The sequence below is a fragment of the Pleurodeles waltl genome, chromosome 8 (assembly GCF_031143425.1).
Source record: "Pleurodeles waltl isolate 20211129_DDA chromosome 8, aPleWal1.hap1.20221129, whole genome shotgun sequence".
NCBI classification, from domain to species: domain Eukaryota; kingdom Metazoa; phylum Chordata; class Amphibia; order Caudata; family Salamandridae; genus Pleurodeles; species Pleurodeles waltl.
The window spans coordinates 693034094-693106182 of record NC_090447.1 but is presented as its reverse complement, the minus strand read 5'-3'; positions in this window follow the sequence as shown (position 1 = coordinate 693106182).

Sequence of the window (72089 nt, the reverse complement as noted above, 5' to 3'; positions counted from 1 at the left end):
CCTGTCTTTGGCAAAACAACAACATGTACTGACAGAAAGCAAGGGAATGAGCAAATGCAAGGGATGATCCATGAGGAACAATACACAATCTGACTAAACATATTGTACATTGTTAAAAAAGAGCGATACAACCATGATGCCAGTAATTGGTATGAAACAAGCTATTTTGTGGAGTTAAGTTTAGATATATCTGTTTTCTTAAGTGTATTAACCCACTCTAAATGTCAAACTTAAGTATAGGACTCGATTTCTGACTGTTGAGACATTGCTAAGTGCAACTTACCAGAGTCCACTCCACCATGGATTCCAGTCAAGCCTTCAGTATGTAGGATCTGCAAGACCTTCTCCTCCCAGGGAAATAGTTGTAAGGTGGAGCTGGGAGAACCACCACCAGTCCTCTGGGCCTCCAGGGTGATGTTTGGAAGCCAGGGAATGCACTCTCCCCCACAGGTCGTTCCACCTCTTCCTCATCTCCTACTGTGTGCCCAGAATGTTAGCTACAGCATTTACTCTGTCAACTATTCTGAGCCACATTTGCGTTTTCTGAGATAGGGTCGTATTTCATACTTGTGCTCCAAACAATTGCGGCTCTACTCTAATCAGTTCATCGTACATAACAGACAGTTCTCACTCTGTGAAAAGGGGATTTCTTCTCCCTGCCATTATGATTTTTTTCTAAACAAATCTGGTGCCAGATGTAGCAACCGGTTTGCATGTCACAAACTGCGAAAAACGCAGTTTGGGACATGCAAAACGGCCATCGCGATGCAGATTCACATTTTGCGAGTCGGTACCGACTCGCAAAATGTGAATCCGACTCGCAAATAGGAAGGGGTGTTCCCTTCCTATTTGCGACCGCATCACCATGCTGAGTTGCTTTGTGACCGCGAAAGCGGTCGCAAACCATCTCGCAGTTACCACCCACTTGAAGTGGGTGGTAACGCATTCGCAAATGGGAAAGGGTCCCCATGGAACCCCTTCCCCTTTGTGAATGTCGCTGAAAATATTTTTTCAGAGCTGGCAGTGGTCCAATGGACCACTGCCTACTCTGAAAAAATGAAACCAAATGGTTTCATTATTTTTTTGAATTGCAACTCGTTTTCCTTTTAGGAAAACGGGCTGCAATTAAAAAAAAAAACCTGCTTTATTAAAAAAAGCAGTCACAGACATGGAGGTCTGCTGTCTCCAGCAGGCCACCATCCCTGTGAGTGCTGGGACTCGCCATGGGGTCGCAATTTGCGACCCACCTCATTAATATTCATGAGGTGGGTCTTTGCGACCCCATAGCGACACGCAGAAGGTGTCTGAGACACCTTTCTGCATACCATTTTGCAAGTTGCAAATTGCGAGTCGGTATGACTCGCAATTTGTAACTCGCAAAATTTTCTGTACCTACATCTGGCCCCTAGTGCCCAAAAAATGAAGGATACTGAGAGAAAGTAACATTAACAAAAAACACAGGGGGAAAGGAACACAGAAAACAAACTGTCCCCTGTGTTGTGAATTTGCCTGGCTGTCTGATCTTCTGCAGTGTAATGGCAAAGGATCATGGTCTGAAATGGAGTGTGTTTTATAGTGTGTTTTGCAGGTGTTCACAAATATTCAATATACAACAGGTGTGGGTTACTAGCATCCAGCCACAGCCATAGTACTATACTGAATGGGTCACGTGACGGACTCCAGCCATCATGGGCCCGTCACTGATACATCACCAGCATAGCTATGTGATCTAAAGAGGCTCTGCAGAATCCCAACATCAAGAAGGTGATGGAGGGCCTACTCATCAGCACTGGAGTCCACCGTGTCAAATGCGAGATGCGACTTGCGCATCAGAGTGGACTTTGCCATTGCAGTCTTCAGCAAAGCCATAATACTTCTAAATACAGCAGGTGAAACACCATTGACTTGATGTTCTTTTCAGGCTCACTGCAATTGCAGCTTGGCGAAAACACCATCAAGATCTAAATCAGGGCCTCAGTCTGTAGGTTGTTCAAGCTTGATTCTTAAAAGGATACCACATTAGGGGTTTCTATCCCCAAATTTACCATTTTAAATATGGCACAACCACTGGTAATTCCAATAAATATGAAACAACGTCCCATGCAACATTTACTTGCTAATGGGCTCGATAATACGGTTTTCTATTCATTGGTCACCTTTTCTGCAGTAGATGCAAATTCAAACACTTTTCATACATACATTGTAGCAAACTTACATGCACAATGCAAGTTTTTTCATATTTAGAAATACCGCTTACATATCAAGAACTCTATAATTGGTTTCAAGGCACCTTTCCACACATTATTGAAAACATTGAAATATGTCCCCTAAGTAATGATGGACCTATATGGAAGAATTTTCTACATATGTACTATTTCCCAACATACAAAGGGGGTCATTCTAACATCGGCGGTAAAAGGCCCTTACCGCCGGTCAGAAGACCGCCATAACACCGCCGCGGCCGCGGTTAACCGCCAAGGTCATTCTGACCCACAACGGCCAAACCTCCAAAATTCCGTCCTCCACTGCAGCCAGCCACATCAGCGGGCAGCGAGAAACTGGAGATGACCAAACCTCCACCGTCACGCCAACAGAAATACGCCCATGCCATTACGACCCACGAATCCACACGGCGGTCATTCAAACGCGGTATTCCATTGGCGCTACACACCGCCGCGGGCAGAATACACACACAGCACCAAAACACAGCCACATTGGACAATTTGAAATACACACACCTGATACACATACACACACCACTCCCACACAATCAACCAACTAAAAAACACACACCCACATCACCCACAAACCCCTGCGACCATAATTACTGAGAGAAGGAGAGAGAGACACAGCAGACAATCCAAAGCAAGACACACTGAGGCACACTACACCATCACACACACCACATAGTAGCACAAAGCACCACTCACCAACATACTTATCATCACATACACCACCCCACACCTCACCCACACCACCCCATGGCACCCCAAAGGCACCCACGCTTTTCGGACCAAGAACTCCAGGTCATGGTGGAGGAAATCCTAAGAGTGGAACCCCAGCTCTTCGGCTCGCAGGTGCAGCACACCAGTATAGCTAGGAAGGCGGAGCTATGGCAGCGGATCGTGGACAGGGTCAACGCGGTGGGACAGCATCCCAGGAATAGGGAGGACATCCGCAAAAGATGGAACGACCTACGGGGGAAGGTCCGATCGATGGTCTCCAGGCACAACATCGCGGTCCAGAAGACTGGCGGCGGACCCCCACCCACCCCTCCCGAATTCACATCGTGGGAGCAAGACGTCTTGAACATCCTGCGTCCTCAGGGCCTCGCAGGAGTAGCCAGAGGAATGGACTCTGGTAAGTCCAATCTCAACTACTATATCCCCCCCACCCCACCAGCATGCCAACCCACACCCCACCCTCACCCCCAACCCCCCAGCACACATCCTCCCTGACAATGTCTCACCAGCACAACCCACCCATCCCAACACCAACTCCTGCATGCCAACACAAATCATGGGCACCCATCACCTAAGCATGACCACTGCACTAAGCCCCCCCCCACTAACTACCCTCACAACACCTCCCTCAAGGGAATGCCTGCACTGGGGGACAAGGGCACCCATAACACGCACGCTATTGCACACACAGAAACAATAACCAAACTCTCTTACCCCATGCAGGACCCGAACGACAACACACCAGCCAGGAGGGTCCAGAAGTGTCCATCCCACCACCGGAACAGGCCCACACTGAGGATAGCAGCTCTGTCGACAGTGAACCTGATGACCAGCCCGGACCATCGGGGACCTCTGGGCAGTCGGTTCCCCTCAGGCAGCCACACCAGACCCGACCCCCTCTGCCAACACCAGCACAGCTCCCACCCAGCGGGCCCATGCCTCTGTCTCTAGGACAGCTCAATCAGCGGTGTGTCTGCCACTACAGGGCACCCAGGCTAACCCAACACCCCAACAACAACAGGGACCTGGGGGCAGTGGTAGCGGGCACACCGTCCAGGGGACAGAGGCCGGGGGAAACCGGGCAGCTCGGAGGGCTGCTGTGCGACAGGGGGGGGAGGAGAGGCCCAGGGAACCCACTCTCCAAGAGGCCCTCACCACCCTCATGGGGGCATACCACCACTCCCAAGAAACGATGGCGACGGTACTGGCCAGGTTCACTGAGATCCAGGCACAGCAGGAGGAACGCTACATGGGGTTCAGGGAGGAGCTGAGAATCATCAGGACCGCAATGGGGACCATCGTCCTGGCCCTCCACAGGATAGAGGACGTGTTGCGGGACCATGGTGCACCACACAGGGCCCCTGTCACTAGCCCGGACCAGGAACAGCCTACCACCTCCGCCGGCGCTAGTGGACAGGAGGTCCCAACACCTCGACAGCCCCCCAGAACCCCACCTCCTGCTGAAGAACAACCACCCCGTAAGAGGAGCCTGAGACCAAAGAAAAAGACAGAGTAGGATGTCAAGACCCCCGCCAGCAGGACATACCCCCTCAAGTCTTCCCACTGTCCCACATTGCCACCCTGTCCAACCATGAACTGCCTATGCTCCATCCTTCCACAGGCAAAAGGACAATGCACCTGTGAGACTGAGAACTGGACTCTGCCATGGATATTCCTCCACCCCCACCCATCACCCTTAGAATCACATGTACCGATATCTAGCACTGTAAATAAATCACATTTTGCACACAAATCTGTTTTGAGTCATGCTGTATTATTTACAAATGTATTACATATTACTGTTCTATTTCTGTTCTGTCAATTAGTCATGACAACATACCAATGTCAATACGCTGTATTTCATGGGCGAACCAAGCAGATGTCAGGTACTGAGTCAGACAGCACTGAGAAGGGAAGGGAAAGGCAAAAATTAATGAACAACATCTGTGGGGAACTACAGAAAGTACAGATGCAGGAGGCTATAAGCAATTGTGAAATGGCGTGGGTGATTCTTACCTGTGTGTTACTGGAAATACTGTTGTATCACTCTGTCCCTATTGTCTGTGTCGTCCTCAGAGTCTTCCTCCTCTTCACTCTCCACAGGCTCCACGGCTTCTACAACACCACCATCTGGACCATCCTCCTGCAGGAAAGGCACCTGGCGTCGCAAAGCCAGGTTGTGGAGCATACAGCAGTCCACGATGATATGGCACACCTTCTTTGGTGAGTACATTAGGGATCCACCTGTCATATGCAGGCACCTAAACCTGGCCTTCAGGAGCCCAAAGGTTCGCTCAATCACCCTCCTAGTACGCCCATGGGCCTCATTGTACCGTTCCTCTGCCCTGGTCCTGGGATTCCTCACTGGGGTCAATAGCCACGGCAGGTTGGGGTAACCAGAGTCACCTATTAGCCACACACGCTGTCTCTGTAGCTGTTCCATCACATAGGGAATGCTGCTATTTCGCATAACATACGCGTCATGCACTGACCCTGGGAACTTGGCATTTACATGGGAGATGTACTGGTCAGCCAAACAGACCACCTGGATATTCATTGAATGGTAATTCTTCCTGTTCCTGTACACCTGTTCATCGTCATTTGGGGGGACTAAAGCCACATGGGTCCCATCAATTGCACCAATGATGTTGGGGATGTGTCCAAGGGCATAGAAATCAGCTTTCACTGTAGGCAAATCACCCTCCTCTGGGAAAATGATGTAGCTCCGCATGAGTTTCATCAGGGCAGACAACACTCTGGATAAGATCTTGGAAAACATAGGCTGAGACATCCCAGATGACATGGCCACTGTTGTCTGGAATGAGCCAGTTGCAAAGAAATGGAGGACAGACAGAACCTGCACTAGAGGGGGAATTCCTGTGGGTTGGCGGATGGGGGACATCAGGGCTGGCTCCAGCTGGGCACACAGTTCATGGATGGAGGCTCGGTCAAGTCGGTATCGTAGTATTATGTTGCGTTCTTCCATTGTGGACAGGTCCACCAGCGGCCGGTACACGCGAGGATTCCTCCTTCTCATCGCTAGTCCCAGCGGACGGTGCCTAGGAAGGAGAATATGGAGTACAGAGTCAATCCACTCACAGGTACGTACAACACAGCTTGCACAGTACAGGTAAATGTATGGTTTGATATGTTTGTATGTGTGCCATTGCAAGGCCTAGGCCTGTGTGACGCATTAGAAATTAAGCCATGTGGGCCCTTGAAATGGCCGATGCCTGACCTGTGAAGTGGGACAATGGGATGTGAGGTCACTGCGCTGGCGGGGCACACCGTGGCGGTAGGCGGTCGAAGACCGCTGTGCGAAGACGCATTGGTTAACATTGAAGCCTATGGGTTTCAGGAGCCAATGACGATGTGCGCCGGCGGTCGCGGGACGCACCGCCGTGGTACGCACCGCCGCGGGCGTGACCGCCATTTTCTATCTGCTCAATCATTCGAGACCTGATCATCCACAGGAGAGGACCTATACTGCAAGTGCTGCTGTGAACTCGGTCTGGAAGTGACAATGGCTGCTGCTACTGGTGAAAGGGCCCCCGCCTTCAGTTCAGAAGAGTTGGAGAAGCTCGTGGACGGGGTCCTCCCCCAGTATGCGCTACTCTACGGTCCTCCAGACCAACAGGTGAGTACACTCAGTGCACATTGAATGGGTTATGCCTGTGTGGAGGGGGGGATGTAAGTTGGTGGGGTGTGGAGGGAATGAGGAGTGCAACGCACGACAGATGAGAGAATGGGAACCATGACAAGGTTGGGGAGGGGGGGGCATGTACTCCAAACGTGCAGATATGTGACGGTTTCTCTTTCCCACCCTGTACATGTCAAACAGGTGAGCGCCCACCAGAAAATCGATATTTGGCGTGCCATCGCCAATGAAGTCCGGAACTTGGGGGTCCACAACAGACGGGGCACCCACTGCCGCAAGAGGTGGGAGGACATCCGCCGCGGAACGAGGAAGACCGCAGAAACACTGCTGGGGATGGCCTCCCGACCTAGGAGGGGTGCCAGTCGCACCATGACCCCCCTGATGTCCCGGATCCTGGCGGTGGCCTACCCTAATTTGGATGGGCGCTTGAGGACAGCACAGCAGACACAAGGGGGTGAGTATCCGCACATTCTCCTATCTGTATGCGCATTGGAGGCGTCTGGGTGGGGGAGGAGGGCTGTGGGTGACATTAGGCCAGGGCGCTCTCTGTAGTGTAGTCCGCTCCCTTAGGCATGGCCCTGTGCCCCCGCCCCCCACCTCTGTAGGGTGCCAAGTGCAGCTACCCATGCTCCAGCATCACACATGTGCGCGTGTGTTGTCCCTAGACCTGTTTGCCTAGTCAGAAGTACTGAGTAGTGTACCCCAAGTTCGCGACTTAGTGCACGAGGCACCTGTGTCTGTCCTCTCCGCAAAGGGTATTGCTAAGGCATGCACTCAACTTTGTTTCATTTCTCCCCCCACCCTAAATCTTTGTCTTCTTGTGTTTTAGCATCATCCGGCGGAGGAGATTTGGCGTCGGAGCAGGAGGGAGCTGCAGGTCACCAGGCCCCGGTGGGCACAGACACCGAGGGCACCAGTGATCCGGAGGGCGAGGGGAGCACCACAACGGGGGCGGTGGAGACACCAGCGACACAGACACGTCCTCGTTTGGGAGCTCCCTAGCGGTGGCGGCACCATCTGTGCCCCCCGCAACAACAGGTACAGCCGCCACCCAGCGCACCAGCACCGCCCTCCCAGCAGCCCCTCAGTCTTCGCTCCGTGGCCGCTCGGCCAGGAAGGCGCGCGTCTCCTTCGCCCCAGGCACCTCAGCCCCTGCCTCTGTTACCCCTGCTGCCCTCAGTGCGGAGCTCATTGACCTGGTGAGGACGGTCATTGTTGGGCAGACTACCCTTCTGAATGCCATCCAGGGGGTGGAAAGGGAGGTGCATCGGAGCAATGCCTACCTGGAGGGCATTCATTCGGGTCAGGCTGCCCATCAACGAGCGTTCACTGCTCTGGCCTCAGCACTGACGGCAGCCATTGTCCCTGTCTCCAGTCTCCCTCTTCTATCTGCCTCCACCCTTTCTCTGTCTCCTGTACCTCAACCTATCCCATCCACACCATCAGACCAGCCTGCACACACCTCAACACCCAAGGCCAGCTCATCCAAACATAAGCACCACAGAAAACACAAGCATTCACCCAAGCAACACACAGATGCAGACATATCAACAGTCACTACCACCTCTGTGTCCCCGTCCTCCTCATCTCCCTCCTCCCTCCCTGTGACGTCTACACTCACACCTGCATCCCCTGTGTCCTCTCCCACTGTGTCTGTCACCCCCTCTTCCAAGACACATAAACGCAGGCAGACACCCAAACAACAGCCAACCACCTCACCACAGCCTACGTCCCAGTCACCTGCACCCAAGGACAGCACACCTGGCTCTCATACAACCACATCCTCTTCCTCCACTTCTCTCACCACTACTCCTACCCCTTACCTTGGTCCCAAGAAAAACTACCTCTCCAGTTTTGACCTCTTTCCCTCCCCCGACCCCCCCCCCCCCCTCCAACTGGGAAAAGTCCCAAGGGCACCTCAGCCACCACCAGCCCAACTTCTACAGTGCAAGTGGTGCATGGCATGTGGAGTCCACCCTTTGGCGGCAGTAACACTTCGGTGAGCAGCAAGGGGACAGCCAGCCCCCCCCCCAGGCAAGAGGACCTGGAAATTGAAGGGCCGCCGTGAGCGGACAGAGACGGCTGCCCCCAAGGAGGTGACTCCGGCCACTTCACCGGCCACAGCAGCCAGGGGAGGCAAGGGCCCGAGAGCCCCATCTAAGGAGCGGAAGGACAGCAGGGCGGAGAGGACAACCACCAGGAGCGCGGAGCAGGAGGGCCCCACAAGCCCCATCCCGGCTGCAAGGGACGACACCAAAGGGCCCAGGACTCACTCCCCGAAGGGGCCTGACACAGCACGGTCGGAGGGCGAGTGAGCAGGGTGTCCAGGCCAGGTATGACTCCCTTGACATACTGCAAGAGCACCGCTGAACAGGGCCCCGCCGTGAAGACAGGTACCGCTGAACAGGGCCCTGCCGTGAAGACAGGTACCGCTGAACAGGGCCCCGCCGTGAAGACAGGTACCGCTGAACAGGGCCCCGCCGTGCAGAAGAGCACCGCTGAACAAGGCCCCGCCGTGCAGAAGAGCACCGCTGAACAGGGCCCCGCCGTGAAGACAGGTACCGCTGAACAGGGCCCCGCCGTGCAGAAGAGCACCGCTGAACAGGGCCCCGCCGTGAAGACAGGTACCGCTGAACAGGGCCCCGCCGTGAAGACAGGTACCGCTGAACAGGGCCCCGCCGTGCAGAAGAGCACCGCTGAACAGGGCCCCGCCGTGAAGACAGGTACCGCTGAACAGGGCCCCGCCGTGAAGACAGGTACCGCTGAACAGGGCCCCGCCGTGCAGAAGAGCACCGCTGAACAGGGCCCCGCCGTGAAGACAGGTACCGCTGAACAGGGCCCCGCCGTGAAGACCGGTACCGCTGAACAGGGCCCCGCCGTGCAGAAGAGCACCGCTGAACAGGGCCCCGCCGTGAAGACAGGTACCGCTGAACAGGGCCCCGCCGTGAAGACAGGTACCGCTGAACAGGGCCCCGCCGTGAAGACAGGTACCGCTGAACAGGGCCCCGCCGTGAAGACAGGTACCGCTGAACAGGGCCCCGCCGTCTCAAGCACCGCTCCGCTGGGCCCTTCCTGTCAAGCACCGCTCCGCTGGGCCCTTCCTGTCAAGCACCGCTCCGCTGGGCCCTTCCTGTCAAGCACCGCTCCGCTGGGCCCTTCCTGTCAAGCACCGCTCCGCTGGGCCCTTCCTGGCAAGCACCGCTCCGCTGGGCCCTTCCTGTCAAGCACCGCTCCGCTGGGCCCTTCCTGTCAAGCACCGCTCCGCTGGGCCCTTCCTGTCAAGCACCGCTCCGCTGGGCCCTTCCTGTCAAGCACCGCTCCGCTGGACCCTTCCTGTCAAGCACCGCTCCGCTGGACATCGCCATGTCATGCACCGCTGCGCTGGGTCCCGCCGTCTCAGGCACTGTTTATGGTTCACTGTGCCCACCATGCCTCCTCCTTGACCAGTGGACTCTGTAATCCACCTGAGAGACTGTGGCTTTGCACTCCCCAGGATGGCACAGTGGGCAATCCACCCACTGTAGAGACTTGAGAGACTGTGGCTTTGCACTCCCCAGGATGGTCCAGTGGGCAACCCACCCACTGCAGAGACTTGAGAGACTGTGGCTTTGCACTCCCCAGGATGGTACAGTGGGCAACCCACCCACTGTAGAGACATTGAGAGACTGTGGCTTTGCACTCCCCAGGATGGTCCAGTGGGCAACCCACCCACTGCAGAGACTTGAGAGACTGTGGCTTTGCACTCCCCAGGATGGTACAGTGGGCATGGTGGCTCCTCGTGGATCTGGCGTCGTGGACTCATGTGGCTGTGGTGGCCCCCCCTTCCCTTCCCCCTGAGGTGCCTGTAGTTTTGACATCAGATGCCCCTGCAGTGTTCTCTCCAAAGGACTCAGGTCTCGTGTGTGGGCTTTGCCCTTGTTTCGCAGAACCTTGGCCCACGGACATGTTAGATTCGTAGGATGTGCAGGACTTGTTACTTCAGTGATACACTGATGTGTATATCTTTTTGGTTTTTGTAAATATTTTTCACGGTTGCTCAATTATTTCCAGGTGCTTTTTTTGTACATGAAAATGTATTCCAAATTTGGTTGTGTCATTGTATTTTTAAAGGGTCTTTGTGTGGTGTCACTGTGACTTCCTGCTCTGCATTGGTGTGTACATATTGGGCGGGTGGGGGGGTCGCATATGTGTATGCCCATAACCTTTCTTCCTCCCCCCTCCCTTGTGTCGTAGGTGCAGTACTCACCGTTGACGTCTGCGCCGGAGTTCGTACTCGTGGTAGATGAGCAGGTAGACGAGAGCATGTATGATGTTCAATTCGGGTTCCATGCTGTCCGGATTCCGCGTGGAGTGTCTCGAGGTGAGCGTTTTCCATTGGAAATGTCTGTTTCCGCCGTGTTTTTATTGGCGGGGCTCCCGCCCCGGAAAAGGTGGCGGATTGGTGGGTCGTGATAGGGTGGGCGGTACATTGTCTGCCGCCTGGCTGTTGGCGGTGACCGCCGCGCTGTTTGTTTGTTCCGCCGTGGCGGTCGGAGTGTTAATGCGGCGGGCTGTGTTGGCGGTTCCCGCCAGGGTCAGAATTGCATTTTTTTGACCGCCGGCCTGTTGGCGGGTTGGCCGGCGCTTTATCACCGACCGCCAGGGTCAGAATGACCCCCATAGTGCCTTGATGGTTCCATCACACAGAAAACTGGTCTGATACAATCTCCTGAAATTCCATTCAATCACAGTGCAAGTTGTCTTTGTAAAAGATCTATCCATCGCAAGTGGGTGTCTGTTGCAGGATCAACACATTTTCACTTTGTACTTTCCAACAGCAACAAATCACTGCAAATGTCACAACTTAGAAATGTCCAAATGAAGATGACACAGTGAAGGACCCTGAAACAGAATAACAAGGGATAATTAATGATTCCACATAATGACTTTGACTCAAAAAAGAAGCTAGGAGGCCGCAAATGCTTGGCACAAGCAAAGCTAATCTATGGCAATGAACACAGTAGTCAATGTAAGGAAACGCTGATCCACTAACAAACTTTGCCTTAGACTTTCCTGAACTGACTATTCCATCCAAATTACCCTTGCAGACTGATATGTTCCCTATGTCACAAGCTATACTAACATAGGATTTTACAGTATGTAAGGGTACACTTGCAGTCAGGTGAAGAAGTAGTCAATCTCAATGTCATCTTCATTGGGCATTTCAACATCCTCTCCCAGTGGCTTTTCATGGTCTCGGTCCTCTGCGATTATTGGGATGTTCCACTGGGGGCGTATGTTGTGGAGCATGGAGCAGGCAACGGTGATTTGGCACACCTTAGCAGGTGAGTAGAGGAAGGCTCCACTGGTCTTGTCCAGGTACCTAAACCTGGCATTGAGAAGCCCAAAAGCCCACTCCACTGGCCTCTGTGTTCTTCCATGGGTCTTATTTAAGCAGACTTCCCCTGGCGTTGTTGGATTCCTCAGTGGTGCCAACAACCATGGTTGGTTAGGATACATTGAGTCTCCTACATGGAAGCAATATATCAACAAATTAATATAGCAAGCCATCTTACTCAACTATTATTCGTGCAAAAGATCCTCAAGTCATATTGTACTTACCAAAAAGCCAGGCCCTCTCAGTTCCAAGTTATGACATTAGCTGGGGTATGATGCTGTTCCATAGTACAAAAGAATCATGTGTTGACCCAGGAAAGCTGGCACACACGCTTGAGATGTACACATTCTGTAAGTAGGCAACTTGCACATTGACGGAATGGAACTTCTTCTGATTGCGGTAGACCTGTTTCCTTGCATGTGATGATACCAAGGCAATATGTATGCAATCTACTGCTCAACCACATGTGATAGTCCATCCAAAGCATAAAATACTCCCTTCACTGTTGCTAAATTCTGTTTTCATGGGAACGGGATGTAGCTGTTGATGTGTCTCAGCACTGAAGAAAGGACTTCCTGAAAGTTGTTTGGGACATGCCCCAAGATACTGCCACAGTGTATTGAAAAGAGCCACCGTCCACAATATGAAGGACTGCCATGACTTTCACTATTGGTGTAATTGTTGTTGTATTCATATTGTGAGGCAGGAGATCAGGCTCCAGCTGGTGACACAAATCCAGGACAATTTGCCTATTTAGCCAAAAATGTATTATCACATCCCTTTCCTCCATGGTGGCAAGGTCTGGAAATGCCCTGAAGACCCGACGCTGTCGCCTCCTACCCATGCCTGGGTTCAAATGTCAGCATGCGTGGAAAAGGAAATATCAGCTTAATTGGTAATACCATACCTTGATAATCAACACAAATGGGATATCTTTGTAACATTAGGAATCTCACTGTGACATATATGTTCATACAATGTTTTCCAAATATTTTCTAAAGTAAAAAAATACTTTTTTCCCTGTCTACATTTTTTAAATATATTATGTGTAAATAATACATTTGAAATGTATTATTTGCACATAGTATTTTAATATATGTTTTTAAATTACAGTCAACAGAGGTATTATTCCCCCGTGGCAATATTGATGTCAGACATATTCACGGTTCACTTTTCATGTGTCATATCTTGCAAAAAACAGTGTTGTTCGTATCTGACATTTGTAAATACACTACCCAACATTTTGAACGCTGGTGATGCACTAACAATTAAAAAATGCACAGCTTCACACTCTAAAATTGCGGATGCCTGACCTTGTTGTTAGGACATTGGCTACCAGAGGATCGTCTGTGGAAGTTGACTGCGTAGTAGGTGGTGCTCTCCACAACAGACCCAACCATAGGCTAACATGTGTGACGGCTATGCTCGAAGGCCAATGGCTGTGTTCATCTCTCTCATGGATTGCGTCTACTCTGTACTTTTACGCAGCATATTGAAAAAAAAGCTCACTTGTCCCCTAACACTGTAGCTAACAAGACCTCCTAATTTATTGCTGCTGTTACCAACCTCTGGGAGCCAAGATGCTGGGCAAAGCAGGTGGCAGGGTGTGAGAAAGTAGCCTCTTTCTAGCCTTGTTACCCCCACATTTGGCCTGTTTGTGAGTATATGTCAGGGTGTTTTCACTGTCTCACTGGGATCCTGCTAGCCAGGGCCCAGTGCTCCTAGTGAAAGCCCTATGTTGTCAGTATGTTTGTCATGTGTCACTGGGACCCTGCTAGCCAGGACCCCAGTGCTCATAAGTTTGTGGCCTATATGTGTTCCTTGTGGGCCTAATGGACACTAATGTAGTACACTCTCCATTAATGCTATTGGATTTGAACCCCAGCCCGCCCCTCCAAGTGGGGGCTCAGTGTGTCCCTAAGGGTCACCTCATTTTCAAAATAGAAGAAACTCTTGAGGCTATAAACAGCCTGAAACCTGGCAAAGCACCCGGACCGGATAAACTTCCTGGAGATCTTTATAGATCGGAACCAATTATCTGGTCCTGGTATATTAATGCCATTTCAAACAGTGTAGCTGCAGGGGGACAAATCCCAGGTACATGGAAGGGGGCTGAAATTATACCTATCAATAAAAAAGGAAATGCTATTCTTCCAGTTAATTACAGACCAATTAGCCTTATAGATAACTTACAAAAGATCTTCGCTAAACAAATTCTCCAGAGGCTAACTAGCTGGGTTGAGGAGCACCAAATTCTTTCCCAACTACAGGCAGGGTTTCGTACTAAAACCAGCACGGTAGACCAGGTCTTTCGATTGGCCATACTGTATTGGAAATATGTTCTTATCGCCAAGCAGTGTCTATATGTAGTATTTATAGACCTGCGATCTGCTTTTGACCTGGTCCCAAGAGCTAAATTGTGGGAAGTGCTGGGTAGATTGGGACTCCCAGAGGACTCATTACTCCTGCTAAAACTATTACATGAAAACACCTATGCTCAAGTGAGGTGGGGTGAACAAGGTGAACTGACAGAACAGATTCCAATCAGAAGGGGAGTTCGCCAAGGTTGTGTGCTAGCCCCCCCTACTATTTACTTTATTTATCAATGAAGTAGTGAAGGCTGTGACCACATGGCAAAATGATGCTCCCTCCTTGAATACACAAAAAATTCCTATCCTCCTTTTTGCTGATGATTCGCTCCTCATTTCTAAGACACCACTGGGGTTGCAAATCCTTTTTGACTGGTTCAATCTATTCTGTAGTAATCATGGGTTGGAGGTTAATATTAACAAAACTAAATTGATGGTGTTATCCAAAGGACCTAGTAAAAGATGCTCCATTCACATTGACGGAGTTCCCTTGAAGGAAATTAGCTCTATAGACTATTTTGGAGTCAGGCTAACTAGTAAACTATCATGGGAAGAGCGGATTACAAAAAGCGCAGGGCTGTTACAATACAGAGCTTCATCTATACTGCGCTTTTTTCAAAGTTCCTTTACAAAAGTTGTATCCTCAGCGATAAAAATCTATATAGCTAAGGCACAAGGAGCAGCCCTGTATGGAGCGGAAGTATGGTGTTTCTCCAATTGTAACAATATCTCAGTGGGGGAAAACAATTTCGCAAGGGCTTTCATTGCGTGTCCACGCACCACACCCTTGTTTCCATTATTGCTAGATTTGGGGTTAAGTCGAGTAGCAGATCTAGTTATTCTAAGACCCCTCCTTCATTGGATCAGGCTATGGATTACCCCTGAATTAGATATATATGAACCCTCATTACTTGCCCTATTAAAATGTCAAAACGCTAATACTCTTCCCTGGATCCGTCATGTGTCTCACTCGTTTCGTTTGCTGGGCTTGGGTGATTACTGGGAAAATCCCCACAAACTAGAGAGACGGCATAAAACTGTTTTAAAGCTAACTTATTGGTCTTATGTTAGGGATAACAATATAACCTGTAAATCACACGGTCGTTTAACTAATTATTTTATTGATCTTAAATAGTCTCCAAAGTTTGAACCTTATCTGGACATTATACTGGATTTGAAAGGCAAAAGTTTATATGCAAGGTTTCGGTTCGGCTCCTTGCCCTTGATGTCATTGATTCATAGATGGGGGCCAATCGGTCTTCCTGATATATGCCCCGTCTGTGGTAGTACTTTTGAAACTATCGAACATTTTATGTTCTTTTGTCCAGCTTATGCGATTCCGCGATCAAAATGGATTCGCAATACTTGTAGGGCTATGGGATTTAAGAACTGTTCCTTGGCTCTACGGGTGTTAAAAAGCAATAACTCAGTCAATGTAATTCTTTCAGTAAGCAAGTACTTACTGGCAGCATGGCGCATACGTTGCCATTTCCAAAAAGCAACATAAGGTTCAATTTTTTTAGATAAGTTACAGAGTTCATGTGTAGTATGATCATACTACTGTTTTAATGATTTTAAACTAATTCATAGATGTGTAGATGCTGTATTTAAAAAGTTACTATTTATTTATGTACTATTTACTATTTATTGTTTTATGTTGCTTTTATGGTCAAACTGATCGAATAAAGCTGATGATGATGGTGTTCCCTGTGTGATGCCTAACTGTCTCACTGAGGCTCTGCTAACCAGAACCTCAGTGGTTATGCTCTCTCTGCTTTCCAAATTTGTCACTAACAGGCTAGTGACTAAATTTACCAATTCATATTGGCATACTGGTACACCCATATAATTCCCTAGTATATGGTACTGAGGTACCCAGGGTATTGGGCTTCCAGGAGATCCCTATGGGCTGCAGCATTTCTTTTGCCACCAATAGGGAGCTCAGACAATTCTTACACAGGCCTGCCACTGCAGCCTGCGTGAAATAATGTCCACGTTATTTCACAGCCATTTACCACTGCACTTAAGTAACTTATAGGTCACCTATATGTCTAACCTTCACCTGGTGAAGGTTGGGTGCAAAGTTACTTAGGGCCAGATGTAGCAAAGACTTTGCGACTTCGCAAACGGCGAAAAATCGCAGTTTGCGAGTCGCAAATGCGTCTTTGCTATGTGGAAATGCATTTTGCAAGTCGGAACCGACTCGCAAAATGCATTTCCGAGTCGCAAATAGGAAGGGGTGTTCCCTTCCTATTTGCGAGTCGCAGTGGTATGTAATTCCATTTGTGAGGACTCGCAGTTACCATCCACTTGAAGTGGGACCCCTTCCCCTTTGTGACTGGACCAAATAATAATTTTTCAGAGCAGGCAGTGGTCCAATGGACCACTACCTGCCCTGAAAAATACCGAAACAAAGGTTTCGGTTTATTTTTCAAAGTGCAGCTCGTTTTCCTTTAAGGAAAACGGGTTGCACTTTGAAAAAAAAAAACTGCTTTATTTAAATGCAGTCACGAACATGGAGGTCTGCTGTTCCCAGCAGGCCTCCATCCCCGTGAGTGCCCTGAGTCGCTTTGGGGTCGCAAATTGCGACCCACCTCATTAATATTAATGAGGTGGGTCTTTGCGACCCCATAGCGACTCGCAAAAGGTGTCTGAGACACCTTTCTGCATTCCAAATTGCGAGTTGCAATTTGCGAGTTGCTGGGACTCGCAAATTGCAACTCGCAATTTGGAACCTACCTACATCTGGCCCTTAGTGTGTGGGCACCCTGGCAATAGCCAAGGTGCCCCCACATCGTTCAGGGCAAATTCCCCAGACTTTGTGAGTGCGGGGACACCATTACACGCGTGCACTGTACATAGGTCACTACCTATGTACAGCGTCACAATGGTAACTCCGAACATGGCCATGTAACATGTCTAAGATCATGGAATTGTCCCCCCAATGCCATTCTGGCATTGGGGGGACAATTCCATGATCCCCCGGGTCTCTAGCACAGAACCCGGGTACTGCCAAACTGCCTTTCCTAGGGTCTCCACTGCAGCTGCTGCTGCTTCCAACCCCTCCGACAGGTTTCTGCCCTCCTGGGGTCCAGGCAGCCCTGGCCCAGGAAGGCAGAACAAAGGATTTCCTCTGAGAGAGGGTGTAACACCCTCTCCCTTTGGAAATAGGTGTGAAGGCTGGGGAGGAGTAGCCTCCCCCAGCCTCTGGAAATGCTTTGATGGGCACAGATGGTGCCCATCTCTGCATAAGCCAGTCTACACCGGTTTAGGGATCGGGGACCCAGGCTTGGCTGTGCACAAAGGAAATCCTGGAAGAGTGCACAGGAGCCAGAGCAGCTGCAAATCAGGCGATACCCAGCAATGCAGTCTAGCGTGGGGAGGCAAGGACTTACCTCCACCAAACTTGGACTGAAGAGTCACTGGACTGTGGGAGTCACTTGGACAGAGTTGCTGAGTTCCAGGGACCACTCTCGTTGTGCTGAGAGGGGACCCAGAGGACGGTGATGCAGTCTTTTGTTGCCTGCGGTTGCAGGGGGAAGATTCAGTCGACCCACGGGAGATTTCTTCAGAGCTCTTGGTGCAGAGAGGAGGCAGGCTACCCCCAGAGCATGCACCACCTGGAAACAGTTGAGAAAGCCGGCAGGATGAAGCGATACAAGGTTGCTAGTAGTCGTCTTGCTACTTTGTTGCGGTTTTGCAGGCGTCCTGAGCAGTCAGTGGTCGATCCTTTGGCAGAAGGTGAAGAGGGAGATGCAGAGGAACTCTGGTGAGCTCTTGCATTCGTTATCTGAAGAATTCCCCAAAGCAGAGACCCTAAATAGCCAGAAAAGGAGGTTTGGCTACCCAGGAAGGAGGATTGGCTACCAAGAGAGGTAAGAGCCTATCAGAAGGAGCCTCTGATGTCACCTGCTGGCACTGGCCACTCAGAGCATTCCAGTGTGCCACAGACACCTCTGTTTCCAAGATGGCAGAGGTCTGGGACACACTGGAGGAGCTCTGGGCACCTCCCCTGGGAGGTGCAGGTCAGAGGAGTGGTCATTCCCCTTTCCTTTGTCCAGTTTCGCGCCAGAGCAGGGCTGGGGGATCCCTAAACCGGTGTAGACTTGCTTATGCAGAGATGGGCACCATCTGTGCCCATCAAAGCATTTCCAGAGGCTGGGGGAGGCTACTCCTCCCCAGCCTTCACACCTATTTCCTAAGGGAGAGGGTGTTACACCCTCTCTCAGAGGAAATCCTTTGTTCTGCCTTCCTGGGCCAGGGCTGGCTGAACCCCAGGAGGGCAGAAACCTGTCTGAGGGGTTGGCAGCAGCAGCAGCTGCAGTGGAGACCCCGGAAAGGCAGTTTGGCAGTACCCGGGTTCTGTGCCAGAGGCCCTGGGGATCATGGAATTGTCTCCCCAATGCCGTGACAATTCCATGACCTTAGACATGTTACATGGCCATGTTCGGAGTTACCATTGTGACGCTGTACATAGGTAGCGACCTATGTACAGTGCACGCGTGTAATGGTGTCCCAGCACTCACAAAGTCTGGGGAATTTGCCCTGAACGATGTGGGGGCACCTTGGCTAGTGCCAGGGTGCCCACACACTAAGTAACTTTGCACCCAACCTTCACCAGGTGAAGGTTAGACATATAGGTGACTTATAAGTCACTTAAGTGCAGTGGTAAATGGCTGTGAAATAACGTGGACGTTATTTCACTCAGGCTGCACTGGCAGGCCTGTGTAAGAATTGTCAGATCTCCCTATGGGTGGCAAAAGAAATGCTGCAGCCCATAGGGATCTCCTGGAACCCCAATACCCTGGGTACCTCAGTACCATATACTAGGGAATTATATGGGTGTAGCTAGCTCTCGCGACGCCAAGCTCTTTTGGACTTTGGTTGCGCGTAGCGATCCAGGCCTGTCACCCACTACTGAATGTCATATCGACCCAGGAATTTGGCTTTCTTACTTTCGTGAACTGTATGGCTCTCGGACAGAGCCCTATGATACTCCCATAGATTATGCACTGTGCCAGCCCGAAATGCCGCCCTTCACCCTAAAAGAAACAGAGATGGCAATTTGCGCTCAAAGATCTGGTAGGGCCCCTGGCCAAGATGGTATTCCCTCTGATCTGTACAAATCAGACCTATCTGTGTGGACCCCTTATATAAACAGGGTATCAAACATCGCCATGACATCTCGATCCTATCCACTCTCGTGGAAGATGGCGATTATTGTCCCTGTTCATAAAAAAGGAGACAAGAGCTCCCCTGGGAATTATAGGCCTATTAGTCTATTAGACAACTTGCAGAAAATCTTCTTGTACCAATTGCTAACTAGATTAAAATGATGGATAATGAAAAACCAGGTCTTAAGCCATCTCCAGGCAGGATTTAGGGACAAGATCAGCACTATCGATCAGATCTTCCGATTTACCACCATCAAGTGGAAGATGGTAGACGCAGACAAAGGCCACTTATTTGTGGCCTTTGTTGACTTGAAGTCTGCGTTTGACCTGGTCCCGCGTGCCAAGCTTTGGGAGGTCCTTAGTACTACCGGTGTTCCGGCTTCCATGATTAATATTATTAAGGATCTTTATTCTGATAATTGTGCTAAAGTCCGCTGGGGTACCTTTGGCGATTTAACCCCTGCTCTCCCAACTACACGGGGCGTGAGGCAAGGCTGTGTTTTGGCGCCCACCTTATTTCTTTTGTTTATTAATGCCTGTTTGCCATATCTCTTAGACTGTCAAAGTGACGCCCCTAGCCTGGGCGGGCAGAAGATCCCCTGTCTTCTGTTTGCAGATGATACCCTCTTGCTATCACGTACTGCCATGGGCCTTTCTAGGCTGCTCTCCAGATTTCTGGAGTTTTGCACTGATCATGGGTTATCAATTAATTCAGCAAAAACAAAATACATGGTTTTTGGAGATAGTAGAAAAAAAATAAAGAGGCCTGTATATTTAGATGATGTCCCTTTGGAAAGGGTGGGCACCTTTGATTATCTTGGTATCAAAGTGGAAGATTCACATCTTTGGCATGCCCAGCGCCATAAATCTTTATTATGCCTGAAGCAAAGGGCAGGTGGAATTGTCAGATTTGCCTCTAGTTCCCCGAAATTTGCAATATCTCCTGCACTGGAAATATACAAAGTTCAAGCTAGGGGGGCCGCCCTATATGGAGCCGAACTTTGGGGCCATTGTAATTTGGCGAATCTGGCTAGCGCGGAAAACCAGTTTTAAAAAATGATGCTAAAAGTTCCATCGAGTACCCCATCCTTGCCCATTCACTTGGACCTAAATCTTTTCTCAATCTCACAGATTGCTGCCCTAAGGCCCCTGCTGTTTTGGATTCGGCTGTGGACAACTGATGCCCTAACCCCTTTTCGGTGTGGCCTCTTAAATGTGGTGGGCCGTGATTTTAGTATCAAACCTAAATGGTGTGTATTCGTTGAACAATCTTTTTCCCGTCTGGGGTTAGGTTCCTATTGGCATGATCCTATTTCTATTCCTAAAAATGCTGCACAGCTGTTAAAGGATGCTTATTGGCATAATGTTCAGGTTGGGCAATTTGCTGGTTCGATCCCATTGTCCATGTCCGACAATTTTTTACTTGTCAAATGCCATTACAAATTTGAGCCCTTTTTGGATGCAAAGTTATCTCCATTTGCTCGTGCCCTCTTTATTAGGTTTAGGATTGGGTCCCTCCCCCTGTGTTGCCTTACATACAAATGGTCCAGTTCAACTAATAGATCTAAAGGTTGCCCGATGGGTTGTAAAGATGCAGAAAATGTTTCACACGTTTTTTTCCACTGTCAAGCATATCACAAACAAAGAGCACTTTGGCTTATCCCGCTTCTTAAACAATTAGGAGCTAGATCCTGTCTCCATGCTGAGAGAATTTTAAAAAGCGACTCGTCCGTCAAGATAGCTCTACCAGTGGCAAGTTTCCTCGAGTCTATCTGGAGGTTGAGATTAGCAAGTTTAAGGGATAAAATGGTGTAGTTACTGTTTAGTCCTATTTATGTATATTTTTCCAATTTGGATGTATGATTGTAGCTTTTCTCTGTACAGGACATGGATTTTGGCTTGATTCCTTATGGATTATTTATAGACCTATGGAACTGTTCCCTTATTTTATGAGAATTTTTAAATGAAAATCAGGGAAAGGGGAAAATTCTTATATTATTATGATATCCGAGTTCAGCAATTTCAAGGAGCAAGAGTGGGGAACTAATTTTAAATTTTTTAGACTTATCTATTTATATTTATCAAATTGGATGTGTGATTGCTCCACAGTATACAGATATTGGTGTATTATATTCTTAACTAGTGCTGATCCATGGAACTATTTTCATTTTTGAGTATTGCCTTTTACTATATTAAGTGATGTTTATCTGACTGCTTATTTCTTGTTTGTTTCTTAACAACCTGTCTTGCCCCTTTTTTAACTGTACTTTTACCTATGTTTTTATTACCTTCGTGTTTTTAGAAGTCCTTTCTTTCTTTGTTGTGTATTGTACTTTAATGGTTTGTTTTTACTCACCGAAATAAAGTTAAATGAATGAATGAATGAATATGGGTGTACCAGTATGCCAATGTGAATTGGTGAAATTGGTCACTAGCCTGTTAGTGACAATTTGGAAAGCAGAGAGAGCAAAACCACTCAGGTTTTGGTTAGCAGAGCCTCAGTGAGACAGTTAGTCATCACACAGGGAACACATACAGGACACATACTTATGAGCACTGGGGCCCTGCCTGGCAGGGTCCAAGTGACACTTAGACTAAAACAACATATATACAGTGAAATATGGGGGTAACATGCCAGGCAAGATGGTACTTTCCTACAGGCGCCCCCTCTGTCTCCTCATCCAAGTGGTGACATCCTGGTCCCTCCTGGGCCACAGCAGCACCCAAAAACCCTAACCGCGACACTTGCAGCTAGCAAGGCTTGTTTGCTGTCTTTCTGCGTGGGAACACCTCTGCAAGCTTCATCGTGACGTGGGACATCCATCCTCCAAAGGAGAAGTTCCTAGTCCTCTTCTTTTTTGCAGAACTCCAAGCTTCTTCCAACAGGTGGCAGCTTCCTTGCACCCTCAGCTGGCATTTCCTGGGCTCCTGTCCACTCTCTATACTGTCATGACTATTGGACTTGGTTCCCTTGTCTTACAGGTACTCAGGTCCAGAAATCCACTGTTGTTGCATTGCTGGTGTTTGTTCTTCCTGCAGAATCCCCCTATCACGACTTCTGTGCTCTCTGGGGGTAGTAGGTGCACTTTACACCTACCTTTCAGGGTCTTGGGGTGGGCTATTTTTCTAACCCTCATTGTTTTCATACAGTCCCAGAGACCCTCTACAAGCTCACATAGGTTTGGGGTCAATTTGTGGTTCGCATTCCACTTTTGGAGTATATGGTTTTTGTTGCCCCTATACGAATGTGTTCCTATTGCAATCTATTGTAATTTTACACTGCTTGCATTACTTTTCTTGCTATTACCTGCATAATTTTGGTTTGTTTAGATATATCTTGTGTATATATCTTATCCTCATACTGAGGGTACTCACTGAGATACTTTTGGCATATTGTCATAAAAATAAAGTACCTTTATTTTTAGTACTTCTGTGTATTGTGTTTTCTTATGATATTGTGCATATGACACCAGTGGTATAGTAGGAGCTTTAAATGTCTCCTTGTTCAGCCTAAGCTGCTTTGCCATAGCTACCTTCTATCAGCCTAAGCTGCTCGAAACACCTCTTCTACACTAATAAGAGATAGCTGGACCTGGCACAAGGTGTAAGTACCTCTGGTACCCACTACAAGCCAGGCCAGCCTCCTACATTGGTTGTGCAGCGGTGGGATAAGTACTTGTAACTACTTACCACTTTGTCATTGTGTACTTTTCATAAGAGAATAATATACAAAACAAGTTCAGTGTATGTACACCTAACCAAAAAGTTTTGATTTTCTTCTCTCAAACTTTTTACAAAGTTCTGAAAAGTTTCTCTAAACTTCTAAAAGTTTCTAAAAGTTAGAAAAAGTTTTTTTCTCTTCTTTAAAACGTTCTGAAACTTTTCCTTTCTTCTCACTGTCTCTAAACCTTCATCTATCATGTCTGATGTAGAGTCTGCTCTTAAAATGGTCAATACTACTTATGACAATTTGAATTACAAGAGCCTAAGGAGTCTCATCTTAGATAGAGGTTTAGTGATAGGAAAGAACCCCACAAAAGAGTTTCTATATAACATGCTTATGGTGAATGATGAGTCCCGAGGAGGCACTTCAAATGAGACGTTAATAGAAGGCTCCCATTCTGACTTAGGGGATCTCCTTGAGGGAAGTGGGGAGTGTTCTTTTCCAAATCTGCCCCCTAGCAGGCCACCTAGTAATGCTGGTAGTAATGGAGGTTCCCATCATAGTAGGGGTATCTTTATTCCTGGAGGCCAGGTTATTAGGGTTCAGTCAGTTAGGGACAGCTCTCCCTCTGTTGTTTCCAATTTATCTTCTGTGTCCAAGCATTCCCAACCCACCCACCCTGAAGACAACATGTTAGAAAGGGAACTCAAAAAGTTTAGTGGAAGAGACCAGACTGAAGCTTAAACAGCAACAGCTGGCCTTAGATAGGGAATCCCTAGACCTGGAGAAGGAGAGACAGAGATGGGGGTTTGGACCCCATGGTGGCAGCAGCAGTATTCCTGATAGTAATCCTGTTAGAGAGCATGATTCCAGGAATCTGCACAAGATAGTCCCCCCTTACAAGGAGTGGGATGACATCAACAAGTGGTTTGCTGCACTTGAGAGGGCCTGTATGGTACAGGGGGTCCCTCAAAGGCAGTGGGCTGCTATATTGTGGCTATCTTTCAATGGAAAGGGTAGGGATAGGCTCCTTACTGTTAGAGAAAGCTTTGCTAACAATTTTGCAGTTCTGAAGGATGCACTCTTGGATGGATTTGGCTTAACCACTGAACAATACAGGATTAAGTTCAGAGACACCAGAAAAAGAGTCCTCACAAGACTGGATGGACCTTGTTGACTGTTCAGTGGAGGCCTTGGAAGGGTGGTTACATGGCAGTAAAGTTTCTGACTATGAAAGCCTGTATAATCTTATTCTGAGAGAGCATATTCTGAATAACTGTGTGTCTGACTTGTTACACCAATATCTAGTGGATTCAGATCTCACGTCTCCCCAAGAATTGGGAAAGAAGGCGAACAAATGGGTCAGAACAAGAGTGAACAGAAAAGTTAATACAGGAGGTGACAAGGATGGCAAGAAGAAAGATGGTGATGGGGATAAGGGTAAAACCAAAGATTCTTCTTCAAATCCTAAACACTCTTCACGGGGTGGGGATAAATCAAATTCTTCCTCTTCTTCACAACATACACACATTAAAAAGCCTTAGTGCTATGTGTGTAAAAATAAAGGCCATTGGCAAGGGGTTAGGTCCTGTCCAGGTAAACCCCCTGAGCCAACCACCACTAATACATCAAACTCTAGTGCCCCTAGCAGTAGTGGTAATAGTGGTGGGACTGCTGGCAACAGTCAAAGTAAGGGTGTAGTTGGGTTCACTTATGGGTCCATCATAGAAACTGGGGTAGTCAGTCCCAAGACAGTTTCTGTCACACCTAGTGGCATTGGCCTTGCCACAGTGGCTGCTTGTCCCCTTACAATGGATAAGTACAGGCAGACAGTTTCAATAAATGGTGTTGAGGCCCAGGCCTACAGGGACACAGGTGCCAGTATCACTTTGGTGACTGAATACCTAGTGCCTCCTGAACAACACATCATTGGACAACAGTACAAGATTATTGATGTCCATAACTCCACTAAGTTTCTTCCCTTAGCTATAGTTCAGCTTAGTTGGGGAGGAGTTACTGGCCCTAAGCAGGTGGTAGTGTCACCTAGCTTACCTGTAGACTGTTTCTTAGGTAATGACCTAGAGACCTCAGGTCGGGCTGAGGTAGAGTTTTATACCCATGCAGCCATGCTGGGTATCCCTGAGGAATTGTTCCCTCTCATTTCTACTGAAATGAAAAAGCAAAGGAGAGAAAAAGGCCTGAAAACTCAGGATCCCTCTCCTACAACAGGTAAAAAGGGTATCACAGTATGCCCTACCTACCCTACCATTTAGGATACCATTCCTGTGGTGGGAGAAACCTCTCCGAGGGTGGCACCTGTGCCAAGGGAATCATCAGCTAACATAGCTGTACTCCCTGAGGTGGAAGTACCTCTCTGTGGGATAACTTATATTGGTGAGAAAAAGAGCACCATTTTAGTTAACATGGAGCATCCCTCCAACCCTCCCAGAGAAACCTTAGTGCAGAAACCTTGCACTGCCTCACAACACTTAGGACAGCAGCCCTGCCCTAGTGTGGAGCTCATAGGACAGCATCCCTGCCCTGCTCCAACTCAAGAGAAACAGCATCCCTGTTCTCTCTTACAGCCATATGGACCACGATTTTGCCCAGCTATGGCTTTACTGAGACAGCATCCCTGTCTGGCATTCTCATCACTAGAAATAGGTCCAGTGGACAATTCCCACTGTTCTAAACTAAAACTTATGAATAGAAACTCTGAAAATATATCTTCACATTGTTGGTTAGCTAAAAAACTTCAAACAGGGTGGTTTACATCCCCACAGGGAAGTAACCATATAGTGGATGATAAAGGGAGTAAGCAGTCTATTGCAGAGCTACTCTCCACTTATCACCACTTAGACAATAAAGACTCAACTGGCCAAGGTTAGCCTTAGTGTCCTTCGTTTGGGGGGGTTGTGTGAGAAAGTAGCCTATTTCTAGCCTTGTTACCCCTACTTTTGGCCTGTTTGTGAGTATATGTCAGGGTGTTTTCACTGTCTCACTGGGATCCTGCTAGCCAGGGCCCAGTGCTCCTAGTGAAAGCCCTATGTTGTCAGTATGTGTGTTATGTGTCACTGGGACCCTGCTAGCCAGGACCCCAGTGCTCATACGTTTGTGGCCTATATGTGTTCCCTGTGTGATCCCTAATGGTCTCACTGAGGCTCTGCTACCCAGAACCTCAGTGGTTATGCTCTCTCTCTTTCCAAATTTGTCACTAACAGGCTAGTGACTAAATTTACCAATTCACATTGGCATACTGGTACACCCATATAATTCTCTAGTATATGGTACTGAGGTACCCAGGGTATTGGGGTTCCAGGAGATCCCTATGGGCTGCAGCATTTTTTTGCCACCCATAGGGAGTTCAGACAATTCTTACACAGGCCTGCCACTGCAGCCTGTGTGAAATAACGTCCACGTTATTTCACAGCCATTTACCACTGCACTTAAGTAACTTATAAGTCACTTTTATGTCTAACCTTCACCTGGTGAAGGTTGGGTGAAAAGTTACTTAGTGTGTGGGCACCCTGGCACTAGCCAAGGTGCCCCCACATCGTTCAGGGCAAATTCCCTGGTCTTTGTGAGTGCGGGACACCATTACACGCGTGCACTGTACATAGGTCACTACCTATGTACAGCGTCACAATGGTAACTCCGAACATGGCCATGTAACATGTCGAAGATCATGGAATTGTCACCCCAATGCCATTCTGGCATTGGGGGGACAATTCCATGGTCCCCGGGTCTCTAGCCCAGAACCCGGGTACTGCCAAACTGCCTTTCCGGGGTCTCCACTGCAGCTGCTGCTGCCAACCCCTCAGACAGGTTTCTGCCCTCCTGGGGTCCAGGCAGCCATGACCCAGGAAGGCAGAACAACAGATTTCCTCTGAGAGAGGGTGTAACACCCTCTCCCTTTGGCAATAGGTGTGAAGGCTGGGGAGGAGTAGCCTCCCCCAGCCTCTGGAAATTCTTTGATGGGCACAGATGGTGCCCATCTCTGCATAAGCCAGTCTACACCGGTTTAGGGATCCCCCAGCCCTGCTCTGGCGCGAAACTGGACAAAGGAAAGGGGAGTGACCACTCCCCTGACCTGCACCTCCCATGGGAGGTGGCCAGAGCTCCTCCAGTGTGTCCCAGACCTCTGCCATCTTGGAAACAGAGGTGTCTGTGGCACACTGGACTGCTCTGAGTGGCCAGTGCCAGCAGGTGACGTCAGAGGCTCCTTCTGATAGGCTCTTACCTCTCTTGGTAGCCAATCCTCCTTCCTAAGTAGCCAAACCTCCTTTTCTGGCTATTTAGGGTCTCTGCATTGGGGAATTCTTCAGATAACGAATGCAAGAGCTCACCAGAGTTCCTCTGCATCTCCCTCTTCACCTTCTGCCAAAGGATCGACCGCTGACTGCTCAGGACGCCTGCAAAACTGCAACAAAGTAGCAAGACGACTACTAGCAACCTTGTATCGCTTCATCCTGCCGGCTTTCTCGACTGTTTCCAGGTGGTGCATGCTCTGGGGGTAGCCTGCCTCCTCTCTGCACCAGGAGCTCTGAAGAAATCTACCGTTAGTCGACAGAATCTTCCCCCTGCAACCGCAGGCACCAAAGGACTGCATCACAGGTCCTCTGGGTCCCCTCTCAGCACGACGAGTGTGGTCCATGGAACTCAGTAACTCTGTCCAAGTGACTCCCACAGTCCAGTTACTCTTCAGTCCAAGTTTGGTGGAGGTAAGTCCTTGCCTCCCTACGCTAGACTGCATTGCTGGGTACCGCATGATTTGCAGCTGCTCTGGCTCCTGTGCACTCTTCCAGGATTTCCTTCGTGCACAGCCAATCCTGGGTCCCCGACACTCCTTCCTGCAGTGCACAATCTTCTGAGTTGTCCTCCAGCATCGTTGGACTCCCTTTTGTGACTTTGGGTGGACTCCAGTTCACTTTTCTTCTAAATGCCTGTTCAGGTACTTCTGCGGGTGCTGCCTGCTTCTGTGAGGGCTCCGTACATTGCTGGGCGCCCCCTCTGTCTCCTCATCCAAGTGGTGACATCCTGGTCCCTCCTGGGCCACAGCATCACCCAAAAACCTTACCCGCAACCCTTGCAGCTAGAAAGGCTTGTTTATGGTCTTACTGCGTGGGAACACCACTGCAAGCTTCATCGTGACGTGGGACATCCATTCTCCAAAGGGGAAGTTCCTAGTCCTCTTCTTTCTTGCAGAACTCCAAGCTTTTTCTAACAGGTGGCAGCTTCCTTGCACCCTCAGCTGGCATTTCCTGGGCTCCTGCCCACTCTCGGCACTGTTGTGACTATTGGACTTGGTCCCCTTGTCTTACAGGTACTCAGGTCCAGAAATCCACTGTTGTTGCATTGCTGGTGTTTGTTCTTCCTGCAGAATCCCCCTATCACGACTTCTGTGCTCTCTGGGGGTAGTAGGTGCACTTTACACCTACCTTTCAGGGTCTTGGGGTGGGCTATTTTTCTAACCCTCATTGTTTTCTTACAGTCCCAGCGACCCTCTACAAGCTCACATAGGTTTGGGGTCAATTTGTGGTTCGCATTCCACTTTTGGAGTATATGGTTTTTGTTGCCCCTATACGAATGTGTTCCTATTGCAATCTATTGTAATTTTACACTGCTTGCATTACTTTTCTTCCTATTACCTGCATAATTTTGGTTTGTTTAGATATATCTTGTGTATATATCTTATCCTCATACTGAGGGTACTCACTGAGATACTTTTGGCATATTGTCATAAAAATAAAGTACCTTTATTTTTAGTACTTCTGTGTATTGTGTTTTCTTATGATATTGTGCATGACACCAGTGGTATAGTAGGAGCTTTAAATGTCTCCTTGTTCAGCCTAAGCTGCTTTGCCATAGCTACCTTCTATCAGCCTAAGCTGCTCGAAACACCTCTTCTACACTAATAAGAGATAGCTGGACCTGGCACAAGGTGTAAGTACCTCTGGTACCCACTACAAGCCAGGCCAGCCTCCTACATTGGTTGTGCTGCGGTGGGATAAGTACTTGTAACTACTTACCACTTTGTCATTGTGTACTTTTCATAAGAGAATAATATACAAAACAAGTTCAGTGTATGTACACCTAACCAAAAAGTTTTGATTTTCTTCTCTCAAACTTTTTACAAAGTTCTGAAAAGTTTCTCTAAACTTCTAAAAGTTTCTAAAAGTTAGAAAAAGTTTTTTTCTCTTCTTTAAAACGTTCTGAAACTTTTCCTTTCTTCTCACTGTCTCTAAACCTTCATCTATCATGTCTGATGTAGAGTCTGCTCTTAAAATGGTCAATACTACTTATGACAATTTGAATTACAAGAGCCTAAGGAGTCTCATCTTAGATAGAGGTTTAGTGATAGGAAAGAACCCCACAAAAGAGTTTCTATATAACATGCTTATGGTGAATGATGAGTCCCGAGGAGGCACTTCAAATGAGACGTTAATAGAAGGCTCCCATTCTGACTTAGGGGATCTCCTTGAGGGAAGTGGGGAGTGTTCTTTTCCAAATCTGCCCCCTAGCAGGCCACCTAGTAATGCTGGTAGTAATGGAGGTTCCCATCATAGTAGGGGTATTTATTCCTGGAGGCCAGGTTATTAGGGTTCAGTCAGTTAGGGACAGATCTCCCTCTGTTGTTTCCAATTTATCTTCTGTGTCCAAGCATTCCCAACCCACCCACCCTGAAGACAACATGTTAGAAAGGGAACTCAAAAAGTTGAGTGGAAGAGACCAGACTGAAGCTTAAACAGCAACAGCTGGCCTTAGATAGGGAATCCCTAGACCTGGAGAAGGAGAGACAGAGATGGGGGTTTGGACCCCATGGTGGCAGCAGCAGTATTCCTGATAGTAATCCTGTTAGAGAGCATGATTCCAGGAATCTGCACAAGATAGTCCCCCCTTACAAGGAGTGGGATGACATCAACAAGTGGTTTGCTGCACTTGAGAGGGCCTGTATGGTACAGGGGGTCCCTCAAAGGCAGTGGGCTGCTATATTGTGGCTATCTTTCAATGGAAAGGGTAGGGATAGGCTCCTTACTGTTAGAGAAAGCGTTGCTAACAATTTTGCAGTTCTGAAGGATGCACTCTTGGATGGATTTGGCTTAACCACTGAACAATACAGGATTAAGTTCAGAGACACCAGAAAAAGAGTCCTCACAAGACTGGATGGACCTTGTTGACTGTTCAGTGGAGGCCTTGGAAGGGTGGTTACATGGCAGTAAAGTTTCTGACTATGAAAGCCTGTATAATCTTATTCTGAGAGAGCATATTCTGAATAACTGTGTGTCTGACTTGTTACACCAATATCTAGTGGATTCAGATCTCACGTCTCCCCAAGAATTGGGAAAGAAGGCGGACAAATGGGTCAGAACAAGAGTGAACAGAAAAGTTAATACAGGAGGTGACAAGGATGGCAAGAAGAAAGATGGTGATGGGGATAAGGGTAAAACCAAAGATTCTTCTTCAAATCCTAAACACTCTTCACGGGGTGGGGATAAATAAAATTCTTCCTCTTCTTCACAACATACACACATTAAAAAGCCTTAGTGCTATGTGTGTAAAAATAAAGGCCATTGGCAAGGGGTTAGGTCCTGTCCAGGTAAACCCCCTGAGCCAACCACCACTAATACATCAAACTCTAGTGCCCCTAGCAGTAGTGGTAATAGTGGTGGGACTGCTGGCAACAGTCAAAGTAAGGGTGTAGTTGGGTTCACTTATGGGTCCATCATAGAAACTGGGGTAGTCAGTCCCAAGACAGTTTCTGTCACACCTAGTGGCATTGGCCTTGCCACAGTGGCTGCTTGTCCCCTTACAATGGATAAGTACAGGCAGACAGTTTCAATAAATGGTGTTGAGGCCCAGGCCTACAGGGACACAGGTGCCAGTATCACTTTGGTGACTGAATACATAGTGCCTCCTGAACAACACATCATTGGACAACAGTACAAGATTATTGATGTCCATAACTCCACTAAGTTTCTTCCCTTAGCTATAGTTCAGCTTAGTTGGGGAGGAGTTACTGGCCCTAAGCAGGTGGTAGTGTCACCTAGCTTACCTGTAGACTGTTTCTTAGGTAATGACCTAGAGACCTCAGGTCGGGCTGAGGTAGAGTTTTATACCCATGCAGCCATGCTGGGTATCCCTGAGGAATTGTTCCCTCTCATTTCTACTGAAATGAAAAAGCAAAGGAGAGAAAAAGGCCTGAAAACTCAGGATCCCTCTCCTACAACAGGTAAAAAGGGTATCACAGTATGCCCTACCCACCCTACCATTTAGGATACCATTCCTGTGGTGGGAGAAACCTCTCCGAGGGTGGCACCTGTGCCAAGGGAATCATCAGCTAACATAGCTGTACTCCCTGAGGTGGAAGTACCTCTCTGTGGGATAACTTATATTGGTGAGAAAAAGATCACCATTTTAGTTAACATGGAGCATCCCTCCAACCCTCCGAGAGAAACCTTAGTGCAGAAACCTTGCACTGCCTCACAACACTTAGGACAGCAGCCCTGCCCTAGTGTGGAGCTCATAGGACAGCATCCCTGCCCTGCTCCAACTCAAGAGAAACAGCATCCCTGTTCTCTCTTACAGCCATATGGACCACGATTTTGCCCAGCTATGGCTTTACTGAGACAGCATCCCTGTCTGGCATTCTCATCACTAGAAATAGGTCCAGTGGACAATTCCCACTGTTCTAAACTAAAACTTATGAATAGAATCTCTAAAAATATATCTTCACATTGTTGGTTAGCTAAAAAACTTCAAACAGGGTGGTTTACATCCCCACAGGGAAGTAACCATATAGTGGATGATAAAGGGAGTAAGCAGTCTATTGCAGAGCTACTCTCCACTTATCACCACTTAGACAATAAAGACTCAACTGGCCAAGGTTAGCCTTAGTGTCCTTCGTTTGGGGGGGTTGTGTGAGAAAGTAGCCTATTTCTAGCCTTGTTACCCCTACTTTTGGCCTGTTTGTGAGTATATGTCAGGGTGTTTTCACTGTCTCACTGGGATCCTGCTAGCCAGGGCCCAGTGCTCCTAGTGAAAGCCCTATGTTGTCAGTATGTGTGTTATGTGTCACTGGGACCCTGCTAGCCAGGACCCCAGTGCTCATACGTTTGTGGCCTATATGTGTTCCCTGTGTGATGCCTAATGGTCTCACTGAGGCTCTGCTACCCAGAACCTCAGTGGTTATGCTCTCTCTGCTTTCCAAATTTGTCACTAACAGGCTAGTGACTAAATTTACCAATTCACATTGGCATACTGGTACACCCATATCATTCCCTAGTATATGGTACTGAGGTACCCAGGGTATTGGGGTTCCAGGAGATCCCTATGGGCTGCAGCATTTTTTTGCCACCCATAGGGAGCTCAGACAATTCTTACACAGGCCTGCCACTGCAGCCTGTGTGAAATAACGTCCACGTTATTTCACAGCCATTTACCACTGCACTTAAGTAACTTATAAGTCACTTTTATGTCTAACCTTCACCTGGTGAAGGTTGGGTGAAAAGTTACTTAGTGTGTGGGCACCCTGGCACTAGCCAAGGTGCCCCCACACCGTTCAGGGCAAATTCCCTGGACTTTGTGAGTGCGGGGACACCATTACACGCGTGCACTGTACATAGGTCACTACCTATGTACAGCGTCACAATGGTAACTCCGAATATGGCCATGTAACATGTCTAAGATCATGGAATTGTCACCCCAATGCTATTCTGGCATTGGGGGGACAATTCCATGGTCCCCGGGTCTCTAGCCCAGAACCCGGGTACTGCCAAACTGCCTTTCCGGGGTCTCCACTGCAGCTGCTGCTGCCAACCCCTCAGACAGGTTTCTGCCCTCCTGGGGTCCAGGCAGCCATGACCCAGGAAGGCAGAACAACAGATTTCCTCTGAGAGAGGGTGTAACACCCTCTCCCTTTGGCAATAGGTGTGAAGGCTGGGGAGGAGTAGCCTCCCCCAGCCTCTGGAAATGCTTTGATGGGCACAGATGGTGCCCATCTCTGCATAAGCCAGTCTACACCGGTTTAGGGATCCCCCAGCCCTGCTCTGGTGCGAAACTGGACAAAGGAAAGGGGAGTGACCACTCCCCTGACCTGCACCTCCCAGGGGAGGTGGCCAGAGCTCCTCCAGTGTGTCCCAGACCTCTGCCATCTTGGAAACAGAGGTGTCTGTGGCACACTGGACTGCTCTGAGTGGCCAGTGCCAGCAGGTGAGGTCAGAGGCTCCTTCTGATAGGCTCTTACCTCTCTTGGTAGCCAATCCTCCTTCCTAAGTAACCAAACTTCCTTTTCTGGCTATTTAGGGTCTCTGCATTGGGGAATTCTTCAGATAACGAATGCAAGAGCTCACCAGAGTTCCTCTGCATCTCCCTCTTCACCTTCTGCCAAAGGATCGACCGCTGACTGCTCAGGCCGCCTGCAAAACCGCAACAAAGTAGCAAGACGACTACTAGCAACCTTGTATCGCTTCATCCTGCCGGCTTTCTCAACTGTTTCCAGGTGGTGCATGCTCTGGGGGTAGCCTGCCTCCTCTCTGCACCAGGAGCTCTGAAGAAATCTACCGTTGGTCGACAGAATCTTCCCCCTGCAACCGCAGGCACCAAAGGACTGCATCACTGGTCCTCTGGGTCCCCTCTCAGCACGACGAGTGTGGTCCATGGAACTCAGTAACTCTGTCCAAGTGACTCCCACAGTCCAGTTACTCTTCAGTCCAAGTTTGGTGGAGGTAAGTCCTTGCCTCCCCACGCTAGACTGCATTGCTGGGTACCGCATGATTTGCAGCTGCTCTGGCTCCTGTGCACTCTTCCAGGATTTCCTTCGTGCACAGCCAAGCCTGGGTCCCCGACACTCCTTCCTGCAGTGCACAATCTTCTGAGTTGTCCTCCGGCATCGTTGGACTCCCTTTTGTGACTTCGGGTGGACTCCAGTTCACTTTTCTTCTAAATGCCTGTTTAGGTACTTCTGGGGGTGCTGCCTGCTTCTGTGAGGGCTCCGTACATTGCTGGGCGCCCCCTCTGTCTCCTCATCCAAGTGGTGACATCCTGGTCCCTCCTGGGCCACAGCATCACCCAAAAACCTTACCCGCAACCCTTGCAGCTAGAAAGGCTTGTTTACGATCTTACTGCGTGGGAACACCTCTGCAAGCTTCATCGTGACGTGGGACATCCATTCTCCAAAGGGGAAGTTCCTAGTCCTCTTCTTTCTTGCAGAACTCCAAGCTTTTTCCAACAGGTGGCAGCTTCCTTGCACCCTCAGCTGGCATTTCCTGGGCTCCGGCCCACTCTCGGCACTGTTGTGACTATTGGACTTGGTCCCCTTGTCTTACAGGTACTCAGGTCCAGAAATCCACTGTTGTTGCATTGCTGGTGTTTGTTCTTCCTGCAGAATCCCCCTATTACGACTTCTGTGCTCTCTGGGGGTAGTAGGTGCACTTTACACCTACCTTTCAGGGTCTTGGGGTGGGCTATTTTTCTAACCCTCATTGTTTTCTTACATTCCCAGCGACCCTCTACAAGCTCACATAGGTTTGGGGTCAATTTGTGGTTCGCATTCCACTTTTGGAGTGTATGGTTTGTGTTGCCCCTATACGTATGTGTTCCTATTGCAATCTATTGTAATTTTACACTGCTTGCATTACTTTTCTTGCTATTACCTGCATAATTTAGGTTTGTGTACATATCTTATCCTCATACTGAGGGTACTCACTAAGATACTTTTGGCATATAGTCATAAAAATAAAGTACCTTTATTTTTAGTACTTCTGTGTATTGTGTTTTCTTATGATATTGTGCATATGACACCAGTGGTATAGTAGGAGCTTTCCATGTCTCCTAGTTCAGCCTAAGCTGCTTTGCCATAGCTACCTTCTATCAGCCTAGGCTGCTAGAAACACCTATTCTACACTAATAAGGGATAACTGGACCTGGCACAAGGTGTAAGTACCTCTGGTACCCACTACATGCCAGGCCAGCCTCCTACACAGGGCCCCTGCCTTCATCGCAGAGGAGCTGGAGCTGCTTGCCAGGGAGGCCCTTTCACTGTACAGCCAGCTCTATGGGTCCCCAGAGAAAAAGGTACATGTCTAATTGGTAAATGTTTGACTAACTAACTGGTTACTTTTATGGGTGAAGTGTTATGATTGGACTGTAGTGAACTGAATCATTTATCTGGGGGACAGAATGTTGTTTGCCACTGTAAGAAATGTCTATGCATGGAAAGGTAAAGTCACCTGAAAGGATACGCTGTAATATCTGTTCATTTAACTCACAATTCCAGTTTCATCAGACAAACTGCAGGCCCCTTACCACCGGGGACCAGTAGATAGTGTACCCATTCTATAAGTGACAACATACAGCCAATATCAAAATGATGGTGATGTTAAGTGGAAGAAAATGTTTTAAAGTTATGGAGTTGTCTGATGCTGTCCTTTCAAGTGGGATTGCAGCCCATATTGCGGAATAGGATGTCCGGTATGGTTTTATACATGTCATGGTGCCACATTTAGGGAAAGTTATTTCCTGTGCTGCAAGTTCAAATGCCAAAGGCTCTCAAACATCCACACAAGTATGTCCCATTTTTGCACACACTTGTTCATACATCCTCCAAATTCCAGCTCTCGCTGACACATAGCTGCCCTTCTGTACTGCCCTTATTCACTGTATGTGATGCAAACCATGGAATCTGACACTTAGGTGTTTAGTCATGAAGTCAATGTAGCTGCGCATGGGGTTATTTGCAAGGATTTTGCAGGTTGTTTAGCCTTTAGTAGCTCACAAGGGTTATGAGTAAGCAGAAGTGGGTTTCACAACAGGAAATGTTTCATAGCCTTGGCTCAGTTGATGTTTTTGGGCTGAATTGGTAACATGAGGAGGAAGAAAGTGCTGAGGGTTCTCAAACGATCGCTGCAAATCAGATTTTCCTAGGAACCTCTTAACGCTTTAGGAAACGATGCTTGATGAATGGATGTGAGCACGACAACAAAACTGTGTCACAGCACTACAGACAAACTAAGTCACTCATAACGTCTCTTCTTGTTCTTTCTATCATCCATATAGGTCAACACACATCAAAAGTGGGAAATCTGGGAGGCCATCGCTAAGAAGGTGCGGACCCTGGGGTTCATAAGCAGTGCAGCCTGCATTGTCAGAAGTGGTGGGAGGACCTGCAATGATCAACTCGTAAGTCTGTAGAAGGCCAGCTTGTGCAGTCCTCCCAATGATCCAAGCGGGTGCACGCACCCTGACCCCCCCCTAACAGTCTGCATCCTTGCAGTGGCCTACCTGGAGCCTGGGCAGTTAAGGACCCAAAAGCAGCATCAAGGAGGGAAGTTATTGTCCGTAGCTATTTTTGTTGTTTAACCTTTTTAATTTCAAGCAATGCTATATGGCATCCATATGATGACATCAAACCCACATGAGGATTTCTGGAGGTGTTAGTTAATCAAACAGTGTCTGATGATGTGTCTGGTGTATTGCTTTGTGCTAATGGTTGCCACTAGAATCCTTATCACAAGCCAAGTACAGATTTAAGCAGACACATGGCTGCATGTGAATAAAGGGGATACTTGCATTTTCTCTATGTCACGAGGGACAGTTGAAGCAGTCAAGCTCCTTTTTATGATTGGGTCAGGTGGGATGCTCCATCACTAATCTGAGTAGGCAATGTAGGCCCTATTACTGGCGAGATGGCAAACTGCGCACATTTGATGCAGTTGATGCATCAAACTTGACATTGATAAGTTGGTGCTATGACAATATGATAATGAGCATCTGCTCCAAAAGGATGGAAACATGTACAGTGGCATCATTCCTTATCTGGAAAATGTTTGAAACCTGGTTGTACAGCAAATATCTAGTCAGCTCATGTGGACAGTTGCAGGTTGGCATGATGCCTTAGTTCTTTACAAATGTGCATGTAAGCCAGTCTGTGTGAAACAACGTGAACATTTATGCCAAACTGTATTGATTGCAGCTGACAGGAAAGCGTCCACATTGGTAAGGGTACAACATTTTCGTGCTCATCTGTCCAGATGAGAAATCAAGGATGGTGAGAAATGTGATACTTGGAGGGACATTTGCAGATGGAAGATTACATCACATAGATGTTATGGTATCCCATCTTAAGAAGTCAATTCCCAGCCCAACACATGGCTCTTTTGGAAATGTGAATATATTTTAGTTCTGTACTGCAGTGGGTAAGATTTGTCTCAAGGAATATGTGTTTACTCATGCTGTTGAAGTTCTTTGTCATGGAGGGGACTACATGTGGATAACAGACAGAGGCATAAATGATATAGGAGCTAGTGTCACGTAGGCTCTCATTATTCTAATGAGACTACTGGATTTTAAGCAGCAGAATCGTCCACGGTGTGGGAGACTGAGTCTAACCCACTGTGGGTGACTCCTGTCACTCTAAATCCAGGTTTTTCTCCGGCTAACTAGCAGTGCCTCATCTCTACCAGAGGATAGTGATGATTGAGCAGCCGAGTGCATGACTTACTAGGCTTCTCTGGGAAGTCGTGGTCACTCAGGTTGCATCCGGTTCTCTCATTTACAATTCAGTCTCATATATAAACAACAAACAGAGGCAGTATATGTTTCAATAATGAGTTTAATAAAACGACTGCATCTTAGATAGCAAAGCGTGAGCTGCAATAACCAGGACGACACAACATGACAGTATTAAAATTGTGACGAGAAGAGTGAAGCATAAAAACAACGCTATCATATTGGCACTGTGATCGATGAACTATTTCCTATCTAAGCTATCATTTGAGCGCAGCATGTTAAGCTCTAATTCTGCCTTTCAGGTTCCCCCGAGAAGACATCAACCCTCATACCTGAGCAAAGGCCTGTGGTCTGTGTTAGCATCTGTAGCGAAGCTTTCAGCTGATTAGTATACAGTCGTGGTTTCCTGGCTGGAATCTCCCTCTAACGTGTAAGGGACAAGGAAGTGTTCATATGACTACACAGCTGATGTTCTGAGAAAATGTCCCTACGTAAGAATGTGTATTTTCTATGAATGTTTGAGACTAAACTTCTACCACGTTCACCGGCAATGTACCGAACTTTAGCCTTGAATGAAGCACAGAGTGATCAAGAATGTCTTGTTTGAGAACAGAGTGCTAGGCTAGGCAGAAACCGTTAGATAGATGAAAATAAAACAAGACCGTAAAGATGGATATTGTTATAATAACAATGCGAAGCTGAATAAAATATATCTAGGTTAAAGTGCACAGCGGCCTAGTGTGTCAAAAGAACGTGCATGGAGCTATAACTAAAATGGCTACACAACACTAGTACAGGGAATTTCTGGACTTTAAACAAATATTGTGTTATCAAAGTTCATGTCCAATTGTATTTGTATAGATACTCTCAAACTGTTGTATCTGACTTTTCAGGATTGTCTGGGCTAGGTGAAGGAGACAGCGGCTATGTTGGAGGTAAGGAAGCTGGCCACTGTGGCTCAGCTGTGTACATCACGGACAATGAGGGACCCATAGGCATGGAGGATGAGGGGACTGGCACAGAGGCCATGAGTGACTCTACATCTTCTTTGGAAGTCTCCAATGAAGACCAGTACCTAGTGGTGGCAGACCCTGGAGTGACTGTAACACCTGCGTCATTGTCTGCCATCTATGTTCCAATTTCCACACTTTCTCTTGTTCCACCCTAGTTGGCTGCAGCCACCTCCCTAAAAGGGGTGGCACACCTTTGCTGCAGGCACCTCCCCCACTTCCCCAGTATACAAGGCTGCACTCAATCAGGAGGCTGTCAATCTTTTAAGGACTATTGCTGTAGGCCAGACTGCATTACTGAATGCCATCCAGGGGCTGGCCGGACACACCCAATACTACACCATCCCCCACACATACCACCAGCATACCCGCAGACACCAAATCCACCACTACATCACGAGCACACTCACAGACACCACAACAACACACACCACCTCCACAACAGACATATTCACACACACTCATACTGAACACAAATGCCCACACTCATCCACCCAACAGACACCTAGTAAGAAACACCCCAAAAAAATACAGCCCATACACCAGACCCTCAAGGCACCCACACCTTCAAAAGACATATGTGTAGGAGGCTGGCCTGGCTTGTAGTGTGTACCAGAGGTACTTACACCTTGTGCCAGGTCCAGCTATCCCTTATTAGTGTAGAAGAGGTGTTTCTAGCAGCTTAGGCTGATTGAAGGTAGCTATGGCAAAGCAGCTTAAGATGAACTAGGAAACATGTAAATCTCCTACTATACCACTGGTGTCGTATGCACAATATCATAAGAAAACACAATACACAGAGTTACTAAAAAGAAAGGTACTTTATTTTTATGACAATATGCCAAAAGTATCTCAGTGAGTACCCTCAGTATGAGGATAAGTTATATACACAAGCTATATGTACACAAACCAAAATTAGGTAAGTAATAGCAAGAAAAGTAATGCAAACAGTGTAGAATTTCAATAGATTGCAATAGGAGCACATAAGTATAGGGGCAACACAAACCATATACTCCAAAAGTGGAATGCGAACCACGAATGGACCCCAAACCTATGTGAGCTTGTAGAGGGTCACTGGGACTGTAAGAAAACAGTGAGGGTTAGAAAAATAGCCCACCCCAAGACCCTGAAAGGTAGGTGTAAAGTGCACCTACTACCCCCAGAGAGCACCGAAGCCGTGATTGGGGGGTTCTGCAGGAAGAACAAACATCAGCAATGCAACAACAGTGGATTTCTGGACCTGAGTTCCTGTAAGACAAGGGGACCAAGTCCAATAGTCACGACATTGTCAAGAGTGGGCAGGAGCCCAGGAAATGCCAGCTGAGGGTGCAAGGAAGCTGCCACCGGTTGGAGGAAGCTTGGAGTTCTGCAAGAAAGAAGAGGACTAGGAACCTCTCCTTTGGAGGATGGATGTCCCACGTCGCGATGAAGCTTGCAGAGGTGTTCCCTCGCAGAAAGGCCTGCAAGCAAGCCTTGCATGCTGCAAGGGTCGCAGTAGAGGTTTTTGGGTGCTGCTATGGCCCAGGAGGGACCAGGATGTCGCCACTTGGAGGAGGAGACATAGGGGGCGCCCAGCAACCCAGGGAGCCCTCACAGAAGCAGGCAGCACACGCAAAAGTACCTGAACAGGCACAAGGAAAGTGAACCGGAGTCCACGCGAAGTCACAAAAGGGAGTCCCACGACGCCAGAGGACAACTCAGAAGGTTGTGTACTGCAGGATAGAGTGACGGGGACCCAGGCTTGGCTGTACACGAAGGAAATCCTGGAAGAGTGCACAGGAGCCGTAGCAAATCACACGGTACCCAGCAATGCAGTCTAGCGTGGGGAGGCAAGGACTTACCGCCGCCAAACATGGACGGAAGAGTCATCGGTCTGTGGGAGTCACTTGGACAGAGTTGCTGAGTTCCAGGGACCACGCTCTTCAGGATGAGAGGGGACCCAGAGGACCAGTGTTGCAGTGTTTTGGTGCCTGCGTTAGCAGGGGGAAGATTCCGTCGACCTACGGGAGATTTCTTCGGAGCTTCTGGTGCAGGGTGAAGGCAGGCTACCCCCAGAGCATGCACCACCTGGAAACAGTCGAAAAAGCCAGCAGGATGAGGCGCTACAATGTTGCTGGTAGTTGTCTTGTTACTTTGTTGCGGTTTTGCAGGCGTCCTGAGCAGTCAGCGGTCGATCCTTTGGTAGAAGGTGAAGAGGGAGATGCAGAGGAACTCTGATGAGCTCTTGCATTCGTTATCTGGAGAATTCCCCAAAGCAGAGACCCTAAATAGCCAGAAAAGGAGGTTTGGCTACCAGGTTAGGAGGATTGGCTACCAAAAGAGGTAAGAGCCTATCAGAAGGAGCCTCTGACGTCACCTGCTGGCACTGGCCACTCAGAGCAGTCCAGTGTGCCCCCAACACCTCTGTTTCCAAGATGGCAGAGGTCTGGGACACACTGGAGGAGCTCTGGGCACCTCCCCTGGGAGGTGCAGGTCAGGGGAGTGGTCACTCCCCTTTCCTTTGTCCATTTTCGCGCCAGAGCAGGGCTGGGGGATCCCTAAACCGGTGTAGACTGGCTTATGCAGAGATGGGCACCATCTGTGCCCATCAAAGCATTTCCAGAGGCTGGGGGAGGCTACTCCTCCCCAGCCTTCACACCTATTTCCAAAGGGAGAGGGTGTAACACCCTCTCTTAGAGAAAATCCTTTGTTCTGCCTTCCTGGGCCAGGGCTGCCTGGACCCCAGGAGGGCAGAAACCTGTCTGAGGGGTTTGCAGCAGCTGCAGTGGAGACCCCGGTAATGCAGTTTGGCAGTACCCGGGTGCTGTGCTAGAGTCCCGGGGGATCATGGAATTGTCTCCCCAACACCAGAATGGTATTGGGGTGACAATTCCATGATCTTAGACATGTTACATGGCCATGTTCGAAGTTACCATTGTGACGCTACACATAGGTAGTGACCTATGTATAGTGCACATGTGTAATGGTGTCCCCGCATTCACAAAGTCCGGGGAATTTGCCCTGAACGATGTGGGGGCACCTTGGCTAGTGCCAGGGTGCCCACACACTAAGTAACTTTGCACCCAACCTTCACCAGCTGAAGGTTAGACATATTGGTGACTTATAAGTTACTTAAGTGCAGTGGTAAATGGCTGTGAAATAACGTGGACGTTATATCACTCAGGCTGCACTGTCAGACCTGTGTAAGAATTGTCAGAGCTCCCTATGGGTGGCAAAAGAAATGCTGCAGCCCATAGGGATCTCCTGGAACCCCAATACCGTGGGTACCTCAGTACAATATACTAGGAAATTATATGGGTGTACCAGTATGCCAATGTTAATTGGTAAATTTAGTCACTGGCCTGCTAGTGACAAATTTGGAAAGCAGAGAGAGCATAACCACTGAGGTTCTGGTTAGCAGAGCCTCAGTGAGACAGATAGGCATCACACAGGGAACACATACAGGGCACATACTAGCCCTGACCCCTTCCATATCTGAAACCACCCCTCACAAAAGTAAATCCACCCTTCCTGAATGTATTTCCACCCCTTCCACATCCCAACCCACCCCTTCCAAATCTCAACACACCCCTTCCAAATCCCAACCCACCACTCCCAAACCTACCCCTCCCAAACTCAAACCCACTCCGTCCAAACCCAAGGACCACCCTCCCCATAACATCATTGAGATTCCTGTTCTCTGCTCCATAGATGCTCCTTCCAGAAGAGGTTTATTTTGACAGTGACATTAGGAGGCAAGTTGTGGGCATGCACCTGCACAATAGACTGCTGGCCTAGTCCTTTCATTGTTAATGTACTGTTTATTTTCATTGACTTCTGAGAGAGTTTTTTATCATTTCTATAAGTCATGTTTTATTTTGGGAATACCTTTGTCCTGGCCTTATTTAATTATTGTTACTAATTGTTTGCTGATGATGTCATTTCCGCTAATGTGTGTGCCATGCACTTACTCTCATTTGTGACAGTGACCAGCCCAGGTTGTAGATTTTAGTTATTAATTATAAATGCATACATTAGTGTTGTATATTTGTGATGGACAAGTCTATTTTAGTGCAAGAATTCATGTTGTTACTGGGCACTTGCACAAACATTATATGTGTTTCTGTTATTGTGGCTGGAGAACATGCATGTTTATTTCGACATGATGTGTCAATGATATACACATATGCATTACACAGGAAACCTGGCACTTTACAGTTAAGTGACATCTCATGTTTGTCATATATTGCATACACCACAGGGACATGTGACCTTCATACATCTCTGCCATGTTTGCAGTTTAGAGGTAAGATTGGTAGTACATTTTGTGTACACCTACTTGTAGCACGTTGTAGTGAAATTGCTACACATTATCATGGGATTGTGTAGTTCCTATTGGGTATACTATTCCTGTTAATGATTTCAATTTTATTGGGAAATTATTGCGCACACCTGTGTGGACACATTTCTAATTGTGATTACTGTGGCTTTTTTGTGTAGGTGTCTGTTGCCATGAAGGCAGTTTGTACCTGATTGGTTGGTGCTACTGATATCTCAAGGTGTGTTATGATACATTTTCTAAGTACAACATTACACACATAAGCATTGCGCATCATTATGGTGTTTTTACACATGAACAAGTCCAGTACTACTGTACAGCAATGATTCCGAGGTTGACAGGTATGAAAGTGACTTACCTTCTGTACTGGCAACAACTGGGTTGATTTACATCTTGGTCTAGGAGCAGCAGCAATGGCAGGACTGGTATGACCGGTTTAGTGGGAAAGAAATTGTAAAAGTGGAAAAAAGGTGAATTTTGTCCTTTTATCCGTCCCAAGCCAACTCAGGTGTGAAGCTTTACCTGCTACAGTTGTGTCAGTGGGAATGTAGTTTGTGATTAGCTCGGCGGTAAAAGGGGCTGGCATCCCGCCACCAGTCGCCTTTAGCCTATTGAGCCATTGACAGAGATGGAGAATCTTGGTGGTGATGGCATTTTCACCTATGCTCCCACTAACATCTAAATGGGGTGGGGGGACCATCATGGTGGTGGATGGGGTATCAGACCATGGTCAACTTTGAATAAAGATGATTATGGTACCTTTGGCATGCCAGAGAAAGTTACTCAAGGGTCCGTTAAATTTGTAAGTGACCAACATTGGGCACCTTATTGTGCAGTTCCAATGTTAGTAATAATACTGCATGCTTTAGGGCAGTAGCACCACCAAGTGTGGGTGACTGAGTCGGTCCCCCACCGTCTCAAAGCTGTTGGCCTGACTCCTGGCTTATCCACAGTGCCTCACCCAACCCTAGAAAGGAAAGGTGAACAGTGGCATCTTAAACCTGACACTTGGACTCCTCAGGGAAGTCGTGGTGAACAGATCATACCCCTTTCGCTCAGTTATCCAGAGACTCACACCTGCCAAGGCATGTCACAAGATGCAAACTGGATTTCAATGCATTTATTGAAGCAATTGGACCCTAGTATAAAGGCAGGGGCTGTGATAATAAGGCAGATGAAACATAAAACAGTTGTGATATTGGGATATTGGCTGACAGGAGTGTGATCCCTGGTCAAACAAAAGTCACAATCACTTGAAGTGTGAACCACAAAAAGCCACTAATTTAATCTGGGCTTAACCTTGGGTAGCTTGGCACAAAAAGTAGTCAGGTTAAATGTAAAGCCAATGTTTTAAGCATTTATGCAGCACAAAGACAGCAATACAGTGAAAACACAGCACAACAAAAATCCTAATCCAAGTTAGAGAAATTGAGTATATTTTAATTGACTATTTGACACCAAAACCATCAAAATCAAATGAGAAGAACCAGCATTTATACATTTTTAACGTTTAAGCTTCAAAATAACAAGTCCTTAGTTTTAGAAAATGGCAACCTGAGCACCTTTATCACCACACCCAAGGGTCTAGGAAAGGATAGAGTCCTCTCAGGTGTTCAAAACTCACTCAAACTGGGTCCAGGTTCAGGTTCAAGATGGTAAGAACCTGTTATGTCCCTATGGCTTCGAACAGGAGGCCAGCTAAACTAACCCTTGGAGTCACTTCTGAAGTCTGAGGTACAAGTGAAGATGCAGAGTTGACCTCCGAAGGTTAGAAGCAGACTACAGCCAGCAAAGCAGTCTTACCAGATACAGCAGCAGTCTGGTAGAATGCACAGCAGAAGGCAGTCTGCTGAGGTTCCTTCTGCAGGTCGAGTAGTGAATTGAGGAGTAGGTCTGAGAGCCCTATTTTTATACCCTGGTGCCCTGCTCCTAGAAGTTGGAAGAAGTTTCCAGAAGTGTTCTCTGAAGTTCTAGGAGTTTCCTGCCTCCTCTTCCCTAACTTCTCGCTGGCTGCACTGACAATACAGGGTTGTTAAGTCTAGTGTGTGGTGGCAGAGTCCAGCCTATTCATGTGTAAGTGGGACTGTGCTTAGCTCCGCCCCATCAAGTCAGTTAATGGCTCATTCTAGCTGTGCTAATCCCACTATTGAGTGACAGTCTAGTGAATTCACAAAGTCACAACTGTTGGTTACCTCCCAGTCATGTAACCTAAGGCAGGCTGTAGGAACAGAGCGTTAATGGCAGAAAAATGCCAACTTTCTAAAAGAGTCATTTTCAAACTTGTAATGAAAAATCCAACTTTACCATTAAAGAGGGTGGGTTTATCATTACAAGTCCCTAGATACCAAACATGATATATCTACCACCCCTGGTTTACTAATTAGAGTTTATTAAATATAATAAGGAATGCCCAATGTTATCCTATGGGATGGGTAGGCCTCACAGTAGTGAAAAAAATGAATTTGGGAGTGTTTCACTTCTAGCGCATGTAAACCTAAAATGTAAATGTGCTGCCTTTTAATTACAGAGCACTCCACCCTATGGATACCTAGGGCTTACCTTAGGAGTGACCCGTGTAATACAAGGGACATTTTAAGGCTTGACAGGAGGGTTTTAAAGGGCAAGTTGACATGGCAGATGGACTTTGCCTCCAGGCTGCAAATGCAGGCCTGAGACATATTTTAAGATGCTACTTAATTGGGTGGCACAATCAGTGCTGCAGACACACTAGTAGCATTTAATTTATAAGCCCTGGGTCAATGGTATACAAATCTACAAGGGACTTACATGTAAATGAAATATGCCAATCAGGTATTTGCCAGTCAAATCATGCTTTGGGTAGAAAACACAGGCACTGTTTAGCAGTAGTAAATTGTACTGAGACCTAAGGCCAACAAGCAAAGCTGCAGCAAACTGCAGAAGGAGGAAGGGAAAATATTTTGGGGTGATCCTGTAGAGAGGGCCATCTCCAATAACAGTGATCATCATTACAATTAGTGTGAAAAAGATAAAAAAAAACACCATCTTAGTATGATCATAAAAACCTAGCGATTCCTACCTACACTCTATGTCTAAGATCAGAGATAGTGGTGGTAACCCTTCTGTCTATCCCAATCTAAGGGCGGGCCTGGACCCCATACCTGTAGAGACTGGCAGCGCCTGCCTGTGGTCCAGATGGCAATCCTCTGGGTAGCTTAAGAGTCAGCATTAGGATCAGCAAAGCTGTCAATGGAATGATGTGCGCCCCCGGAAGGCCATGACTGGTATGCCTTTTGTCCCCATTAGGCTTTTGTGATGTTTATTTAAGACATTCTGCAGTGTTCTAAGAACAGGCCTCATTTACTAAAGTGTCTAGGATTTGGGGCCAGACTCCTGAGCTTCTGGAGTGACAATACGAGTTAGAGTATCATGTACCGAACCTGACAGCCTTGAATGGGGCACAAAGTGTAACATGTACAAAGGGCTGATAAAATGTGCAGGGCGAACAACTATGTCTTCTCAGAATAAAGCAACTGATTAAAATATAAAAACAATGAGCTAAAGACTGTCTGTGCAAAAAAATATCAAATGAATAAAAACATGTCTACATGTAAAAGGCACAGGCTATGAGCCGGATGTTAAAATAAGGGTATCCAACTCAGGCACTAAGGAGAACCCACAACTACCCCCTCTCCGGTCAGTGCTTCTTTCCAGTTAGTTGCGGGCCCCAAGAAAGCAGTCAATATCCAAAGGTGCGAGAGTAAGGCTCCAGTATCGGGCTCAGTGACAGCCAAGGAGGCACAAGCAGGCCACCACAAGTGGAGTCTCGATATCCGTCAGCCTCTGACAGGCTCTGGTGGCCACCCTTTAGCTCTTTTCAGCACTGGGGGGTGAGCAGATCGTCCCAGCCTCTCCAGTAGCCCTGCCAGCCTATGAGCCAATGTCTGGTGCACCGATGAGGCAGACAGCAGGCCCCCAGTGCCACGTAAGCAAATCTTTGGAGGCTGACTCGGTCCATGCACGCTGCTACGTTGATGCAGGCCTGTGCATCCCCTCACATCAGGGCCCGGGGGAGACAGTATTCGGGGCAGAATGGAGTGTTATGGCACCTCAAAGTGTCAGTGACCCTCTGCAGGGCTATACTTGCCCAGATGACAATGGATGAAGTTGAGCGCACAAGGATCCTCACTAGAGTGCGGCCATCTTGGAGACTGGCACTCTGGTGCCCCCTTTCTGTGGAAAGGGAAAGTGAAAGCAGGAGACAGGAAAGTAATGCAGCTGGGTAATTCACAGGAGGACTTCACTCAGCTGCCTGTGAATAAACACACTCTGTCATACTGTTCACTCAGCAGAGTTGGTTTAGGTCATTGATGCTTATTGGTCCCATGTGACGAGTGGCCATTTCAGCCACACCAACATTTTAGTCACCTGCACAGCGCATCTTGGGAATGGTAGTTTTGATTTTTAACATGTTAAGCAGTGTAAGATCCTGTCTCTACTGGGCCCTTGTTTCTTCTATCTGAATAAAGTCATTGTGAAGGGGACCTGGGGAAGGAATCAGCTGAAAGAGGAGGATGGAAAGCAGGCAAATAAGGGCCAAGAGTTGAACCACTAGAAAGGCAAAGACAACAAGAGCCACAAAGAACAGGACAATAAAGAACCAGACCCAATTTATGATAACCAGAGACCAATGCCAGAGGGGACCAGGAACAAATAGACGATGAGAAACAGGACAATGAATAACATCACTAGGGCCTGGAGGAAGTAGAACAGGAAGCTCTGGACCCAGGGGCCAAAGGCTTGAAGAAATAGAAGGACCAGCAGTAGAAGGACCAGAAAGCTTGGACCATAATGAAAAAGAGAGCTATGAGGGCCTGTGCATCCCTACCAGGACCAGAGGGGCGAGAACAACAAGGACCAGCAGTAGCAGACTCAAGTAGATAGACCAAAAAGGACCAATACTAGACAACTGGTGGAGAGAAGGACCAGAGACAGGTGAACAAGACCGCAGACATCAGATCCATGACAACCAAGGAGTCAGAAGAAAAAGAACCAGGAAGACCACGGCCAGAAGTGCCAGGGCTAGCAGGATCTGGAGACCCTTGATTAGAATGACCAGGGGGTTATGAAGGTTAAAGAAGTCTAGATCTACTGGGACCAGAATCAGATGGTCCAGGAGTGTGAGATTCAGGTGGATCCTAGACCAGGCTGACAAGATCTACATGAACCAGCGTGACCCACAACATAGGAACCACTACCAAAGGGATTAGGAAGACCAGATCCATTAGGGCCATTACTAGGACAAACATGTTAGAGGTCAGATGGACAAGATTAAGTTAAATTAGCCAGACCAGGAGGAGTACTATTAGTCGGATAGGGGAGGACAAACAGGGACTAGAAGAGCTAGGGGAACCAAGGCCAGTGGAACTAGTGCCTGAAGACCTGATACATGAGGGGGATCAAAGGAGTACCAGAACTAAGACCAACATATCATGGACAAAAGTGACCAGGATCAAAAGAATTAGGTACAAACAAACAAGAGTTTTAGATAAACCAGAGGAGCAAGACTGAGGAATGAGAATTTGAGTGAAAAGGATGAAAAGGCCCAGGATTGGAACCAGTGAAACAGGAGACCCAGAATCCAAATGACTAGGGACAGGGATACATGTGAATGACGGCCAGTTCAACAAGGACCAGAAAGTACGGGGCCAGGAGGTTCTCAGAGTAGCATGAACTACAGGTCAAGAAACATCAGAACTGGGAAAGGGTAGGATGATCTGTGACAGGACAAGTTATTGCAAAACCATTTGGGCAAGGAGCAGGAGAATGAGGGCCACCAGGATCAGGCCAGATTGAATATGACTACAAAGGCCAAGACCAGAAGGTTAGTGGTGAGTATGTCCATGATACAAGGATAAGCAGTCGAGGGATTAGGAAGACCGTGGGGTGGGAGTATCAAAGGCACCCAGAAGAAAAGAGCAAGAATATTAGGTAAATTAAAAGGATCATGACCAGGAGGACCAAAAACATGACTAAGAGGGTCATGCACATCAGGCCTTAGGGGACCAGGGCTGGGATAACCAAATGGGGCAGGGCGATCTTTACAAGTATCAGGACCAGGATGGGGAGAATCTGAAGTAAAAAGGTCAACCAGCATCTGGAAGATCAAGTGAAATGAACAGTAGTGAGCAAGAGGACCAGGACCAAAATGATGAGGCTCAGGAGGACCCAAACAAGGAAAATATGGATCAAGAGGACTTGGATCAATGGCTACAGTACCAGTAGGACTATATCCTACTGTCCAGGAGAAGGACAAACCAAACCAGGAGGACAGAATAGGAATGCCAGGACACAAGACGGAAAATGGACTATGACCTGTGGTACCAGGACTAGGAAGTTGACAGTGAAGAGAACCAGGTGAGGGTGACTAGGTGTAGTGTTATTTACATGTTGACCACTGATGTCGTGTCACACCACTTTGCACCTGGCTTAGTTGCCTATTGTCACTTTAGTGGTCCCTGGTTATAGACTCCATTTTGCATTCAGCCTAGACTCCATTTTGTGTTCAGCTTAGCTTCACCGCCATGTTAAGGTATTTTTCTGTGCAAACATGTTATGCAATGGGTTTTTCTACTTCTGCGTGCTTTCCTTCTCACCGAAGAGCTAGGACTGGTACACGATATGTAGGAGGTAAACAGTCGGTGCGATAAGACCGTAACAAGCTAGTGTTTATCATAGGCAAGGGAACGGTTGGACTTTGGGAGGCGTACCTTGGGAAGGTGGCCAGCTCCCGACGCACTCCTTTCAAGGTTTACCTAAATTAGCCAGCATTTTTTAATATTTCCATCTGAGAGGGGGGGTCTTCTAGAAGGCTCTTTCCATGGTTGTTTAAGCTAGAAAAAGGTGGCCCTGCTCAGTAGCGATGAATTCCGAGACCTCGTCAGGATTGGACGTAAAATGCCTGACATTTTTCCCTTGAGGGTGAGGATCTCTTTCTCACAGTTGAACGGGGTCATCTTCTTGCTGGCATGAGAAAGATGAACCATTTGACATGCCCTACTGTGATGAATTTTTATTAATTATTTGCTTTGCATTGCATATGAATATATAGATACATATCAATATAAGTGTTTGTATCCTTGCATGTATATATATTTGCTGATTATAGATTGAAGATTCTTTATACATGGTCTTACATTGTTGTTGCACATTTTGAAAGTGCACATTTTACTATTCAAACCTTCCTTCACGAACCTTGCAAAAAGCAATAATAAATGCCGTCTTCAGATTAAGAAGTGCATTCCAGATAATCTTTACGACTCTTTTCAGTATGTATATCTTGGCTCAGTCAAAAGTAAAGCAAAACACTTTGGCGTGAGTCGGCAAGCGAAGGGTTTGTAGGTCAAAAGTGTACATTTAAAAGTGAAAATATGTTTGGCAGGAAGACTAAAGCATCTGCTTCTAAAAACGTGTGTGAAGAGAATGTTTTTCAAATTCCTGGATGGTGCAGCGCACTTTATGACGAGTTAGCTAGTGAATTTTCACATTCAGCTGGTTTGTCAGAAAGCTGGGACGAATGTTTGAATGAAGCGGAACCAGTTGATGTTCTGTCCTGCTTGAGGAAAGTACCGGTTGAAGGGAATTAACTTTCAGTTCTTAGCAGACGAGGGTGGATACTTTTTTCTGCCTACAGAAAAATGCATGACATATATAAACAGTTAGAAAAGGTAAATGAGCAGCTGGAAAGCAGCTCGTGGATTCAAAGAATAATGCTACTATGTTGTCTTGCCAAAATAAATTATTACAAGATAAGGCAGACATGTATCAAACCATTGGAGAACGAGCTGTGATCAAAATAGCTCAACAAAGATATCGTAAACGTAGAGGAAGAATAAATCAGAAAAAGGTTAATTTAGTCATTGCTCATGCTGGTTTGGATTGGAGCCCAGATTTGTCTTGGACGGATAGTGTTTGGACAGGCAGTGTGTCGTCAAACTCTAGTAGAGAGGAGAGTGAAACAAGTGTGGAACAGGGAAACCTATATGAACCCAATGTGGTGCGTGCGCAACCTATTTTTAGACAAAAACTGCAACACTCACAACAAGATCCAGCAGGAGTTGCAATACATGGTTTTGAAGATTACACTCAGCAAGAAGTAAATTACATTATGGATCGTTTTAAACAGAGAACAGGGGAGTCCCTATTTGCTTGGGTTGTGAGGCTGTTTGAAACTGGTGCTTCCGGTGTTAGATCTTGGGGACTCTCGCAAGTTCTGTACCCTAAGTTCTGATCCAGTAATACAGGAACAGTCCAGGGGTTTTCAAGGAAACCACCAGACTACTTTGTTACAACTAGTGGTTGAGGGATGTAATTTGAAATACCCCACTGATGCAGAGTGGCCTCCTAATGAGAAACCATGGTATACATTACGTGATGCAATGCGAGAATTAAGGAAGAGGCAATTAAATCTGCTACTTTCCTGGGCACTGCACACCAATTGTTAGATGGACAGCTTACTGTGCCAATAAGAAACAAAATAATTTGCCTTGACCCACCTGCCTATAAGCAAGTAATTATGACTTTATTAATCAACCAGACAGGACAGGCTTTGAAAGATGTACTAGAAGCAGTCAGAGAGTTAGGTGAATTACGAATTTGGGATAGACCTGAGAGATCTTCAAGGTCTGAGGGTCGCACAGATAACAACCGAGTGTCCAGAAAAGACATGTTCACGGCACTACTAAAAGATGGTGTCAAAAAAGAACAGATTGATGGGATAGATACCAAAAGCTTGTGGGAAGTGTACCATAAAAGGGGCTTAGATCGAAAAGAAGGCAGCAGAAAGGTAAGCAAGCAAGATAACAAGCGTGAAACGCAGCTTCAGTCACAGATATCAAGGGAAGGAAAAGAAAGGGAGAAAAATATTTGCTCACGAGAGAGTGAGGAAAACCTGGACAGTGACTGGTTAACTTCTGAGAGCAGAGACGGGGCGAGCCTGCTCGCAAATATGAAAGCATGTATCCAGATCTCACTTGGGCAAAAGTTGACAGGTTTAAATCAGACTAGGAAACTGGCCAAGCTCCGGTACAACGTTGGGCTCGTTGGGATAACAGACCACATATTGATTTAGAAATACAGTGAAAGCAAAAAAATTTGCAAAAAGTTCAAACCTTGGTTGACACCGGAGCGGAGGCCTCTTTGATTTATGGGAGCTGCGTTGCACCATCACAGGCTTGGGGGGAAGGCAGACCCCCGCTGTACAAACCACAGTACAAATGAAAATTGGGAGAACAGCAAAAAGAGAATATACTGTGCTGAGTGTGCCTCTTTTAGAATACATACTTGGAATTGACATTTTGAAAGAAATGACTCTGTATTCGGATGTTGGTTGTTATCAGTTTGGAATAAAAAGATACATTTCAGTGGCTGCCATGAAAGTGGGTCGTTGAAAAATTCCCCAAGTGAAGGTGCCCTTGGCAACTAAGGTAATTCCTTTGAAACAGTACAGCATTCCTGGAGGCCATGATGAAATAAGTGAAACTATAACAGACATGCTTGAGGCTGGTGTAATAGCGCCAGCTACCACTGAATGGAAAACTCCTCTATGGCCTGTGCGCAAACCTGACGGGCGGTACAGAATGACAATTGATTACCACAAGCTGAATAAATATACACCTCTGTTGACAGCCGCGGTCCCAGACACCATCACTTTGATTGAGCTGATACAGAAACATGCAGGGACATGATACGCTACCATCGATATTGCCAACAGGTTTTTCTCAATACCATTGGTGTCAGAATGCCAAGAGCAATTTTCATTTTCCCATGGTGGCAGACAATTTACGATGTTATCTTTACCCATGGAGTACTTACATAGTCCCACTATCTATCAACGGCTGGTGGCAGAGCACCTGGATGAAGTGTCTGTCATTCCGGGTGTGCAACTGACCCATTACATTGATGATGTGAAGATTCAGGGAGAGACAGAAGAACAAGTGCAGATTCAGTTGGAGAGAGTAGTGGAACTCTTGCAGAGTAAGGGGTGGATGATTAACATAGATAAGACACAAGGACCATCTCAAAATGTGAAGTTTCTAGGCATTCACTGGAATCAGGGACACAGAGAGGTGTTGCCACAAGCAAAGCAAAAGATTCTTGAGTTTGCCACATCACGCACTAAGCAGGAGACACAGACATTCATTGGATTGTTTGGTTTCTGGAGACAGTACATTCCTCATTTGAGTCAGATTTTGGCCCCTCTGTACAAAGTGACAAGGAAGAAACATGAGTTTGAATGGGGTGAAAAGCAGCAGCGTGCTTTTGATTTAGCAAAGGAAGTAATTCAACAGGATTTGGACTTGTGCCAATGCAGGATGGAGACATTGTAACTGTTCAGGGACAATATGCAAATTGGAGTATGTGGCAAAAACATGGAAGGATGAGTGTGCCCCTGGGGTTTTGGACCAGAAAACTACCTGACTCTGGGAAGCGCTATCCTCTTTTTGAAGAACAGCTTTTGGCCTGTTATTGGGCTCTGGTGATACCGAGCAAATAACTCTAGGTCATAATGTAATTCTGAGACCTGAGATACCGATTATGCAGTGGATTATGAGTGCCCCTAAATTTCACTGTATAGGATATGCACAAGAGGCTAGCATCATACGCTGGAAATGGTACATACAAGACAGGGGTCGCGTAAGACTGGCAGGCACTGCAGCCCTACATGAACAGGTGTCACAAGCCCCTTTACAGGATGAGGAAGGAGTGCAGGAGGTACCACAGGTAAAAGAGTCACCAGTAAGATGGGGTGCGCCATTTGAATCCTTGTCCCCTGAGGATAAGAAACATGTGTGGCTCACGGATGGTTTATCCAAATATGTGGGTACCAAAAGGCATTGGAAAGCAATCCAGTTACCAAAAAGTTGCTGACCACCACAGGAGAAGGAAAAAGTAACCAATGTGCAGAATTGTATGCTGTGTATCAGGCTCTAAAGCAAGAGCTGCCTTTAACTTGTCATATTTACACTGATTCTTGGTCTACTGCCAATGGGTTAGCCACCTGGCTTCCCACATGGCATGCACATAACTGGTTCATTCACTCAAAGGAGATGTGGGGCAAAGAGTTGTGGCAGGAAATTTGGGAAATGTTGGAACAAAGTAAAGTCACAGTTTATCATGTGGATGCTCATTGTCCCACTGACTCATTAGAACGATGGTTCAATTCCTTTGCAGATGATAAAGGCAAAATTTCAGAGACAGAAGTGGCAATACCGGACTAGGTGGGGTTGGCTAAATGGGCGCACCAAAAATGTGGACACCTGGGAGAAAAAGCCACTTACAGGTGGGCAGAGATTAGAGGGATGCACATTCCCCTAGACTTGATAAAAACTATCAAGGAGGTCTTCTAGAAGGCTCTTTCCATGGTTGTTTAAGCTATAAAAAGGTGGCCCTGCTCAGTAGCAATGAATTCCGAGCCCTCAGTCAGGATTGGACATCAAATGCCTGACATTTTTCCCTTGAAGGCGAGGATCTCTTTCTCGCAGTTGAACGGGATCATCTTCTTGCTGGCATGAGAACGATGAAGCATCTGACAGGCCCTATGGTGATTAATTTTTATTAATTATTTGCTTTACATTGCATATGAATATATATCTATATATCAATATAAGTGTTTGTCTCCTTGCATGTATATATATTTGCTGTTAATAGATTGAAGAGTCTTTATACGTGGTCTTACATTGTTGTTACACATTTTGAAAGTACACTTTTTACTTTTCAAACTTCCTTCACGAACCTTCAAAAAAGCTGTAATAAATGCCTTCTTCAGATTAAGAAGTGCATTCCAGAGAATCTTTTCAACTCTTTTCAGTGTGTATATCTTGGCTCAGTCAAAAGTGAAGCAAAACACAAAGGAACAGGGCCAGATGGGCCAGGACTTTAGGAACCAGGAAGGGCCATGATGGCTGAAAGGCAACTTTATGATGACATGCACAATAGGACAAGAAGGACCAGGATGACCAGGACCAAGGAGACCAAGACTAAGATAGCAGGAGGGTCAGGTTTAGGAGAACTAGGCCTAAGAGATCTCAACCTATAAGGAACAGGAAATGGGGCACAGAGTTTTGAGAAAGACAAGGACTATGAATAACAAGAATAGTATGACTTTGACCAGGAGTGCCAGGCAGCTGAGGCCAGGGACACAGACAGTCAGAGTCATAAGGAAAATTCTAAGAAGACCAGGAAACAAAGGACTAATGGGACCAGGAAGACTGGGGCAAAGAGGATCAGGGCCTTGAGTATCAGGACCAGGAAGACTAGGGTGAGGAGGAAAAGAAGGACCAGGAAAAGGGACATCAGGACCAGGATGATAGCAGCCTGGAGGTCCCGGCCACAAAGATAGGAAAAGGATGACTAGGAAGATAAGCAACGGGAGGGCCAGGCCTAGGAGGACCAGATAAACGAGGACCATGATGAGTTTGTGTAGCAGCATGAGGATAAGCAGCGGGATGACCAGGGCCAAGATAATCAGGACCAGATCTAAGAAGGCAAGATCCAGGTCAATAGGACTAAGGGATAGAGTAAGCAAGGGTGTCAATACCAAGAATATTAGGAAGACCAGAGCTAGGAAGACCAGGATTTGAAGGATCAGCACCAGTAGGACTAGAAATAGGCCTAGGGGTGCCAGAGGGACCATGATCATAGGATGAGGGCCCAGAGAACCAAGTGGAGCAAGAAGACCAGGACCTGAAGGTAGCAGCACCATGGTGAGCAAGATGAGGAGGACCAGAACAGCCAAAGCCAGAAAGACTTAGGGGATTGGGCCTAGATGTCCAGGACGACCAGGATCAAATAATAACATTTGGGTACAGTGCCATAAGGACCATTAGGCCAAGGCACAGGGCCAGGAGAACAAGGATGATCCAAAGCCGGAAGACAAGAGCTAAGAGGGCAAGGCCTAAGAGTGGCAGGATATAAGAGGCCAGGTAGGCATAGGGGATCAGTAGGCTCAGGAACTGATGTACTGGGAATCAGATGAGCAGGGTGAGAAGGATCAGAAGAGCCAAGTTAAATGGACGAGGGTCAGGAGGATCAGGAAAGAAAATAAAGAGCTAGGTGAGGGTGGCCTGAAAGGGCCAGGGTGTCCAGAAGGAGCAGAACCAAGAGGATTAGGCATACACAGACTCGAACAAGGAGGACCAGAAACAAAAGGAGCAAATCTAGTGGGCACACAACCAGGAAAAGAACAAGGACTGTGAGGACCAGGATTAGAAAGAGCATTCTTAGGCAAACCAGACTAAGAGTGGGGAAGACTGGGAGAACAGGACCTGAAGAATAAAGAGAAGATGGTCAGGCAACCAAGGCCAACAGGACAGCTAAGAGGATCAGAGCAACGAGGACCACTAGAACCACAACGAAGGGGGAAAGGAAGCTCAAAGGCCCAGGATATCTGGTCCTGGCATATCAAGACAAGTAGGACTAGGATGAAGAGGAAAAGGAGGACCAGGACAAGAAAGGCCAGGATGACAGGAGACATGATGACCAAGCTGGGTGGCTAAGAACAGGTTGGCCTGAACAAGGACGATCAGGGTGAAGTGGACAAGTTAGACCAAGACAATGAGCAGAAAGACCATGGCCAAGAGTATCCTGATATGTTGGAAGAGCACCCAGAGAACTAGTGAAGGGTAGGTGGACTAGGCCCATTAAGACCAGGTACTAAATGGGAAGGAGTAGGTGGACTAGAAAGATCAGAACAAGTAGGACCAGAAACAGTGATAGGAGGACCAGAGAGGCCAGAACCAAGCAACTAGGACCTAAAGTTCCAAGTGGAGCAGGAGGATTTAGAACTGGGGTATTAGGACCAGGATGGTTAGAATCAGGGGAACCGGGACAACCAGAGCTACAAGAAAAATGACCATGCACAGTCTATGAGGACCTAATAAGGAGGATCCGGACTAGTAGAAGTAGTACCAGGTGGACCACAAGGATAAGAACCAGGGTGATCCAAACCAGAAAGACTAGGAATGCCAGCCCAAGAAGAACCAGGAAAATAGGGCTATGTGAGTAAGGACCAAGCAGAACCCCGGGATCAGGATGAGAATCAGTAGTTCCAAGTTCAGGAGGCCCAGGAAGGGCTAATTCATGGATGAGCCAGAAGCAGGGCCAGGAAGACCAGGGTCAGGAAGGACTATAATCAGGACCCCCAGATTCAGGAAACCAGAGCGACCAGAACTAGTTAGACCAGGGACTGAATAAGGATCAGGAAAAGCAAAACAACCCAGAAAAGGAAGAGTTGGAACAGGACTGGGAGGAGGACAAATGCCTAAAGGCACAGAACGACCAATTAGTGAAGCAAGAAGACCAGGAGCAGGAGGACACCCATGTGAGTCTAGGCCACATGTGTTTGGATATCTCTTTTATAAATAGTTCTTATTCATGCTTCCTATACTACCAACCCCTAGAAACCCCCCTTTCAGCCCACATCTAAAACAAGTATTTGCTGAAAATCATAGTATGCAAAGTGAATAAAAAGCCAGCACTAGTATACTCTGACATCTGAGCGTAAAACTGACACAACTCCAGCAATGTGTCAGAACACAGAGGCGAGTCCCATTGTTAAAGCCCTGCATCAATTCTTATGCCTGGTCTGAGCAGGCAAAAGGATTTTGACGCAATCAAGTCATACAGTGACACAGTGAAGAAAATGTCACTGCGTTGGTTTTACGTGGCTTTCTATGTGGGAACGCCTACCCTGCATACATTATACCTGGCGGAGGTATAATGTAGTGAAAGCCTCTACAAACTGATGCATTGGGCCCAATGTGACCGTTTGTAAATATGGAGCAGTGTGGAGCACTGATTGGGCTGCTGCTGTGTCAAAAAAGTGAGACAGCGGTGGCACAAGCTCCTTGTAAATACGGGCCTTGGTCTGATGCTGGCACAGTAGTCAGAGGGTGGATCTGGGGGCATAGGGACTGGACTGTAGCAGAGGAGGCTAAAGGTGGATGAGTGAAAATGAGTGTGGTCTGTGAAAGATGGCAGAAAGGGTTTGAGAAACTCAGAAGACTGAAGTCAGGAAAAATTGTTAATGGCTAACAAAGGGGCCATTGAGGTATGGCAATCAGCAAATGGAATGTCAAGATCATAAAAAGGCTTGGGTGACCAAAGGAGGGGTGATGGAGGCTCCAGATAGATTGTCTCCCGTGGCCCAAAGTGAAATTCTGATTGATACCAAGATATTTGTGCTGACATTGCATGTTGGTGTAGGCTGGTATGTAGCAAGGGGCAGATTTACGAAGAAGTAACACAATGCAAGGCATCAACACAGTAGATGCTGCGTTGCATGACAGGGAGAGAACAGAAATGCACAATATCTAATAAAGTATGACACATTTCTTCTCTCTCACTGTGCTGGCGCAATGTGTGCTGCCTAGCACCAACACAGACACCCTTATGCCATTTTGCAAGGGTGTCTGCATTACGAGTAGGATTGTTTTTGGGCAGGAAGGATCACCTTCCTGCATAAAAACAATCCCTTGAGGCATTTTCTTCTTTCTGTGTGTGCTGTACAAAAGAGGAAAGGGAAGTAACAAGGAGCAATACAGCTATTTCTCCTCATTGCGCCACACTTGAGAGGGCGTATCATTTTGATGCAATCCTAGGTTTACTCATCTTAATAAATCTGGGATTGCATCAAAATTCATGAGTGAATGCATGGGCACACCCATGCTCCACCCATGGAACTCAGTTTCACACAGGATAACACAAGGCAGCATTTTGTGGTGCCTTGCATTGCTCTGGATTTTACTGACACACAGAGCCACACAAGGTGGCTTTGCATGGCTTAGTAAATCCCATTTAAAGGCCTGCATTGCCTTGTGTCACCTTGTGTGATGCAAGAGCAATGCAAGGCCTTAGTACACCTGTACCTAAGTGTGCAATAGTAAGATTTCTTGTGTGATGAACGTTTTAGTGCATGGATTATTGGGGTGCATTTTGCATGACATTTTGGAGAGTAGATACAGCTATCCTACACAGTGGGCAGGTATTGATTGCATCCATATGGATAGAGGGTGGCAACCCAGAAGGGAAGTGAGGGAGAATGAAGAAAAGGCTAGCTAAACACATTCTGTGGGCTCCTTCCTGAATGACTAAGTAGGACAGATGATAGAAGTAAGGGATAGGTCATAGGTTTCTCTTGTTAACGGGGTCAAGGTTTATAAGCAGGGCTGCCTTTTGTCTGTGCCTGATGACTAATCAAAAAGGCTGATGACAGCCAGGTGCTGAGATCTCATGTGTGTGTCCTTGTTTTGGATACTTCTGCTTGGAGCCAGCACTATTGCTAGTATGTGAGGGCCATCACCTAGCACAAAGGCTGTGTCAAACCGACAGCCATGAAATGATATTTGACAGAGAAACACCCAAAATCAGTTCTAAAACCTCAATGGTGGGTTTAAATTCCCTGTCTGGAAAATGAGCCTTAAAGTGGAACTGTGAAATGATTGATCATTAGGTCACAAGAATGGACGTAACAAAATGTCTCTGCTTATCAAGTGTCATATTTCTTACAATACTTGTAATAAAGTAAATTAATAAAATCACTGTGAGTTTTTTCTTCTTTGTCTTTGATGCCTATATGTCTTTCTCTGATATACCGGTAAATGTATTCATATTTCAATGACATTTAGTTCAGCTAATTATAGTCCTATGCTTTTGCTTGGTGCTTCAAGGCAGAAGGCTTACTCAGAGGGCCAGAAAATGTATGTGTTGTTGAAGGTCGAACTTTATACCATCTACCCTATTTAGAGTCAAATCTGGATGTGAGGGACAGGAAAAAATAATTTCCACCGTCACCCTGCGAGAGAACTTCCAGCATGTGAAACCATTATTTTCTTGTTTTTCAAAAACAAACTCCTGCTGTGGATTTTGTTTTGTTGAAAATACAATAATTTCTTTAAAAGTCTACTAGCCAGCCCTCATGTCTGACTGTGTTTTGTGCATTCATGTGTTTTGTGCATAGACAGGAACCAACATGACAGCAGTGCCTGTCAATGTAGAGAGTTGTACACATGGCCAGTACAGAACTCTAAATTTGGTGGGCAGATGTTCCTCAGAATGTCGGAGGAGTGTCCTCCACCTTCCTGAAGGGGTTAACTCCATCCTTGAAACTCTAAATCAGGCCCAAAGGTTTTCTTACTTCTGTCATAAGATTGGAATGAAGCCTCTCAATTACACTGCGTTGGTCATATCATTAGGAGACATGTGCAATAGCTTGTAGGTTGATAAAATCATCTTAAATTTTAGATGGATCTATGCTACTGGGATACATTTTAATTTCTGGTTTTTGATTTTACCAATCATTGTTTTCAGGTGCTTTAATCTGATTTGTTTAATTGAACTGAACTAGACTTAGGTGTTCATTACAACCCTGGCGGTCGGTGTTAAAGCGGCGATACAACCGCCAACAGTCTGGCGGTAAAAAAAATGGAATCACGACTGTGGCGGAAACTGCCAACATAGACAGCCACTTTAACACTCCGACCGCCACGGCGGTACAAACAAACACCGCGGGGGTAACCGCCAACAGTCAGGCGGAACACAATGTACCGCCCACAGTATTACAACAGGCCAATCCGCCACCTTTTCCAGGGCGGATTCACTGCGAACAAAAACATGTCGGAAACAGGACTTGGAAGGGAAAACGTTCACCTCTACACACCCCACGAGGAACCAGGATGCCATGGAACCGGAACTCCAGATTCTCCATGCCTTTGTCTTCCTGCTCCTCTACCAGGAGCACAAACGCCGGCGGCGACGACCACGGTTAGTACTGCACCTACGACACAGGGGAGGGGGGAGGGAAAAAAGAGTGACACACACACGCAACACCCCCACCCACACCCCCACCCTCACCCTCACCCACTACAACACATACACTAATACATATTGATACATTACAGTTACACCTCCCAACCCCCCCTAGAAGAATGCAAAGACAAAAGCAAATGATTTGAACGGTGATAATCTATTAAAAGCCAGTACTCAAAAATATATATACACTACAAACAAATATATACACCAAGAATACAAGTCCAGGTATTGCACCATTAAAGTCCGTGGACCACTGGGCCCAAAATGCATGGGCAAGGCCCACACACAATACCCGATCAAAACGGAGAGAACACTGCAGGGGCATCAATAGAAATACAACAGGCACCTCAGGGGGAAGGGAAGGGGGGTCACCTCAGCCGGATGAGTGCACAATGCCAGATCCACGAGGGGGCTTCATGCCCACTGCTGTATCCTGGGGAGTGCAAAGCCACAGCCTCACAAGTCTCTCCAGTGGGTGGGTTGCCCACTGCTTTATCCTGGGGAGTGCAAAGCCACAGTCTCACAAGTCTTTTCAGTGGGTGGTTTGCCCACTGCTTTATCCTGGGGAGTGCAAAGCCAAAGTCTCACAAGTCTTTTCAGTTGGTGGGTTGCCCACTGCTTTATCCTGGGGAGTGCAAAGCCACAGCCTCTCAAGTGGATAACAGTCTCCACTGGTTCTGGAGGGGGCTTTGTGCCCAGAGTGCCTCATCCTGCCAAAGACAGAGGTAGTGGATGTCTTTCTCCACTGGTTCTGGAGGGGGCTTTGTTCCCAGAGTGCTTCATCCTGCCAAAGACAGAGGTAGTGGATGTCTTTCTCCACTGGTTCTGGAGAGGGCTTTGTGCCCAGAGTGCTTCATCCTGACAAGGACAGAGGTAGTGGATGTCTTTCTCCACTGGTTCTGGAGGGGGCTTTGTGCCCAGAGTGCTTCATCCTTCCAAGGACTGAGGTAGTGGATGTGATACTCCACTGGTTCTGGAGGGGGCTTTGTGCCCAGAGTGCTTCATCCTGCCAAGGACAGAGGTAGTGGATGTCTTTCTCCACTGGTTCTGGAGGGGGCTTTGTGCCCAGAGTGCTTCATCCTAACAAGGGCAGAGGTAGTTGATGTCTTTCTCCACTGGTTCTGGAGGGGGCTTTGTGCCCAGAGTGCTTCATACTGCCAAGGACTGAGGTAGTGGATGTGATACTCCACTGGTTCTGGAGGGGGCTTTGTGCCTAGAGTGCTTCATCCTGACATGGACAGAGGTAGTGGATGTCTTTCTCCACTGGTTCTGGAGGGGGCTTTGTGCCCAGAGTGCTTCATCCTGACAAGGACAGAGGTAGTGGATGTCTTTCTCCACTGGTTCTGAAGGGTGTTTTGTGCCCAGAGTGCTTCATCCTGCCAAGGACTGAGGTAGTGGATGTGATACTCCACTGGTTCTGGAGGGGGCTTTGCGCCCAGAGTGCTTCATCCTGACAAGGACAGAGGTAGTGGATGTCTTTCTCCACTGGTTCTGGAGGGGGCTTTGTGCTCAGAGTGCTTCATCCTGCCAAGGACAGAGGTAGTGGATGTCTTTCTCCAATGGTTCTGGAGGGGGCTTTGTGCCCAGAATGCTTCATCCTGCCAAGGATTGAGGTAGTGGATGTAATACTCCACTGGTTCTAGTGGGGGCTTTGTGCCCAGAGTGCTTCATCCAGACAAGGACAGAGGTAGTGGATGTTCATCTCCACTGGTTCTGGAGGGGGCTTTGTGCCCAGAGTGCTTCATCCTGCCAAGGACCGAGGTAGTGGATGTCTTTCTCTACTGGTTCTGGAGGGGGCTTTGTGCCCAGAGTGCTACAACCTGCTCGAGGCGGACTCAGTAGCGTCGGAGCTTTCTGCGCTCATTGGCCTGCGGTGCTGGTATCGGCGGTGTCCTGTGAAGCGGTGCTGGTGGCGGCGGTGTCCTGTGAAGCGGTGCTGGTGGCGGCGGTGTCCTTGGCAGCGGTGCTGGTGGCGGCGGTGTCCTGTGAAGCGGTGCTGGTGGTGGTCTTGTCAGCTGTGCATGTTTGCGCCGACTTGCCTTTCTTTCTGTGCCCCTTCCCCACCTTGGTTGGTGGCGCAGCTGTCTTCCCACTCCCAACTGTACTCCGGTAGAGCCTTTGGTGCCAGATGTGTTGCCTTTTACCCGCTGGGCAGTGGCCAACTTTTTATGCTTCTGAGGTGGGGGACTGTCCATGGTCTGGCTCCTTGGCACACTGGCTGCCCTGCTGCTTGGCGCACTCCAGAAGCTGGTTACTGCTGGCACCACTGTTCCTGGTGATGTGGTGGCTGAGGTGCTGGGTTGGGACCTGGAAAGGCGGGCCCTAGGGGACTGAAGGAGTGGGGGAAGTGAGGGGAAGAGGTCAAGTTTGGACAGGAAAGGTTTTTTGACACACTGGGACGGGTTGATGGAGGGGGTTTGGGAGTGGAGGAAGAGGTAATGGTTGTAGGAGGCGTAAGTTTGCTGAATTTGGGTGAAGGTGCATGGGCTGGAGGCTGTCGTGAGGTGGATGGCTGTTGGGTGGGTGTGTGGCTGCATTTGTGTACCTTGGGAGGTGGGCTCACAGACACACTGGGAGAGGACACAGGGGATGTGTGAATGGTAGTGGGTGTGGTGAGTGCACGTGAGCGGGGTGTGGTGATGGGTGTGCTGGTGATGGACGTAGTGGCTGAAGATGTAGTGCATGCAGGTGTGAGTGGAGATGAGACAGGGAGGGAGGAGGGAGACGAGGAGGAGGGGGACACAGTGGAGGCAGTGGATGTTGGTATGTCTGCATGGGTATGATGCTTGTGTGAGTGCCTGTGGGATGTGTGGTGCTTATGTTTGCCTGAGCTTCCCTTGTGTGTTGACGTGTGTGCATGCTTGTCTGATGGTGTGCTTGGGATAGGCTGTGGTACAGGGGATTGGGGCTGGGTGGAGGAAGTTGGAGGGGGGAGGCTGGACACAGGGACAATGGCTGCCCTCAGTGCTGAGGCCAGAGTCTGAAAAGCTCGCTGTTGGGCTGCCTGACCAGAATGAATGCCCTCCAGGTATGCATTGGTCTGTTGCAACTGCCTCTCTACACCCTGGATGGCATTCAAAATGGTAGACTGCCCAACAGTGAGGGATCTGAGGAGGTCAATGGCCTCCTCACTGAGGGCACCAGGGCTGACAGGGGCAGGGCCTGAGGTGCCTGGGGTGAAGGAGATGCCCACCCTCCTGGGTAAGTGGCCACGGGGCACACGCTGAGGGGCTGCTGGGAGGGCGGTGCTGGTAGTGGGGGTGGCGGCTGTACCTGTAGATGCGGGGGCACAGAGGGGCCCGCCACCACAAGGGAGCTCCAATCAGAGGAGGACTCTGTGTCGCTGGTCACAGCTCCCGTCCCCGCCGTGTAGCTCTCCTCACCCTCCATCCCACTGGTGGCTTCAGACTCCGTTGTGTCGCCCTCCAGGGCCATGTGGGATGCAGCACCCTCCTGCTCTGGTGGCACAGCTCCTCCACCTGATGATGCTAATGCACAAAAGAACAGGGAGACCACAAAAAGGGTGAGGGGAGACAGAAGAAAGACATGTTCAGTGCATGCAATACCGCTACTGTTGGCGGACACTACAGATACAGAAGCCCCCTGCACTACGCTGTGCACTTTGAGTACCCTAATTAATCACAGGGACATGGGTTACAAGGCCTATGCCCGATTGCTGCACACATGGAAGTCACAGGAGCCTGACTAGGTGTAGTTGCCGCTGAACACAGGTAGGGGGGTGCACATGGCCTGCCTTACAAAGGGACCTTGCCTACTAAATACGCCCTGGCCTAGGGGAACCCACAGCCCACCTCCCCCACCCAGAAACCTCCAATGCGTGCTGAATCAGCTGAATGAGAGTGTACTCACCCCCCTTGTGGCTGCTGTGATGCCCTCAAGCGTCCATCCAACTCTGGATACGCCACCGCCAGGATCCAGAACATCAGGGGGGTCATGGTGCGATGGGCACCCCTCCCACGTTGGGAGCCCATCCCCAGCTGGGCCTCCGCCGTCTTCTTGCTCCAGCGGTGAATGTCCTCCCATCTTTTCTGGCAGTGGGTGCTCCGTCTGTGGTGGACCCCCAGGGTCTGGACTTCCTTGGTGATGGCACGCCAAATATCCTTCTTCTGGTGGGCGCTGACCTACAGGAATAGTACAGGGGAAAAGGAGAAGATATAACCATCCGCACCGTCACAGTCATTGGCCCGCATCCCTACCCTTGCCATGACGCACATCCACTCACCGTCGTTTCATGCACGCCTCATTCTCCCCCCCACATCTTCCCTCCACACCACTCCACACAGGCATTGCCCATACACCATGCTCACAGTGTACTTACCTGTTTGTCTGGAGGACCGTAGAGTAGCGTGTACTGGGGTAGGACCCCATCCACTAGTTTCTCCAACTCCTCCGTGCTGAAGGCACAGGCCCTTTCCCCAGACACATGAGCCATTGTCTCTTCCAGAGTGAGGTCACAGCAGCACTTGCAGTGTAGGTCCTCTCCTATCGAAGATCAGGTATCAAGTGAGTGAACAGAGAGAAAATGGCGGTCTCGTCCGCGGCGATGCGTACCGTCACAGCCGGCGTACATCGTCATTGGCTCCTGGGACCCATAGGGTCCAGTGTTAACCAATGCAGGATTGGGCTGCGATCTTCGACCGCCTACCGTGACGGTGTACAACGATAGCGCAGTAACCTCATATCCCCTTGTCCCACATTACAGGTCAGGCAGCTGCCATTTAAGAGGGCCACATGGCATTAATTTTAAATGCGTCACACATATCTAGGCCTTGCATACACACTAAGACAGGCACATAGTGGATATAAAAATTTGTGGAATAAAGTTGTGTTTTCGTACCTCAGTGTTGGCTGACTCTCTGCTCGCTGTTCTCCTCCATAGAGCACGTCCGCTGGGGCAGGTGAGGAGATGGCGGCATCCTCCGGTGTACAGAACGCTGGTGGACCTGTCGACAATGGAAGAGCGACATGTAATTGTCACCTACAGACTGGACCGTGCCACAAACCAGGAACTTTGTGCCCAGTTGGAGCCAGACCTGATGTCAGTTATCCGCCATCCCACACGAATCCCCCTTCTAGTGCAGGTCCTGTCAGTACTCCATTTCCTGGCAAGTGGGTCTTTTCAGACGACAGTGGCCATAGCATCAGGGATGTCCCAGCCTATGTTCTCCAACGTGTTGTCCAGAGTGTGTCTGCCCTGCTGAAACACATGCGCAGCTACATCGTTTTCCCTCAGGTGAAAGTTTTGGCTACAGTGAAAGGTGACTTCTATGCCCTGGGACATATCCCCATCATCATTGGTGCTATTGATGGGACACATGTGGCCTTGGTCCCACCCACAGGAGTGAACAGGTGTACAGAAACCGGAAGAGTTACCATTCGATGAATGTGCAGATGGTGTGTTTGGCCGACCAGTACATCTCCCATGTGAATGCCAAGTTTCCTGGCTCAATTCATGACGCTTACATTCTGAGGAATAGCAGCATCCCTTATGTGATGGGACAACTCCAGAGGCACCGTGTGTGGCTATCAGGTGAGGACATGGACCCTATCCAATGTGACTAGGTGTCTGGGTCAGGGGATATCCCTAAGAGTTAGTGTGTGTCTATCAGTTGTCCCTCGACATTTGCAGGTGACTCTGGTTACCCCAACCTGTCATGGCCACTGACCCCAGTGAGGAATCCCAGGACAAGGGCAGAGGAACGCTACAATGAGGCTCATGGGTGAACTAGGAGGGTTATAGAGAGGACCTTCGGCCTCCTGAAGGCCAGGTTCAGCTGCCTCCATCTGACAGGTGGTTCCCTATTCTACTCACCAAAGAAGGTGTGCTAGATCATCGTAGCCTGCTGTATGCTTCACAACTTGGCTTTGCGATGACAGGTGCCTTTTCTGCAGGAGGATGGTTCAGATGGAGGTCTTGTGGCAGCTGTGGAGCCTGTGGACAGTGAAGATGAGGAAGCAGAAGAGGATATCGACAACAGAAACATGGTGATTCATCAATACTTCCAGTGAGATACAGGTAAGAAGACATCACTGCCTGCTACATCTGATACCCTTGTTCTTCCTCTCATCTGTCTGTCACTTTCACCCAGTGTATGGGCCCTGAGTTGTCACTTTCCCTTTCGATTTCACAGATGTGGGTCCCACTGTGTGACATCTGCTTTGTTTCCTCATGGACTAGAGCTGTGTGACATAGGTATGTTGGCAATACAATGGATGTAGCAGTTTTCCACAGTTATTGCAAATACACATTTTCGAAAGCACAGACTGACTCCAGATAGTTTTATGATTTAAGGGTGTTTATTTAAGTTCTATATAGTGGAGGGGGTTGTAAAATGGTCAGGGGTGATGGTGGAGGAATGTCCATGGCAAAGTCCAGTCTATTAGTCTCACAGGTGCATTGTCCAAAGGGGCATAGGAAGTGGAGCTGGGGCAGTTTAAGGATGGACAGGGTGATAAAGTGGGACAGAAGGATGACAATCAGGGTGGTCTAATTTTTTGGCGGGGGTCTTGGCATTGTTCTCTGTCTTTGTCCTGGATCTCAGGGACCGCTTACAGGGTGGTTCTCCATCTGCAGGGGGTGGGGTGCTGGTGTCGTGGTCCTGTGGCGGTGCCTCCTGTCCACTAGTGCCGGCAGAGGTGGTGGGCACTTCATCGTCCAGGCTAGTGTCAGGGGCCCCTTGTTGTGCCACAGTGTCCCTCCTGGTGTTGACAAGTTCCTTCAGCACCCCTACAATGGTGCCCAGGGTGGTATTGATGGATTTGACTTCCTCCCTGAACCCCAAATACTGTTCCTCCTGCAGCCACTGGGTCTCCTAAAACTTGGCCAGTACCGTTGCCATCATCTCCTGGGAATGGTGGTAGGCTCCCATGATGTTGGAGAGGGCCTCGTGGAGAGTGGGTTCCCTGGGCCTGTCCTCCCCCTGTTGCACAGCAGCCCTCGCAGTTCCCCTGTGTTCCTGTGCCTCTGTCCCCTGAACGGTGTGCCCACTGCCACTGCCCCCAGGTCCCTGGTGTTGTTGGGGTGGTGGGTTAGCCTGGGTTCCCTGTAGTGGTGGACACACTGCTGCTTGACGTGTCCTGGGGACAGAGGTATGGGCCCGCTGGGTGGGTGCTGTGCTGGTGTTTCCAGAGTGGGGAAGCTCTGTTGTGGCTTGTGCCAGTGTGAGGGGAACCAACAGTCCAGAGGTCCCAGATGGGCCGGGCTGGTCATCTAGATCCAGTTGGACAGAGCTGCTGTCATTACTGTGGGCCTCTTCTGTGGGTGGAGTGGACATGTCTGGAACTTCCCGTCCGGTGACGTTGGGTAGGGGTCCTGCAGGGGTGTAAAGGCATGATTATTGCATCTGTGTGTGCCATGGTGTGGAATGGATGGGTGACCCTGTACCCCAGTGCTTGCATTCTTGTGTAGGGCCTTATGTGCTCCAGCTACTCCTGCGAGGCCCTCAGGATGCAGTATAGCCAAGACCTGTTCCTCCCATGTTTTTAGTTCTGGGGGAGGAGGTGGGGGTCCGCCGCCAATCCTCTGAACTGCAATCTGGTGTCTTGAGACCACGGAACGTACCTTCCCCCGTAGGTCGTTCCACCTCTTCCTGATGTCATCCCGTGTTATTGGGTGCTGTCCCACTGCGTTGACCCTGTCCACGATTCTGCGCCATAGCTCCATCTTCCTAACTATGGTGGTGTGCTGCACCTGTGATCCGAATAGCTGTGGCTCTACCCAGATGATTTCCTCCACCGTGACCCTGAGCTCCTCCTCAGAAAACCTGGGGTGGCTTTGCGGTGCCATGGGGTGGTGTGGGTGATGTGTGGGGTGGTGTGTGTTGTGATGTGTGGGGTGATGTTTAGGGGTGTGTGGTGTTTTGTGCATGGTTGTTGTGTGAGTGATGGTGTTGAGTGCAGTCGCAATTGTGGTTGTAAGGGTTTGTGGGTGATGTGGGTGTGTGTTTTATATTGTATTGGATGTGTGGGAGTGGTGTGTGTATGTATATCAGGTGTGTGTATTTGTAATTGTCCAATGTGGTTGTGTTTTGTAAGTGTGTGTGTATTTTGAGCGCGTCGGTGTTTATCGCCAATGGAATACAACGGATGAAAGACCGCTGCGTGGATTAGTGGGTCGTGATAGTGTGGGCGTATTCCTGTTGGCGTGACGGTGGAGGTTTTGTTATCGCCAGTTTATCACTGACCTTTGGTGTGGCGGACTTGTGTGGGTGTCTGGATTTTGGCGGATTCTGGGCTGTGGGTCGTAATAGCTGTGGTGGAATTCTGCGGCCGCGGCGGTGTGTTGGCGGTCTTCTGCACAGCGGTAAGCGGCATTTACCGCAAATGTTGAAATGACCCCCTTAATAATTCCAGAATGTGCTGATTTGTGGCAGAAAAAAGAGGTGTGTTTACAACATGTGGCCTTTTGGTGATCCTATATCTGGCCCTTGTATGTTCCAGTGGCTTTGTGAGTAACAGTGACTAAACAACTTTAGTCTTGCAAAGGTTCTAGTCATGTTTATCATTATTCACACCTGCAGATAAATATAAAGGAGAAGGAGCGTTTGTAGAGCATAAGACAGCTCCATGAAGGGCCTCCCAAGTTGCTATGTCTTGGCCCACAGTGTAAGGAAGTGGCATTCTGTGCCATGTATTTCAAAATAACTTGGAAACATGCAAACATTAGAGATCTTTAGACCTGTAAGTTAGTGCCTGCATCTATGCCAGTTTTAGCACTAAGAGCCTCATGTCACAAAATCACAAGGCTTGTGACTGTCGCCTGGACGCTGCATTGTGGCCCAACCTGGACTCAGTGACCCATTGCCTCCATAAGTGATACTGGCTGTGAGCCTCATAACCCCTGACTCCCAGTGATTGTACTGTACCTTCCCTTGCCACATCTTTAGGGTCCATTGGAGTATCCTGGCCTTCTGGTGCCCCCCAAAACAGGGATATCGGGATGTGGTGATGCCTACATGAGACTACAGAGGCCCTCTTTCCATACGCTGTGGCTCCTCACCCTGATTCCTCTGGTGAGGTTGGACGGTCTGTGGCTGTGGTAGATGTCATTTCTGTATATTAGCCCTGCTGGGGGATCTGTGGTCTGCTTGTGCCCCCTATTGCGCGTCTATGGGGAAGTGGTGGGACCTGACAGCAGCGAGGAAGACCTGAAAGACAGTGGGTTGAGCTCGTCCATGTTTGAGAAATGGCGAGTGCTACCTCAGCACTGCTGCAAGATGGGGAACATGGATGCAAGGCAGTCAAAGCTCTTTTTTGAGAACCACAGGCAGACAAGAATAATGGCTCCACCTCCTGAAGTCCATCAGCTGAGTCAGGACGATGGGAAGGGCTCAGCCCTGGAACCAGGCATCCATACTATGTTCCTTGACCTCAAGCAGAGCCTAACTGCCATTGATGCTATTAGACCTGACAGCCTTAGGGTGGTCATCCCCCAACTTTTTGCCTGCCTCCTTCCACTTTTCTGACACTATTTTTGCCGGTTTTAGGATTCTGCGCACATTACCACTGCTAATCAGTGCTAAAGTGCATATGCTACCTCCTATAAACATGGTAACATTGGTTAATTCCCAATTGTCATTTTTGATTTACTTGTAATTCCCTAGTAAAGTGCACTACATGTGCCCAGGGCCTGTAAATTAAATGCTACTGGTGGGCCTGCAACACTGATTGTGCCACCCTCCTAAGTAACCCTTTAATCATGTCTCAGGCCTGCCATTGCAGGGCCTGTGTGTGCAGTTTCACTACCACTTCAACTTGGCATTTAACAGTACTTGCCAAGCCTTAAACTCCCCTTTTTCTACATATAAGTCACCCCTAAGGTAGGCCCTAGGTAACCCATAGGGCAGGGTGCTATGTAGGTAAAAGGCAGGACATTTACATGTGTGTTTTATATGTCCTGGTAGTGGAAAACTCCTAAGTTCATTTTCCACTACTGTGAGGCATGCTCCTTTCATAGGCTAGCATTAGGACAGCCCTCATATACTGTTTGAGTGGTAAATTCTGATCAGATAGGGGTCACCAGGTCATATTTAGTATGGCCAGAATGGTAATATAAAATCCTGCTTCTTGGTGAGGTTGGATTTATGTTACAATTTTAGATCTGCCACTTTTAGAAAGTGAGCATTTCTCTGCACTTAAAAACCATCTGTGCCTTACAGCCTGTCTCCAATCAACATCTGGGCTGAGCTGAGGTGGGCTGGGCTGGGCTAGTTGGCAGCTTCCTTCTGCACTTCACCCAGACAACCAGAAACACAGGGCACTCTGTCACACCTTCACTCATCTGCATACTGAATGGGTCTTCCTGGGCTGGGAGTGTGGGGGGCCTGACACTTACATTTCAAAGGCCAGTGGCCTGCCCTCACACAATGGGCTGCCAAACCCCCTACTGGGACCATGGCAGACAGACCTGTACTGAAAAGGGAACTTATGCACTTCAAAACCACTCTTTGAAGTCTCCCCCACTTCAAAGGCATTTTGGGTATATAAACTGGGTCCCTAACCTCACCAACTCAGACACTTTTGGACCTGAGCCTGCAACGTGTCAAGAGGAACTGCCTGGCTGCCCAAAGGACTCATCTGGACTGCTTTGCTGAGAAGGACTGCTGCAGTGATGTTGCCCTGCTCCCCTGCTACCCTCTGACTTTGCTGAGAAGTGCTCTCGAAGGGCTTGGATTGAGCCTGCCTCTTGTTTTCTGAAGTCTCAGAGCCAAAAAGACTTCGGGGGTCATTCTGACCCCCGCCGGTGGCGGTAGCCGCCGGCCTGGCTGGGACCGCCAGAAGACCGTCCCGCGGTCAGAAGACCGCGGCGGTCATTCTGGGTTTCCCACTGGGCTGGCGGGCGACCGCCAAAAGGCCGCCCGCCAGCCCAGTGGGAAACACCCTTCCACGAGGAAGCCGGCTCCGAATGGAGCCGGCGGAGTGGAAGGTGTGCGGCGGGTGCAGTGGCACCCGTCGCGAATTTCAGTGTCTGCAAAGCAGACACTGAAATTCAAAGTGGGGCCCTCTTACGGGGGCCCCTGCAGTGCCCATGCCATTGGCATGGGCACTGCAGGGGCCCCCAGGGGCCCCACGACACCCCTCACCGCCATCCTGTTCCCGGCGGTCGGAACCGCCAGGAACAGGATGGCGGTGAGGGGGTCGGAATCCCCCATGGCGGCGCAGCAAGCTGCGCCGCCATGGGGGAT